Source organism: Glycine soja, chromosome 15 (genome assembly GCF_004193775.1).
Source record: "Glycine soja cultivar W05 chromosome 15, ASM419377v2, whole genome shotgun sequence".
Classification (NCBI taxonomy): domain Eukaryota; kingdom Viridiplantae; phylum Streptophyta; class Magnoliopsida; order Fabales; family Fabaceae; genus Glycine; species Glycine soja.
This window is the reverse complement of record NC_041016.1, coordinates 20,719,600-20,791,688: the sequence shown is the minus strand read 5'-3', so window position 1 is coordinate 20,791,688 and position 72,089 is coordinate 20,719,600. Positions and strand designations below refer to the sequence as shown.

At 33.7% G+C, this 72,089-nt stretch overlaps 1 protein-coding gene and 1 long non-coding RNA gene across 3 annotated transcripts; both read right to left on the bottom strand.

Annotated features, from left to right (window-relative positions):
* Window positions 1–46,935: 46,935 nt before the first annotated feature.
* LOC114387717 lies at window positions 46,936–49,656 on the bottom strand. Its single transcript, XR_003661390.1, has 4 exons — window positions 48,543–49,656; window positions 47,896–48,065; window positions 47,584–47,693; window positions 46,936–47,492 (listed from the first exon to the last, which is right to left on the bottom strand). It is a non-coding gene; the product is annotated as an uncharacterized LOC114387717 (long non-coding RNA).
* Window positions 49,657–51,411: 1,755 nt separating this feature from the next.
* LOC114387923 (probable receptor-like protein kinase At5g18500) lies at window positions 51,412–56,793 on the bottom strand. 2 transcript variants are annotated; one of them, XM_028348191.1, is made up of 8 exons: window positions 56,262–56,793; window positions 54,882–55,556; window positions 54,630–54,734; window positions 54,202–54,324; window positions 53,928–54,098; window positions 52,805–52,934; window positions 52,182–52,394; window positions 51,412–51,887 (listed from the first exon to the last, which is right to left on the bottom strand). In XM_028348191.1, the coding sequence occupies exons 2-8, from the start codon at window positions 55,526–55,528 to the stop codon at window positions 51,762–51,764; spliced, it is 1,515 nt and encodes a 504-aa protein (XP_028203992.1). In that variant the 5' UTR covers window positions 55,529–55,556; window positions 56,262–56,793; the 3' UTR covers window positions 51,412–51,761. The 2 variants fall into 2 exon arrangements, with proteins under 2 accessions (XP_028203992.1, XP_028203993.1); XM_028348192.1 differs by having other exon boundaries at window positions 51,531–51,887; window positions 54,882–55,535; window positions 56,262–56,787.
* Window positions 56,794–72,089: the final 15,296 nt, after the last annotated feature.

Here is a 72,089-nt window from a genome sequence, read left to right as displayed (position 1 = left end):
GTTTCTTTAATATTTGTCTTTATTTCAAAATGACTTTCCTTCTTAGCTATCCTCTTGGAGGAGACACTTACCTTCTTACTCTCCTCCTTAACCATTAAAGGTTATCCTTCTTCTTGGGGGTAAATTTCTTCACTAGATTCTTTCCCTTTTGCTTCTTCACTTTCACTAGAGGAAGGTGAAGTAGTAGCCTCATCTTGGCTACTATAAATGTCTTGGCCCCTCATAATCATGGTTTTCTTGGTGGGGAATTAAGAAGTAATGTGTCCTCTTCCAAGACATTTAAAGAACTTTATAGAGCTAGTCTTATCTTGCATACTAGCCTTAAGAGGTTGCTTTTCTATTTTCTTCCCCTTATCATCTTTGGGCTTAGAAGGTGTCACCCCTAAGATGCCTTGACCTTGGTCTTTCTTTGGATAAAAGTGAGAGCCATAAGATTTTGAAGTAGACTTCCTTTTAAGTTGTTGCTTTGCCCTTATTTCTCAATCTAAGTAAGCCTCTATGTTGTCCTTCCCATGGAAGTATGAGAGGTTAGTGTTAGCCTCTTGAAGCTTTCTTTCCCTTTCTCTCCTATGTGAGTGAGGTCTAAGATGTGACCTATCCCTCTCTTTTCCTTTTTCTTTTGTTTCTAGTTTTTATTTCCATAACTTGAGGGAACTCAACTTATCTAAGATTCTAGATAGAGGGGGTCCTTATGACTAGTACCCTCGCCATTAACACTAGATGAATGATGACTCATGTGGGGTCCTAAGTTGTGGTTCTTTCTTGTTCGGGGTTTGCAAAAAGGTAAAAACTAGGGTTCCAAAAGAACTCAAGATAAGCATGATAAGCAAGAAGAAAGTATTATGCAATAACAAGATAAAGTAGGTGTGACTAGTAAAGAAAATAAGCTATGAAAGTAAGCAAGAAATTAAAGTGGAAGAAATGTAAACTAGGCAAATCCTAATAGTGTTTGGTAACCTCATTTAAGGTTCCCAACAAAATACTCACTATCCTAAGGGGAAATTGCCTAAAATTATTACACACAAATGGAAGTAGGGTGACCTATTGGAGGCTCCCAACTTACTTCCAATGAAAGATCTTTTTGTTACAAAATTTGAAAGCAATGACGGTAAGTTAATTTTCAATTAAAAAAATTACAAAAAGGTCCTCAATTTTGGTAGTTGTTCTCTCTTTGGTGATTCACTAAATTTGGAATGCTTCTTAGTCCAATAACTCTTAAGGTGGTTGGGCCCTTTCTTCTTGACTCAAATTCTTAAAGGGATAGCACCAATCCTCCTTTGCAATTCCCTATATGGCAACTCACAAACAAGGAAACAAAGAGACAAGCAATAACCAAAGACCAAAAAAATGAAATGCAAGATAAACCAATAGAGTTTTAACAAGAAAAATTTTCAAGGATTATTCGACAATTGAAGCAATGACAAGCACATAAAAGCAAGCTAGGACTCAAAGAGAAACCTAGAATGGCTCTATAGTAGAGTAGAAAAACTAAAAAAAAAAAGACTCAAGAAACCTCTAGTTTTGGAACTTGTTTTCACACTACATTTCAATTGAAATATCAGAACTAAGATTGGTATAAAATAGGCACCAACTATAGAACAAATTTTTGAGCCAAAACAACAAGTACACTTCCTTTTCACTTTTTTTTCTGGACATAATTTTTCTGCCAACTTGTGTGATTTTTCTTATTTTTTCCTTTTATCAAAATCACTTGTTTATTTTTTTCTAGATGTCTAGCAAATTCATTAAAAATTTCAGCTCAAAATTCGTAGTGACCAATTCCTAGTAACAATTATTATGACTAAACATGACTCTAAGACAACATGAATTAAGTGATTTATACTTAGATTTTTGTGTTTTTTTTTCCTAATCAATATTTTGGAAGAAAATTTAGATCTAAAGATTCAAAACAAGAAGATTATGACTGAAAAATTATAGAACCTAAAATCAGCACAAAAACATGATTCAAGAGTAGATCTATAAAATTAGAACCATAGAAATGCAAGAACAAGTGTAGATCTAAGATTTAATCGGTTTATTTTTTTGAATCTACTCTAAAAAAAACCAAATCACAAGAAAATGGAGGATACACATGGAGAATAAGATGAAGAACAAGGAATTAAAGTGAATCGACTGAACAAAAAGATAGAGGAAGCAAAAGAACATCACCTAGACAAAGATGCTCTTGATACCACATGATGTAGCTCCATGTGGAGCTTGTAGGCCTTGGATCTTCTTCATCAATGGAGTCCATTGCTTCTTGAAGTTCAATGGAAGCGGAAGGGAGAAGGAAGAAAGATGATTGGAGATACCACTTCAAGGAGAAGACGAGTCAAGAGGAAGCTCACCACCATAGGAAGCCATGGATAAGAGCTTGAAGGTATGAGAAGATGAGTGGAGGGAGAGGGAATGAAAGAGCACGAAATTTTGTGCCTCAAATGAAGTCTGAAATTTGAAGTGATATTTTTAAATGATCAAAGTTGAAAAGATGCACACACAAGGCCTGTATTTATAGCCTAAGTGTCACACAAAATTGGAGGGAAATTTGAAATTCTATTCAAATTTCACTTGAATGTGAAATTGAATTTGTGGAGCCAAATTTTGGAGCCAAAATTTCACTAATTATGATTTGTGAATTTTAGCTATGGTGCAACCCACTGATCCAATATCAAGTCCAAGATTCTCCACTAAGTGTGCTTAGGTGTCATGAGGCATATAAAGCATAAATGACATGCACAAAGTCTGATTATATGATATGGCAATGGGGTGTAACAAGCAAATTCTCACCTCCCCCTCTAAAATTTAATTGGATTTGGCTTCTCCCAATTCAATTAAATTTATTTCCCCACGGACACATCAAATATTCACTTAATGCATGTGAAATTACAAAACTACCCATAATACAAAAACTAGTCCAGGTGACCTAAAATACAAGGGCTAAAAAATCCTACATTTCTAGGGTACCCTACCTACATTATGGAGCTCTAAATACAAGGCCCAAAAAGAATGAAACCTTAATCTAATATGTACAAAGATAAGTGGGCTCATACTTAGCCCATGGGCTTGAAATCTACCCTAAGGCTCATGAGAACCCTAGGGCCTTCTCTTGCATCTCGGGCCCAATCTTCTTGGGGTCTTCTATCTAATGCCCTTGGGGGGTAGGATTGCATCACATGATGTGATCATATGTGAATACTTGGTTATTCAATGAAGACGGTTTTATAAAAACCTTCTTAGAAGACTAACATTCTAAGACGGTCTTACAAAAATTGTCTTAGAAGTGAATGGTTGCTATTTCAGGCTTTAAAACCCTTTTTCCTTTTACTCTCTCTGGACCCGTACTTGCCCATACTCACATACTCACAAACCCTAACCATGACACAACCATATTCTCTCGCCTTCCCTTTCCTTAAGCCATCCCAAATCACGAGACCATTGCATAACCATCATTGACCTCGCCGCCTCCTTAGCCATGCACCACTCAACACTGTGAACCTCGACGCTATGTTGGGTAGACCTAGAAAACCACACATACATGAGACCGAGCATCACAGCCAATCCTCCAAACAGGTACGGAACCAGAGAGTGCCATGTCAAGGAGTGTTGAGAAGGACTTGTTGTTAATGACGACGTGGTGGCTATGGGTGCTATGGTAGTTGAGGTTGTTGTGGGGATGGCTCTCATTTTGTTCTAGGTTAGAAAGTTGAATAATGTGTTTGTGTGACTTTTTTGGTGTTTATGGTAGAGAGAAATAAGGTTTAGCTTGTAAGGGAAGAAGTGCATTGACGGGGTATTTATAAAGTGGGGAAGATGGAAATGAAGAGAAATTAAAGTGGGTTATTTTCCTTCTGCAAGGACTTGGCCCTGTTTTGTTGTTGCGACATATAACTTGCAAGGTAAGGTGGTACTGTGGTAGGGTGCCCCTTAACTCTGTATAGTATTGACCAATTCTATCTAATACATCGTGTTATTAACTCTCTTTTTATTCATTTTTTTAAAAATATCTCGTCTTACAAATTAAAATTTTTAGTTATATGATTATATAAAAATAATTGAAATCATAAATAAACGTGATAATAATTTGGTATTATGTAAACCCATTAGATACATTTGACATAATCTCTTCCTTTTTATCAGGGATGTGGCAGGCGGTGTTGTCATTGTTAGAGAAGCTGGAGGTGTTACATTTGATCCGTAAGTGACTTTAATTATATGTTGTTGTTCTCAACAAGATAATATGTTATGTTGTTCTAGAGTGTTTGAATTGTTAGGTAGTAGGTATGCTATTTTTTTACCTGCATGGATCTTCATCTTGTGGGCATTTATGTAGATATCGTTGGATGGACATGCAATGTGGGAAAAAATTTATGCACTATTGGCAGTCTTTTTTATTCGTTATATATATGCTTCAAAGATTGAAGCTGAGTTATCTACCAATGTTTTGATTGGGGCTACAAACACTTAAATGAATCAATTGGCATTTTGATTGAGGCTGAGTTACCTGTCAATGTTGTTGATATAAGGCTGAGGCAAGCACAGGAAATCATATAAGAACTACTCAAACCCATGGTATCTCCTTAGAGTTATAAAGCTTTGAATATTACTTGTTATTTTTCATTTGCTGACTTGTTTTGCATTGATGAAGTACAATGGTTTGTGTGCCAATTTAACAAGAAGCATCTAGTTTGATAATGCAAACTTCATGTCACTGTGCATTTTGGAGGCATGCCACATAACTTATTCATAATCGTTTAGTTAAAGTTAGAGTTTCACTTTAATAATATACTTAATACTGAAAAGTTCGTATAAGATATTGGAGTGAAACTCTAATTTTTAATTAGAGAATGGTACGAAAAGCTTGTAAAGAATTGCATCTAAATTTTTTAGCAAGTCTCATTAATAGCCTGAATGTCTCTTTTTCTCTTACACGAGATAATGCAGTTGGCTAGAGAGGATCCAAATCAATCATTAATGGGTAGATGCATATTAATTATGTTTGACACTTTTTGCTAATGCAGTGGGGACATGGACTTAGTGGTGTCTGTCACAACAACAAGATATGCCCTTGCATACCTTAAGTTGTCAACTAAAATACCATGGTATCTTTGGTATGTCAAAAATCAGGTGAGTGCATTGAAAATTGTTCTTTTTTCCCAAATATGCACTAATATTAGTAAATTTCTAATTAGTTGCTATTATTGTGTGTCATATTTATTGTAGTTTTATTGCTATTATCTATCTAGCTAGCTAGGATTTATAATAGAGCTACTCCAAGGGACACTTTGGCACATGATAAATAAGATTTTTTTTATATATATAAACATCAAATTAGAAATTTTATTAGAATGGATAATGTATTGGACTATTGCACTCATCACTCAATAATTAATGTCCTTCATTCCTAGAGTGATTAAACATTTCTGGTCTATGAATCAATCTTCACCTGATGCCAAATGTTGAACTTACTTAAAGTGTAAAGGTCCTATTGTCCTAAACTCCTAGTACCTTCACTTTTGTTATACATACAGCTGCTGCCATACTTAACTTCATTCACGCTTGTGGAGCAGACCTACGTTTTGACCCAACATAAAAAATATAAGCATGGTTGTCACTTTGTTGACTAACCCTTTGCCCTTACTTTGCTAATAGTCAATTATCAAGTAAATTTTCATTTAGTTTCATGGATATTATTTATTTACGTGTTTTGGGATTAAAATATACAGTACAAAAGATAAGCATAAAAATAAATAAATAAAAGGCAATTTAGTTATTTGAAAACAACAATTGTGCATATGATTTTGAAGATTGATGATATTGTAACTGTGAGGTAGAGTTATTTTCGGCTTCTTTCCTTTTCAATTTAAGTTGGCTAACTATGAGAATAATGGCCCATTGGGCCATGTGACCATTTTTATTCCTTTTGAAAGTCTTTTTCTCAAATTTTTTATCTAGATTATTTTTGTTAATTGTCACTTGTCATTGTTTTTATGTAAAAATGATTTTTTATTTAGTCAACATTTAATAGAATAATTTGAATAAAAATAATCCTTACTTAATAATAAATTCATTATTTAAAATGCACAAACTAGAGAAAAAAGAAGTACTAGGCTGATTTTTGTTAAAAAAGTGTTCTTTAACAAATAGTGGGGTATAGTTTAGGACCGAGCCATTGCTTCAGTGTAAAAAGGAAATCCTTAGAGGAAAAAGTTGTCCTTCTTCGTCCTAATTGATCAAGGGAGAGTAAAACAAGTTTTTAAGTGAGTGAAAATGAATTACAATAAAAAAATAAGATTAAAAATTATATACGACGCTCCAAAAGTTTGACCCTCCCCGGCACTTGTGTGCAAAATTTTTCATTGTGGGACCATGGTTTAATAATGAACATGTACATCAAACAACCAAACACATATTGGTTCATGATGGGCAAATGAACTTTGTATTGGGTTTATGCTTAACAATTTGTGTTTTCATGTGATAGATGAAGTTACAGGATCACCAGAAAAATATCTTAGTAGGGTGGAGAAAGAGGCAATTGAGGGGAAGAGGATGGATGAAGTTCAAGAGTTGAAGGATAACCTTCTACGTAGATATAGCGGTTATATTACTAATCTGAAGCATGAAATTTCCAAAAAGAAGTAAGAAAAACCACAAAAAGAAGCAAAGCAAATCTTACTTGCATGGTGGAATATTAACTTTAAATGGCCATACCCAATGATAAACATCTTTTCTTCCAAGAATCGTGTTACAAAAACTGGTGTGGAATTATGTTTAGTACATTACTAGTCTTGCTTACTCTTAACACATTCATTATAATTACATAGAGCTTCTCAAATTAGTTTGTTGCATCTATAATATTTTTAGATTATTTCAAAATGCTTTTTGATGAAACTTATAAAAACAATATTTTTTCTTACTCTAAATAAGTCTCATGATCAAATTTATAGTCAAAACACTTCTTAATAAATAATATTTACAAGTCTTTTTTATTATTGTTCATTAAAATACACTTTTAAGATTCGTATGAATTTAGCACTTGTGTAAAACCAAGTCTAGCTTGGGTATATTTTGACCTTTAACTATGTTCTCATTGGCCCATGCAGGACGCAGATAAGGTTGCCTTAGCTAAATGAACGGGTATAGACCAAAAGCAAGTAAATAATTGGTTTATAATGCAAGATTCCTTTAACAATTTTTTTTCAAAAAAAGACATTCTAAGACGATTCTCCCAAAAATTGTCTTAGAATATCTATTTTCTAAGACGCTTATTCAGAAAACAATCTTAGGATCATAAATTTATTTTAAAAAAAAATTAAGACGACTCTTTGAAAAACTGTCTTAGATTGTAGACATTATAAGATGATTTTTTGAAAAAACGTCTTAGAATGTGGTCATTCTAAGACGGTTATTTTCCAAAAAAAGCCATCTTAAAATAATAGATTTTCTAAGACGGTTTTTTAAGAATCGTCATAGAAAGTTTTGACTTTCTACGACATTGACTACAAAGACGGTTCAAAATTGTCTTTGTAAGTGTTGTAGAATCGACGTAGAATCATTTTTTTACAACAATGCTTATTTGAGTGAGTGAACATAGCATCCCTCACATAATCTCTCTCTCTCTTCCAATTATGGTTTATGAGTGGTAGGGGCACAAGGCATATACCAGGAATTCTACCACCGGATCTGCTTGTTTCCAGCATTATTAAATGAAAGTAGGAAGCAAAAGAATTTAGACAATAACTCATACTAAGTTCTTCAGCTGCTTCAAAATTTGCCTACATTAGCACACTAGTTCCTCTGAAAGTTCCTCCACCAGAAAGCAAAAGATTGTAAGCTCAATTTCCACAGCTAGCTTTCTTGTGTGCTCAAGTTCTCTCAACTCAATGAAGCTTGAATTTTGCAGGTGAAATGATCTAACCATATCATTATCTATATGCAACAAAATATGACTGAACACTAGAAGAAAATTTGGTTGATAAACAAAATGATATAGGAGAGAATCATAATGTAGCAATGTTGTTAAGTAATTATTAGAGTTTGAGACACTAAATTTCAAAACCGAAACAAGTTCTTCTAATGCAATCTGCAATTTTTCAATGCTTTGTTAGTCAATACAAAAAATAGAATGCAAAAAAGGCATTCCTTAAATTTACTTTTGCAAGAAAGTCTTGGAGAAATAGAAAGTGAGTCCTGCTAAGTGATTTAGATGTGTGGACCAATCTAAAAAACTAATAAGAACTAGAGGAATCATGTTTGACTAACCACCTCAAGCTAGGGCTATAGAGCAAGCTTTTGAGCTCTATCATCTTTTAACTGGTAAGGAATAACTTCACAGATGCACATATAAATTGGGTGGATTCGGAACCTGTAATAGAGTTTTTATCATTTTGAATGTGCTCTAAATCTAACCTTGCACAAAAATACAATGCAAAGATTAGTAGCCAAAGTGATTTCCCAACACAAAGAGAGACCAATATGCATACTCATACTTGTATTTCATTTTACCTGTTGTACGGTCCAAGGTAAATATCGCTTGTTCCATTTTCTCATCTGTTAACTCAAGAGATTTTTGCATGAGCTAGCTAACATTTAGAGAGGAAACAACATAGCATTTAAAAAAAACATCAATCAAGAGAAAAAGCCAAGAGAACAATGGAACAACAAATCTCTTGAGTTAACAGATCAAATGAGAAATGACAATTGGAATTTGGAAGAACAAAAAAGAGAAAAAGCCAAGAGAATAATGATGCCCCAAAAGAAAACTGAGCCATAAAGGAATTATAAAAAACTTGTCCTGACCCAACATGAAGCACTACAAATTTATCAACCTACTAAGCTCAATCTCTATTGCCTCACCCAGCAATCCACTCCCCTCAAGTTAAAGTTTCATTTCCAACTTTTTCCAGATAAACACTCTTCAATCTCTCATTGCTATAGTCATTGCACCCTCATGTGAACAAACAATAATACAAACTCTCTAATTTGGAGGGCAGATTTGTTGATAGCCCCATTGAAAAAGAGCATTTTCAAAAATTTCTTCTTGGTAAAGAAGTGACAACCGCAATTGGTTAGCTTTCTATGCATTCTCTAACTAGAATATGAATTAATGGATAAACCAATTTAGGTAAGGATTACATGTAACAACCTTTGGTTATTGTCAATTTACATACTCAACAATTACCAACCTTATTGTACAACATCCTAGCTATAAAAATAGAGGCTACTGTAGAAGATGATCATTGTAGATGAGATGAAAGCAAGATTGCAAGCTATAAATAATTATTTTTAATCAGTCAAAAAACTAATCTTAAATAAAGAAATTGGAGCAATGCAGCCAACTATGGGAAGTGAACTGATTCATATAAAACTATCTTTTTCACATAAACTCCTTTTCTTCTAAAGCCAATTTAATCTGCAAAAGGCCTTTATTTATACATTACAAATATGGTCATTTATCGAATCATGATAATACCTTTCCGGCCATCGTAGTGAGGAGCTGTGTTCCAAAACTCATCACTTAATTGTGTAAGCTGAGTCTTTGTTATGGGTTGAGGATGCTTCCAAGGCTTAGGTTTCTAGATCTTTTTTATAGCCCCTGATATATTGGTGTAAATGGAAAAAGCAATGAAACTTTAAAACCTGAGCATTGCCATCAGGAACAAGCCACTAAAAAGATAGTTTAACACTTTGGAGGATGTAAGGAATGAAAAATCTAACCACAAGCATTTGAAATAATGAATAACAAAAATTCAAATTAGCAACATAAAAATATAAAATAAAATAAAAAATAAAAATCTATACTATGAGAAAGGAACAAATATAAGAGTGTGATGCACCACCTTATTTTACATATCCATTTTTGTGGTTAAGATTTAAATCATCAATTTGCAAAAAAATTTCCCTTCATGATATTATATCAATACTACCAATACAACACAAATTTGAGGTAAGACTAACAAAGAGGCTCTTGCATGTTGTAATGCTCGACTATAAATGTATCTCTGTATACATGCAACAATGCACATATCAATGTACCTCAGAAAGGAAACGGCATATTCATATAATGTTGCCACTTTTTATCTTATGTCCAGGGGAAACAAAATTGCAAGACAAACTTTCAGTGTCATGCTTATTGGCACTAGCTCCAATCTCCACGAACACAACAAAAACCAAAAGAAAATAGACACACATAATAGTGATAACTGATAAGTAAGCATTTCCTTTCACCCTTCTTCACTTCCTTTAGATCACACAGCTACACATTTAGGTTTGGTGAAAGTGGGAAATGAAATATCATGCTTTACTAAGAGTCAGGATACTCAGGTGGCATTATCCATACACCAAAACTTTATATTAAAGATAAATTCATTAATATACTACTACAAATTTAACTTTCTTTGGTTTATAAAAATCATAAATCAATAAGTTTATAAGCTTGCTTTAGTCAAGTACTTTTAAATGCTCACACCAAATTACTGCAATCTTGTTAAATCTCAACGATCTAAACTAACCCTAGTAGTAGGATCCATTCAAAAACCAACTATTTTCAACCTCAATTCAATCACCAAAAACCCACTAACAATGTCCCCATTAGAGACTAAATTTTCAAAACTATAAATAATAGGGACATACCAAGTGCATGTTTGGTTTAACATTGACTTATCCAGAATTTCGTTGAAAAAACAACTAACCGAATGTTAGATAAATGTTTACATCTTCAATTCTACGTTGAAAAATTGATTTTGAGTACAAGTTACTTTAGATATATTTTGCATTAGATCAAAAACAATTTCACTAAATTTTACCATTAAACATAAATCATGTCACTTCAAAATTAATTTTAACCAAAATCAATTTTACAAAACCAATTGCATTTAAAATCAATTTTGTCAACACTCAGTCAAACTCACCAAGCAAATAACTTGAACTTAAAAACCAATGCCATGTAGAGTTTACAAGTTTGGCACACCATCCTAACTCTTACTCCCAAGACAGCAACTAGCAACATCCAGCAGATTAAAAAAAACCTATGACAAAAATTGCATTGAAAAATAAACACACAAAAATGCTCCAAATTGTTATAGAGGGTAGGACTTCATTATATAATACGAAATGCGGCAATATATCCAAAACCCAAAAGAAAGGATTTAAATTTGTTTGTCCTCTGCACCTTATTTCCTGATTCTCTCCCCCTTAAAAATTAGTAATTCCGAACTCCAATAGTAATTCGGCATTGAATTTGAATTATTCTTATGATTCATTTCACAAATAAAATCATCAAGATTCTTCCAAAATTCAATAGGCGCAATTTTGAACTCCCAACAATCACAACACGAATCAACACACACAAAACCACCGAAGCAATTTCATCACAAACACACGATTATCCTAATTGAAACAACTAATTCAATGAGATTCAGATTCGAATCGAATCCCTTTTCCATAGATCATGCTGAGATTTTGCAACAACGGATCGCTTGAGTCGGTCCATCTCAATGCAGAGGGATTGGATCTTTGTGATATCTTTTTTCACGGCGAATGACAGCTCGGAGTCAGTCCATTGTAATATTGTTTGTTATAAATTTTAGAAACTAACAAAAAAAATTTATTGTAGTTGTATTTATTACCTTAAATTTGTAGCTCTTGAGAAATTAAGAAGTCGTCAAACTTCAATAAAAAGATAAAGGAAACTAGTATTATTTTTCCCTTTCATTGTTGTTCTTGTGATATTTTTGGAAATAATTATTTCAATATGTTAATACAATTATTTTAATATGAGAAAAAGAGTGAGAATAACTTATGTTGTTGAGACTCTGATGAACTTTTCAAAAATAATTATTTTAATATGTATTTGTTTTATGGGATTTTACCTACACTATGTATTTGTAGGTAGAAACTTTTTAAACTTTACCTACATCAATGGACTATAGGTGCAAGTTTTATAGGATTTTACCAAAACCAAGTAATCGTAGTTATATGCTTTTTGAAATTTTACCAACACTGAACATTTGTAAGTAGAAGTTATTTTGATTTTTACCTACACCAAATAATGGTAGATACAAACTTTTGAATTTTACCTATGACAAACAATTGTTGGTATAAATATTTTTTGACTTTTACCTACAATAATTTATGTTTGTAGGAAAAAATATCTGTGGGCATATGTCATGTTTCTTGTAGTGTCAAGTAGATTACTAGATCAATAGGCTCCAATTATAGAACATGATGCAATGGAAGAATAACATGATTTTCTCGTAGACATAGAGTAGAACAAATGAATAAATAGGTCATATGCCATTAATCACATAAATGAGGAAACACAATAGGTAGGTAAGTACAGACAACCACATTTGACGGAGATAACTAATAGTGTGTTTGGATAATTGGATCACTTTTTCAATGTTGCAGCCGTGTCTTGATGTCGCTTGTTTTTACTAATCTTCTAATGCCATCAAGTTAGAAATGTGTGCTTAGACTACTAAAAGTTTAATAGTTAGAAGAAACAAGGTTTCAGATTGATAAAAAAAAAGTAAGGTGATAGTAATAGTATAATCGAAGCAGAACCCACCGAGATAATCTTGGCATTCCACTGCTTGACAGTCTTGCATGACTCCAAACTATCATCTTCAAAACACATGAAAAATCCAATAACTGCAAAAGTGAATGAATCACAAAAATAATGTGGCCACAATTTTCCCAAACCAACATAAAACATGCTACAATTAATCACTGATAAAAAAAAAAGTCTTCTCTAATGCAAATTTGCCAATTCAAGATGGTATACATACACATATCCTGAAATTCACAAAGAAATAATTCTCTTTGTTTACTTTAGAAGATTGTCTTATATACCAAAAGAACCAAAAAACTCAATTTTAGAATCAATTTTAAAAGAAAAGGAACTTACATTCCTATAAATATTTTTTTAAAAAAAAAATCTTCACTAATTCAAATTTGTCAAAGCAAGATGGTATATATCCTAAAATTCATAAAGAAATAATTCGCTTTGTTTACTTTTGAAAATTGTCTTGTATAGTAAAAGAACCATAAAACTCAATTTTTGAATCCATATCACACAAATACCTTAGCACAACCATACAAATTTCAACCCAAGTATGTTAGTCACTAATAACATCATATCATAATATTAGAAAAGATTTTCAAGAAAACAAAATTAGTGATCAACCCTAGCATGTTACAAACAAGATTTTTCTTTCGCTTTGTCTACCTTGCTCAGTCACTACATCATTAATCGATATTATGTTAATAGCAAAGAGGATGAGCAACTGGTTCTTTTCACTGGAGATACAATGGTGGTAAGCTGTCTGATCGGATTTTAATCTCAACTTTCTCATTAAGCAATTATCAATCGCTAAAAAAAATCATCAACAACAATGAAATACGAACAAAATATGACATTCTTTCCATTCAAGATGGTTCATAAAAGCTGAGATAAACTCATCATAGTTTAATACTCGAGTAAAGCAATTAAGAAACTTGAATTGAGTTGAACACAACCATTTTGGTCAAAGCCCACTATTTCCAAGTAACAAGACATCTAAGCAGTAGCAGTAGCACTGGATAGAAAAGCTTGTCCAGGTTTACGGTTTGTCAGTGGCCCATGGCACCCAGAAGTTGCAAGACCACAAGAAGGAACTTGTAAATTAGATAAGCTAAAAATAACTTTAAAAAAATATCAATTGAATAAAAAATATGCTTCAAACAAATTCAGATCTAAGTATAAATAAACAAATAGATGTCTTCAAGCATCAAGAAAACAACATGCAATGAAATTTCATCCACATGTTGGTGCAGATTTGCATTACCTTAACATTCACACCAACAGGCACAATCTTGCTCTCTGACTTGTACTTGAGATAATCAGCACGGCTAAACTTGGTGAAACCCCTGAACAAGCATTTAAACAACTACAGTCAAACCAAATATGTAAAAGAGTCTCATAGGAAAAGGACCAAAATAAAGAAACTAAAATCAAATACTTGACAAAATAGGTAGTAATCTCAACCTAATAAAAAATACAAGTTTTTTTTTCAGTAAATATAAAATATATTGCTCGTAATTCAAATCAAAGTATAATGGCAAAAACATTACATAATAATAATAATAATTGAATACAAACCAAACCTTCAAGACTCAACATGTAACCCTAACAAACACTGAAACCTCCAATCATAAAAACCCTAACCCCGAATCCAAAACCCCCAAACCATAAAAAAAACCAATAAAATAACAAAAAAATAAAAGAACCATTGAAGGAAAAACACTCACCAGAATGAGATCGAAAAGAGTGGCCTGATCAACCTTGATGAAATCAACGTCCCAAGCCTGAGTTCATCCTCATTGGGCTTTTCATCAGCGCAATTGGCCTCAATGTGCTTCTTACAATACTCGATAACCTTCCCTAGAATCTTGTTGGTAACATTGGGGAGAGGAATTTCGTTGTCGGGAATTTGTCTTTGACCATGTGCTTGATCGTCTGTGACTTCACTGACACCGCCTCCTCCACCTCAAAGGCCTCACCATCCAAACTATTCAATGTGATGCAGATCTATTGTTTTGATGTGTGATTTTCATGTTTGAGTTTCTTTTCAAGTTTCTTCCATTAAAAATAAAAATAAAAAATAAAAAAAGGCTTCAGCAAGGCTCTTAGTTGTGTTGTATAACGTTTTAATAAGGTATCATCTATCAGTTTAATATAATTTTACATTTGAAATAAGGATTTTTTAATAATCACTACTAAAAAGCATTTTTTACGACGGTTATTTCAGACATTCTACATCGGTTATTAATCATCGTTGTAACTAGCATCGTAGAAAGTAAAGACTTTCTACGACGGTTCCCTAACCGTCTTAGAAAAAAGATATCCTTCTAAGATGGTTCATAGTTGAAAACTGTCTTAGAATGATAGATTTTCTAAGACAATTTTTTAAAGAAAACCGTCTTAGAATGTGTTTTTTTTAAAATAATTTTTAAAAAAATTACAAATCATTTTGTTGAAGTGATGATTAAGAAGTTAGATTCAAATTGTGTACAATAATTTAAAAATAAACCTCTAAGAAAGTTTAGAGACTCAAAGGAAAAAAAAACAAGAAGAGATTGCACAAAGAAGCTTTTTTTTTAATTATGATAAAATAAAATAAATTCGTACCTTTAGTGCAAGGGCTATGGCAACCCCAACAATGAAAAGAAAGAAAGGCATAACAAAATTGCCCAAAGTACATCCATTCCAAGGGGAATGGTCAATGCGTGGATAAGCTTCACCAACATCGTCTACCGGAATCATCAACTACACATAAATGATCAAAAGAGAGAAAAAAATTAAGAATGATTTATTCAACATCATAAATAGGAATGAGAAATGTTTATATAATTCGTCACATTTAGGTTTATATATGTTATGCAGCTTCATTTATTGAATAAATTAGATTGAAATACTTTATAGAAACATATTCAATTAAAAAAGTTCTTTACATACTTTCTTTTATTAAAAAATGAAGCCTAATAAATTTTAGGCCCACTTAGTTAAATAGATACAAATAATATATTAACATTCTTATATATTAAAACTTCTATTATTATATTGAAAAGTTTGAGAATACACTACAGTGAAAATTTTAGGCCCACGTAGGTTGGGCCTTAAAATATCAAGTAAATAACTTAAACTTGTGTCTTAAATTTGAGAATACACTACATTTATTTAGAGTAAAACCTAACTTGGTTGGTTTATTTAATTTCTACCTTAGACTACACTAAAAATATTTCATGTCTCTAGATTAAGCCTCTGCTTGATCACTAGGTATTAAAAATAATCAGTTTTTTTTTACATTTTTTTAATTGAAAATCGCATGCTTCATTATGTATTTGTGGCTATAATTTCCAATCAAATACGATTAAATTTTCAAAACTAATTCTATAAAAGTTATTATGTCCAACTTTATTATAATACATTGTTGTTTGCTGATCGGCAAGTGTACTAATTTGCACAAGTAGTATTTAAACGGTAAGACTGAATATCGTATCCACAGAGAATTTGTTTCACTTAGACGATGTATATTCAGTATGTAAACAATTTTTTTACTTTGGAAATGAAATAAAAGGTTTCACTACTACAAAAAGCAGATTTAACATCAGCAGATTAACATCGATGTTAAGATAAACGTGGTGGCATAATTGTAAATAATGTGTATCCATTAACATCAGTTTTCTTAAAATCCGATGTTAACGAAGTGACATTAACATCAGTTCTTGGAAAACCGATGTTAACATTAATTAGTTAACATCGGTTTTGGAAGAACCAATGTTAATGTAAGTTCGTTAACATCGGTTTTGAAGAAAACCGATGTTAACATAAGTTCGTTAACATCGGTTTTCTAAAAACCAATGTTAACATATGATAAGTTAACATCAGTTTCTTGAAGAAAACCGATGTTAACGTTAACATTGGTTTTTTTATTGAAAACTGATGTTGGACTTACATTTTAAATTATATCAGATGCAAACTATTTTTTTGCGCTCTCTTGATCTTCTCCGTGTAACCTTTCTTTTCTGCATCTAAGCTTCTTCTTCTCCATCGTGCTCAAGACTGTGACAGCTCTCTTTTTCTTCTCCATCACCACCTTACCTAGGTACATTTCATCTAAGCTCTATTGTTCTATTGAATACCAATGTCAGTTTAGGGAACTCGTGGTTAACCCAAGGACCTTTGTTTGTTTCTGCTGCAAGGATTAGGGAACTCGTGGTGACCTGAGGTACATTTTGTGTCGTGGTCACTGGTGCTCCATCGTCTCATTTTGTGTCGTGGTCAATCTTGTACTAGACCAGTTGGGGCTAACAGACCGATGCTCCACATCGATCCTACGACCGGGAAGGTTGACGGCCCCCACAAGAAGAAATTAAGAACATATTTGGGGATTGTCACTCATGATAAGGTCGACGTGACATACAAGAATTGGAAGCAAGTCCCTACTGCTCAGAAGGATTTGATATGGGAGGATATTCAGGTATTTCAGTTTTCATCTTGCATATTGTTTATTAGCCAAAAATTTTCATTTATTAACAATAAAACCTAATTTATTGTTTGCCAGGTTGAATCTGATATCCCTGAAGCATCTGACGTTAGGACAAAGAAGAAAATACTTCAGGCTGTGGGGAGAGGTGGAGACAGTTTAAGTCTGACTTGACGTCAAAATGGGGACCTGCAGTCGACAAGGACAGTGTCGATGACACTGTATGCGAAAAATATGACATTAGCAAGGAGAAATGGGCCCAATTTTGTCACAGCCGCAGAGACCCCTCGTGGGAGGTATGTACTTTGTGATTTTCATTGTTTTCAAGTTCAAATTCACTTATTATAATATATTGTAATCATGAGTTTCATTAATGTTCAATTTTTGCAGGATGTGCGGAAAAAGGCACAGGCCATCCAGAAGCAAAACACTACCCCCACGTGTTGTCTCATCAGGGTTATGAATATTTAGAAAAGAAGCTGATTGATGATAAAAGAATGAAAAAACTGGAGGAAGCTGCTCAATCCGGAAGCACTGAGGCCGTGATTGATCATCTATCTCCCATCAGACGACACATGAAGTGGAAGATGGCCCGCACCAAGAAAACTGGTCAGATGACGTCTGAGGCAGTAAAGGAAATTGCTGAGAAGATTATAAGTCACTTTTAATTAATAATCGTAATTAGGTATGTTTATTTTGTGATTGACTAAACAAATAAATGTGTCTTGTACAGGATTCTTTGGAGGAGCAGGCGTCACAGGATTCCCTTGTCCCCCATGGACGACAGGATGTCCGGACTGCTGCCATTGGGCGACCAGAACACCCTGGTCATGTGCATGCTGCTGGAGTCGGTGTGACCATCAAGCAATACTTTGGACTGGCTCAATGGACCTCTCACACTTCTTCCTTCATCGCTCCCGAAAAACAGGAGCAGCTGACTCAACAAATCAGGGACCAGCTGGAGGAGTTGATCACAAAAAAAGTGACTCAACAGTTGATGTTATCCTTCAGCCAGATGCAGTCCCAATTTCAGTCACAGATGCAATCACAGGGACTTGCACTGCCTCCGGAGCCTGAGGTTGGTCCCTCAACTGCTCATGTCAGCACAAAGGGGAGTCGTGTTGATCCCTCAGCGAATGATCCAGACACGGGTGACTCAGACAAATGCGGGTTGTACATCGAAGAAAATCCTCCCCGCCTGGTTGCCCTAGGAATAGTTTATGAGGGATACACAACCGTTCACAACATCCCTTTATTTTATGATCAAGTGAAGGTTGGTGTTGAGGAGGTTAAAGATGCAGATGCTCTCATTCCTGTACCCACTAACGAGGTTATTTTAGTGGGGCAGGCACTTAACACCTTCCTTGCTTGGCCGACACATCTCGTGAAGCGTTTATCAGAACAAGTATTTTACCGTCATTATATGCTGCTTTTTTTTCAATTGAATTACGCACTGTAATTAAATTATGTTAATTAACTATGTTGGATAAACAGGGAGCTGTGGGACCAACAAAACTTGCAGATAGGTCGGATCCTAAGGTCGATGATCCCCTATATCTGATGGCATTGACCATCCCATAGCTTTTTTTGAAGCTGTTGTAGGTTATGTAGGATGCTACCCTGTTCGGGCTATTTAATTCAGACTTCCCCTTGTACATAAAGCATGAAGATCTATTTGAAATAGCACACGGTGGTCAATGTCTTAGCATCTCTATTATACAGTTGTGGATTCTGTAAGTCAATTTAGATTATTGTTAATTACCTAAGTTATTATTTTAAATTCATACATAATTTACTTTGTGTTAACAAAAATAGGCATCTGACTTAGATAAGTATGCGATTGGGGAATTCCAATGTGTATGGTTTCCTCGCGCCATAGTCCATCCAGAGATCTGGGCAATTGAAGTTTGAATTAGAAAGTTACATCAAGAACTGGATGCAGAATTCAAAACGGGATGGGATGTCTACCTGGGAGCCTACCTAAATGGGTAAGCAAAACTGAACAAATGAATTTAAATAATGTATAATACTACAATAACCTATATTGGTCTCCACTGCAATGCACACTGGCAAATGGTCTTCATTTTGCCTAAGGAAAATCTTGTTGTCTGGTTTTGTTCCTTGCATAATAGGTCAGACAACTATCTGAAAGGAATAATTAACATGTCAGTGTTGTTTTTCAATACATTTGCATTAACATTAGTCAACAACATCAATATTTTAATGTTCCTTGTATTCAACAGTGCTTTGAAAGGACTTGACGATACTCCACAACCTAAATCCAAGGTTGGTGCTAGGTGGATTGTTGTTAATGTAAGTAATTTAAACAATGTTTTTACTTATATATATTTTATGTCTGTGTACACTAATTTGTAGTTAACGTTGAATATCTAAATATCATTATGTATTTAGTGCAATAAACAAAAAGGAAGCACTGAGTGTGGCTATTACGTGATGCACTAGATGTCAACTATAATCTTAGGAAGTTTCAGGAATAATTGGGAAGCGGTAATTGTTTATTTCAAACAAATTTGATTTTGTTATCATTGGTATTATATTATTAACTTATGTTTTATTTTATCATGTAGTATTAGAAAATATATATTGATCTAATATATACAAAAATAATCAACACGAAAAGAATCTTCAGCAGAATGAGCTATCTCATCACTAACAATGTCATCAAAATGTTTTTTTCCTATGAATCTTACATTTTTCATTGAACTTAGGATATATCCATTTCAACAGTCATTTCTTTGGTGGATTCTAATGCAGATGCAAAACCATTTCCCTTTGATTTTCAAATAAGTTATAGGGCCTCTTAAGTGACCTATAGCAACATCTATATGCATATATGCAGATTGCATGATCTTACTTACATGATTCACAACAAAAAATATATCATACCAAATATTCATTGCCAATAAAAATTCAAAATTCTCCATCTCATAAGTTGCTAAACATATGGCTTCACTCTTTATCGTAGGATCTTCAATAGTTTTTGATAATTGAACAAGTGTGTCCCTTATTTTTGGTGCTTGAAACTTTATGGCTTTGACACTTTCAATTCTACATTCCCATCTAGTTTGAGATAGTGATTTAACTAAAAAGTTAGATACATTTTCTTGTAAGATCTTCAACCGTTTGGTCGAAGAAGCAAATAAAGAATAAATGCATTGCAAAACTCTAAAAAAAGAAACAACTCTTGTACATGAATTGGTCATATCACCTAGAACTAAATTCAAATTATGACAACCGCAAGGAGTATAATATGCTCTAGGGTTTATGTCCAGCAATCTCTTTTATACTCCTTAATTTTTACCTTTCATATTAGATCTATCATCATACCCTTGCTCCCTTATATCATTAATATCAAGGTCATATTTTTTTAATACCCGAGTAAGTTCCTCAAAAAGACATTTTCCTATAGTGTCATTGACTTGTAAAAACTCTAAAAAGTATTCTTCTATTTTGACGGGACAACTGAAATTATCAACACACCTCAAAATAAGAGTCATTTGCTCTTGATGGCTTACATCCGAAGTACAATCAAGAATGATAGAAAAATATTTTGCATCTTTAACTTTTTTTAGTATAATATTTTTTATTTGAGAAGCGAACAATTATATAAGTTCATTCTGTATAGTCTTACTCAAGTAATGATTATGAAGGTCACCATTTTTTATACGCTTAACATGCTTTTGCATGACTGGATCAAATTCTGCTAACAACTCAATCAAACTCAAAAAGTTTCCATTGCCTTTTTGGTATATTTTTTCATTTGTCCCACGAAAAGCTAAATTTTTTTTAGAAAGATATTTAATTATAGTTGTAATCCTTACCAAAACCTTCTTCTTGTTAATTTGTTCTTTGATCACCTAATCAATTGTATTTTTGTTTCTCAATATTATTTCTAATTCGATCCATTTATCCATATTAGTTACATGTTCATAACTTGTTTCGTGACTATTAAGCTTGGAACCAATACTTTTCCAATCTCTAGTACCTTCATTAACTAATTGATTAGCAATACAAACACTGTTTTTTGAGCAAAACAACTTACAACAAAAACAATACACTTTATCTAGATCCTTTGAATAGACTAGCCATCTTTGATCATATTTTTATCCATTTGGCATTACTTTTTGGTACTAAAAGGAAGGAAAATGTATATCATTTTCATCTTTTGGATACTGCATATCATTGTATCTAATTGGACCATTGTCAACAATTAAATCTCTAAAGTTTTCATCAATATTTTTCCATTGTCTTGGATCATAAATATTTTTAGAAACTTCATTTGATGTACTACTAAGCTCCTTATTTGTTTCTAAACTATCTTCTTCTAAATTTTCATTATCCTCTTGTTCTTGACTAGGATTAGGACTATTCATATTGTTAAGATTTTCTACCTCTTGAATGTTTTCATTATCAGTATTTTGCTCTACCGTATTAATATTATTTGGAATTTTTAGAGGAGAATTTTTTGTCATATTTGTATGTGTTGAACTAGTTGTAACATCCTTTTTATGAATAATAACAAATTTATGAAGAGCACCTTGTTGCGATTGAATTACTTTTTCAATTCTTCTCTTCTTTTTTTTTTCAATTTTCAAAACCAGATGCATACTTTCTATTTGACATATTTTACTGATAGACTAAAATAAAAATAACAAGAAAAATTATTTTAAAATTAAAATAAGATAATAATGAAACAATAAAACTTGGAAAGTGAAAAATTAAATCCATGAACGAAAATTTCTTTAAGCTATGACTATGCACCGTCATCTACGAGTATCCAAAATCCAAATCGTAGTGACAATGACTTTGCTTGCACCTACAAAGATAAACAATAAAAATGAGATGTAACAATTGTAATTTGTAAATGTTCATTCAATTTAATTTCAGTTCAATCAATTGCTTTATTAATTAAAATGCAAAGCAAATGAGTGAAATGATCAAACTTTGTTGAGAATTTGAGATGCTAGCAACGTTTGTAAGTATCATCTTCCTGTCACTTGGAGATGGAGTATTGGAGTTGATCACTCGGTGTGGGTATATCAATTCAATAATTAGAATATGATTATATGAAAGTTGAAAAGTCAAATAATTTTTTGAATTTAGTAGTAGAAAACTGAGAATAAAGAGAATGAGACTGAGAGACTAGAGAGGAAACAGAGACGTTGATCCAAAAATGAGGTTTTTTTCAAAAGAAAATTAAATTGCATTAATGTTGGAACCGTACAAGTAGCCAATATGGATTATATGCTCAACTGCTGAGAAATTTATTGAGTCACTCCTGAGTGACTTTTCATTTGCAAAAACTAAATAATTGACTATGGGCTTTTAAAAAATAATTTATTTTAATAATACTACTATTAAAAAAATTGGGGGCTATGGGCCATGACCTTAGTCGCCTTGTTGAATGTTTGGCCCTAGATATGGAAGTAGGAGTGCCCCTTTTTAACTCTTGGCTTTGCTTTTCTTCCCTTTTCATGATAGTGTATTAAAAGGGGAAGAAAAGGATAGGAAATGGAATCCATTATTTAGGGTTTCAACATCATAGTTTGAATATATTTATTTATTGAAAAAGGATAAATTTATAATTTTATCAATAAACTTGAAACTTGTGGATAAAATTACATGTTTGTGAACAAATGGATGGTGAAGACCATGCTAGTCTCATGTTTGGATGATAAAAAGCATGCTACTTATATATCTAGCACTCTTTCTAGAGAAAATAAAATGTGTTTTTATTGAATTGTTAAGAAGAAAACAAGATACTTGCAATTATTAGTATAATTGTGAGCTGGCATACTATAATCGATGCTCAAGAGCTTCAGCTTTTGGTGGCTTATCAATATAATTTTTCTTAGCTGTAACTATTCTCCTCCATTGTCTTCAAGAAAAACAATACACTTTATCTAGATCCTTTGAAAACAGGGCTTATCTGTGATGGTTTTTAGTATGGATGAATCTACAAACAATGTTGTACTTTACGCTGGGGTGCCAGAGAAAAGAGGTAAAGGTAAGTTGGATGCGGTAGATTGGCTGAGTAATGCTTTGAGGCCTCTAGAAGGGAGATGTGGTAAAGGAAAATGTGGGTCAAGAATGCGACCAAATGTTCATTTGAATCGGTGGTTCCATCGCACTGCTCTTAGTTTAGAGGTTTCCAACCTAAGGGTAGGTCAGTTTCCATGATGCGGTCGACGAAGGAGTGTCGACGGGTTGTTCGCCCTTTAAGGCGGTGTATGTCGGACAAACTAGGATCATCTTGGGTGTTTGTGGTTTGTCAGGGGTGTTATTCCCCCTAAGTGCACTCATGCATTTTATGGGCAGAGTGCTCATCGCCCTAGGGGCGTCTCACGCGAGCCTCCAACTAGTTGTGGTTAGCCTTCAACTTTCTAAGCTTCTTCTCGTGATGTCGCTCCATCTCTGCAATATGGGTTTGGAGTTGTTGGAGAGTATTGGTATATGTCATGATCGTTGGGGAAGGATGATAACTTTCAAAAGGGGTCTCGAGTCTAAGACCAGACTGTGTGCTAATCATTAGCGACAGAGAGGCCGCGAGGTAAGTTTTACCGTGGCCCCACGGTGGGCATCAAATATACTTACCAAAATATGGAGTTGGTCGATGTCAAGGTGGACGTGGCCGAAATGTGTTCCAGGATCTCACACATTGGGCTGAAAGTTCCCTAAGGATAAGAAGGGGAACCTGCAAAACAAAGGACTCTGATGCTCAAGTAAGTACGTGAGTTAGGTAAGAATGAGAGATGAAAAAGGTGAGATAGAACCTAGTACTTATAGAGTGGAGTGGGAATTGCAGGTCCTTATTTGTAGGGGTTGTTACTGTGGTGTAACAACCCTTGCAGATAATTACTAGCTAGTAGATAACTATAGCTTATAGATAATGTGTATCTTATAACCTGTCAGTTTGGGAGCCGGCTGCTAAGGCTAATGCGTATGTGCTCCTGTACCAAGGCTGAGTTGACATATATAATGGGGTACGACGTCCACTTTGTAGACCTTGGACAATACAGGATCCTTAAACATATTTTTACCTAAAAAATAAATAGAAATTATGCAGGTTAAACGTATAATTTAGTTATTACACATGTCTCAAATTCTTAATTTAATTTCTATAATTTAGATTTTAAACATGTCTTGAATCCTTAAATTAGTTCCTATACGTGCTTAATGGTAGATCTAGAAAAGTTGTTTAGTGGGAACAAGAAAATAGTCAATATATTTTCATAGAAAAAATATTATAAATTTTTACAAAATATATAATCTCATGATAAAAAAATCCAAAATGTCTAAAGGTGTGTTTGGTTTGCATTTTTATTTTCTGTTTTCATTTTCTGAAAATTGATTTTATTTTCAAAAGATTAGAATTCTGAAAACATGTTTGGTTTTACTTTTTGTTTTCTGTTTTCAAAAGAAAAAGTATTTTTAGATTTGCTTAAAATTAGATTTTTTGTTACCGCGTTTTCATTTTACCCAAAATGAGGTTCTTGGTTTCAACTGAAAACGAGATTTTATTGTTTTCAATTTTGGGTTCGTTTGAGAAAATATTTTCAAAAATCCAACCAAACGCATTTTCATTACCATTTTCTATTTCCAGTGAAAATGAAAACAGAAAACAGGCAAACCAAATACCCCCTACGTTTCTATAAATTACAACTACTTTTGTAGAAAAAAGTTTAGATAAATTGAGTCTTAGTCGTTCACCAACGTTAGAACATGTCTCAAAGTTCAAAGAATGCTTACAAATGTACCTATAGATTATCAACCAAGGAGACCTTCACATCAACAGTGAGAATTAACTTGTATTCTTTTAGTATATGAGTATGTTTCTTATCTTTTGTTGGTATTACAACTACTTTTTACACATATCAGTTCATCCCCTCTTTATCTCTTATAACTTGTTATCTTCATTTAAAAAAAACAATTATCTTATAAGGATAATACTTATTTTTTATCGGAGAATTTTTTATTATTAAAGATCTTTAAGTAAAAACAATACTTGTAGAGACAATTGCTCCTATGCTGTTGTTAGTGCAATCGCCATTCGACGCACTTAAACACTAATTAAACCAGCATGTTACCATCATACCTTAACTATTAATTCCTTTATGCATTATTAATTTGCTATCCTATAGATGTAACATATTCTTAATTTAGTTTTATACGTATAATAAACTTTTAACTTGATCCTTACATATAAATTAATAATGTGTTGCATTTATAAGGACTAAATTAAAAATATTAATGTGTAATGGGACTAACAGTGGCATAAAGACCAAACCAATAGCATTTACAATATAAAGATTATTTTAATAAATTTTTAGGCTTAAAGATTAAAATAAAAATTCGTGACGTGTACCGGCTAAATTATGTTTCTTTTTCTTTAGGTCACTATGAGTTATGACAATGATACAAAGTATCCACTTCTCCACCTCTGCCACCCTGATTCTAGGAGTTCTTATTATACTATGCATAAAATTATCTTATGGCCACCCTGTTCTTACTACTCACACCTTTCCCCACGCATTAGAAAGAAAATAAAAAAGTTTCGGACCTTTGGATGGGAGTTTTGCATTGGTTGTCTTGTACATTTCGCTTATGCCACTATCATTTATTTCAAAGCTGCCATTACCATTCTTAATCGTTGGAACATTGTAAATCAATTAGAAGATTCTCTCTCATATTTGTATTAATAGAAAAATTAGTTAGTGATAAATTTATCAGACTTATGGTTTTTAAACAACTTAAATATGATATTAGTGCTAGTAAAACTAATGAGTTTTGATTTTAGTTTTTACAAAAAAACTCTTTGATTTTTATTCCTTAAAAAGTAAAAAAAAAATATTTGCTACTATCATGATATTCATCAACGACTTAAATATTTAGTTGAAGGTCAAGTAACCATTTCAAGTAACACTTCTAACTATAGTATAATGTCGACATGTGATACCTTAAATTTTTTTTTTGAAGATCATTAAATAAATTTTATATATTTATTTTAAAATGAACATTAGGGACCAAAAATACTAATTTTAGAATTTGGAAGGATTAAAACTAAAGGAAAATATTTTATTGGAACCGAAATCAAATAAAAATTGGCTCATTTTATTGCTAGGGACTAAAATCAATAATTTTACATTTTAAAGGGATGAAAAATTAATGTTAGGAATCAAAATCAAAACATGCTAATTTTATAAAGAATAAAAACATTTTAAAAGCTTTTTATTTCTATTAATAATATGTTTCTGCTTAGTTAATATATTCAAGCATTTTTTGTGTGTGTAACTCATTTACCTATTTTTAAAATTTTGAGGTAATATACTTTGACTATACATTATGAAATTTTTGTTCGTTAAACTTACCATTTTCTATAATTTTTATATTTTTATTGGTCATTTGCTGGTTGTGTACTAGTATCATTTGTTGGTCTGTATCTCACTTATATATATATATATATATATATATATATATATATAGGATTAACCAAGAGAATGAAGACAAAATTTTATGTGACAGGTTTTTAATTTGAATTTTCACTCATTTCTTTAGGGTAAAATAAATATAAATACGTGTGTAAACGCTATTTGTATTCAAAGACTTTTCCTGCTTTAGACTACACCATTCCCTCCTCCTATATTTTTCTCTAGCAAAAAATAAATTCTTACATATATTTGTCATGCATATAAAAATTTAAATGTTTTTTTTTTAGTTTTCAACCCCCTTATATAAAGATTTTGGGTTTGCCCTCATCTACCGAAAAAAAATCATCTTTAGTGAATATATTTTTTTCATCCATAAGACTCAAATTGAATATCTTACTTAATAGGATCATTTAAGGGGACCATATAAATATGTTGAAGGATAAATAGCTACTTTTATCCTTAAATGTGTAATTCACTAACACATGCATCCTTCAAACATAAAAATACAAAATTTAATTCCCCAAAGTGTAAAAAGTGTGACAAATATATTTGGTCGTTAATTTTTATCTGTCACCATTAATAAAATAGTCTGTGTGATATAAAGAGACGAATTTATCACTAAAATGATTGTCAACATGAACATCTCTAATTGTCAGCATAGGGATATATTTGTCATGTAATATTTTTTTGACTTTTCATCTTTTCACTCCGTTGATAAATGCGTCCTTGATAGATGAAAATATAAAATTTAGTCCCCAAAAATGTAAAAAATCCGAGAAATATATTCGAACGTTAATAGTTAATTGTGACTAATTATTATAATTTAGAAAATTTTATAATGATTGCAACAATATTTTGGAAGAGCTATATCACACTCGTAAATGTCTATTTCCGTTATATAATTTTTAAGCTATTAACACAAAAAACATTTAATTTTTGTTTTGTTTAATCAGACACTATTTATTTAATTTTTTCTATAAATTTTTCATAATAAAATATGAATATCTATTAGTATATGCAATGACATCAAATTATAAATTATAATAATTTTTTATTTTTAAATTAATTTTTTTAATCATACACAATTATTTTTTATTGACTGGTTATTTAAAAAATCATAAGCTTAACAAAATCATTCCAAAGGAGGTGAGTATTTTTTACAAATTAAAAGTGTCATTGCAATTATAATTTTTTCTAAAAATTATTCATGGATTTAATTTAACTATAATGTTTTACCATAACTATTTTTTTTACTTGAACCTTTCATCAAGCATGGGAGTATAAAAAAATTATTTACGAGTTTATAAAACGAGTATTCTTTTTCTTTTAGATTCAATTTAATTTATGAGTTTTTATCATTAATTTAAAGTTAATAAAGCAAATACAAAATTAATTATTTATTATATTTTTTTCTTATTTAATTTTTTTTACTTTCACCTTTTTAACATGATCTGAATTTCAGTTAACAATCCAATCAAAATTTAAATGTACATAGACTTTTTTTTGTTATTTGAGATGAGTTAAGTTTAAAAAAATATTAAATTACTAATTCAATCCATTTGTCACAATCATTATAAATTTTTCCAAATTATAATAATTAGTCACAATTTACTATTAACGTCGGAGTATATTTGTCGCACTTTTTATGCTCTGGGAGACTAAATTTTGTATTTTCATCTTGTAGAGATGTATTTGTCAACGGAGTGGGAAGACGAAAAGTCAAAAAAATATTATATGACAAATATGCGCTTGTGCGGACAATTAGAGATGACCATGTTGACAATCATTTCAGTGACAAATTTGACCCTTTGTGCCACGTAGGCTATTTTATTAATGGTAACAAACATAAGTTAATGGACAAATATATTGTCGCACTTTTTACACTTTATGAAACTAAATTTTGTATTTTCATCTTCTGGAACCCATTTGTCAACGAATTACAATCATGTTCTGGATTTAAAAGCTTTAAACTTCAACTAATAAAATCATAGATAGAAATCGAGTATCATAGAAAACGAGTATCATTTCTTTTGGTAATCATTTTTTTGAATCTTTTTCTTTCATATTGCAATATTCTGATTCAATTTTTTCACATTTTTTTATTTTATTTATCAAGAACATGAATGTGATATTTATCAAGTTAAAATTCCAAGAAACTTACCTTAGTTCCTTAATTTTAATAGAAATTACATGCATTACATGCACACAAAGGAAAGCTACGTATTTCAAAAAATATATCCTACTATGTGTAATGTGAACTTGACTGGTGGATGGATTTGTGTGTGGTGTAAATCCAAAAAATGGAGAAACAAATACATGAAAGAAAGGGTTGAGATATATTCAAGGTCAAACAATTAGGAGGAATCTAATATATAGCCTTGTATTGCCTTTTTCCTTCTATGGACAATAGAGCCTTGCATTGTATTGCACACATCAAGAAATTTTTTTATTGATTTCTTTTGATTAGGTCAATCACTACTATAATTATATTTTTTTACGACGTACTATCTAAGTCGGTTATCCAGAACTGCCTTAGAAAGTGGCGCGATGGCAAACTTGTAATTATCAAAGCTGAGAATAATTTTTTACAACGTAAATTCTAAGGCGGTTATAAATAACCGTCTTAGAATGTGGCTGGGTGGCATTTTTGTAAATATAGGAAAAAATTCAACGACGGGTTTGGACCAAAGCCGCCTTTGTTTTATTTCCCTCAAATTAGGGATTATTCCTTTACAACTGTCCCTTTCCACTGTTGAGCCAGCGTCTCATTTCGTGTTCAAAGACAACTCCAACATCCCCTTTGGTCTTCACCAAGTGTTGAAAGAGAACTTTGTGACCCATCACTAAGCCCTGTCGAAGAGAACTCTGTGACCCATCACTAAGCCCTGTTCAAGGTGTGTCATGCCGCGGTCGTATCGTACGAACTGGTAAGTACCCATGCCTTAGCACTATTAGAAAATACACTTTCAACATCGGTTATTTAGAACATTCTACATCGGTTTTAAAACCGATGTTGAAAGTGCCGATGTTGAATGTATCAATGTTAACATCGGTTTTGGAGAACCGATGTTAACATGTATATGACAACATCGGTTCTCTAAATACCCGATGTTAAACACAATGAACAACAACAAAAAAAGTGTACGCATAATGAACGTTGACATCGGTTTTCCAGTAAAACCGATGTTAATATGTTATATTAACATCGGTTTTTTAGAAAAATTGATGTTAATGTATTACATTAACATCGGTTTCCTACAATAACCGATGTTAATATATTCCATTAACATCGGTTTTGCTAGAAAACAGATGTCAACGTTGATGATGCATACACTTATTTGGTGTAGTTCTTTTGTATAACATCGGTTATTTATAACTAACCGAAGTTAATGTACAAGAGTTGACATCGATTATCTACAGATAACCGATGTTAAAATACAAACGCTGACATCGGTTATACACAAATAACCGATGTTAATATACAAACGTTAACATCGGTTTTCTATTACAACTGATGTTAAGGTTCATATCGACATTGGTTTTTATAAATAACCGATGTTGTTTTCAAGTATTTTTTTTATATATACTTTTTTTTTACAGTAAACCCAAAATTGTACCTGTCAAATGCAATTTCAGGCCCAATTCATAGCAAATAAATATTTTATTCTACTTTCAAGCAGTTTTAATGATAATAAACATAAAATAATTGATTTATCATAAAGAACAATCATCAAATGAATTCAATGTTCATGTTACATAGAAAATGTAAAAAATGTTAAACCAAAGTAAACTAAAGCTAAAGATAATGTCCCTAAATCCTAGGCCTGAACTCTAACTCGGAGATGAAATTGTGTCCACTGGATCCGCAATGCTTTTAATCTCTCTGGCTCCAATGGTCTAGGATCGTTAAAATACTGCATGATGAAATAAATCATAATAAGTTAATAATGTAATACAAATTATAAATAAATCGATTTTGTTTGAAATAAACTTACCGCTTCCCAATTATTCCTAAAAGTTCCTAAAATGATGGTGGACATCCAATGCATCACATAGTAGCCGCACTCAGTACTTCCTTTTTGTCTATTACACTAAATACATAATGAAATTTGGATATTAATTAAACAACTAGTGTACAGACACATAAAGAAATATATATAAGTGGAAGTTTTATGTAAATGACGTACCTTGACGACAATCCACCTAGCAGAAGCCTTTGATTTAGGCTGTGGAGCATCATCAAGACCCTTGATAGCACTGTTCCATATGAGTAACAATTAAAAACTGGTATTGTACGTTGAGGTATTACAATGCAAATTTATTGAAAAGAACACTAACCTATTAATAATCCCCTTAAGGTAGTTGTCTGGCCTGTTATGCAATGAACAAAACCAGACAACTAGGTGTTCCTTGGGCAGGATGACCACCATCTGCCAGTGTCCACTGCAGTGGAACCTAAAATGGGTTAGTACATTAGTAAACATTAATTAAATTTAGTTATTTTGTGACTTACCCATTTAGGTAGGCTCCAAGATAGACATCACATTGTGAACTCTGCTTCCAACTCTTTATGTAACTTTCAGACTCAAATTGCGATTGCCCAGACCTCTGAATGGACTGTGGCTCGAGGAATCCATAGATATCAGAATTCCCCGCTCGCATACATGTTTCAGTGAGATGCCTGTTTATGTTAAGTCAAAGTTAAATATTTATGAATTGAAAGCCATAACTTAGGTAATTAAAAGCCTTTTATATAAAGACTTACAGAATCCACAACTGTAACACTGATATGCTGAGACATTGACCACCGTGTGCGATTTCAGAGAGGTCTTCGTGCTTTATGTAGAGGGGGAAATCTGGATTAAAGACCCTGAACATGGTGGCATCCCATCTAACCTGATAAGGCCTCAAGAAAAGCTCTAGGATGGTCAATGTCATCAGATAAAGCGGATCATCGACCTCCGGATCGGGCTTCGGAGGTGGTTTTGTCGGAGACACAGCTACCTGTTCATGAAACAAAGTTAAATAGCCTTATTTGAGGCACGCTTAATGAATTAATTTAAAAAGAAGAAACATATAGTAAGGACAATAAGTACCTGTTGTGATAAAGACTTGATCAAATGTGTCGGCCAAGCAAGGAAGGTGTGAAGTGCCTGCCCCACTAAGGAAACCTCATCGGTGGGTACAGGAACTAGAGCATCTGCATCTGTAACCTCCTCCCCACTCACCTTTACTTGGCCAGGCAACAAAGGAGTGTTATGAACAACAGTGGATCCCTCATAAGCTCTCCCCATGGCAACCAGGCGGGCAGGATCTGCTTCTATGTACAAGCCGCACCTGTCAGAGTCACCCGTCTCAGGATCGTTTCCTGAGGGATCAACACAACTCCCCTTTGTGCTCACTCGAGGACCGGAGGGACCAACTTGAGGCTCAGGAGGCATTGCAAGTCCCTGAGATTGCATCTGCGACTGAAGCTGGCTGAAGGATGCCATGACCTACCTCGTCACTTTCTCTGTGATGGACTCCTCTAGCTGGTCCTTGATCTGCTGGGTCAGCTGCTGTAATTCGTCAGGAAGTAGGGAGGAAGCACTACGGGACATCCGTGGAGCTGATCCAAAGTATTGCTTGATGGTGACACCGGCTCCAGCAGCACGGACACGTCCAGGGTGCTCTGGACGTCCAATAGCAGCGGCGAGAACATCCTGACGTCCATGGGGGACGAACGATCCCTGTGTGGCCTGCTCCTCAAACGAATCCTGCACAGAAAACACACAGTGGTACATGGCATTCTCAGTGTGTGTGTCTATGTGTGTGAGTGTGTTTGTGTATGTGTGTGTTTGTGACTCAGTGTGTGTGTCTTTGTGTGTGTGTCTGTGGCTCAGTGTGTTTGTGTGTTTGTCTGTCTCTTTATGTGTATGTGACTCTGTGTGTGTGTGTGTGTGTTTGTGTTTGTCTCTTTATCTGTGTGTGTGTGTTCGTTTGTCTCTTTATGTGTGTGTGTGTGTGTGTGTCTGTCTGTCTATGTGTGTGAGTGTGTTTGTGTATGTGTGTGTTTGGGACTCAGTGTGTGTGTCTTTGTGTGTGTGTCTGTGGCTCAGTGTGTTTGTGTGTTTGTCTGTCTCTTTATGTGTGTGTGACTCTGTGTGTGTGTGTGTGTGTGTTTGTGTTTGTCTCTTTATTTGTGTGTGTGTGTCTGTTTGTCTCTTTATGTGTGTGTGTGTGTCTGTCTATGTGTGTGAGTGTGTTTCTGTATGTGTGTGTCTGTGACTCAGTGTGTGTGTCTTTGTGTGTGGGTCTCTGTGTGTGTCTGTGGCTCAGTGTGTTTGTGTGTTTGTCTGTCTCTTTATGTGTGTGTGACTCTGTGTGTGTGTGTGTGTATCTTTATGTGTGTGTGTGTGTGTGTGTATCTTTATGTGTGTGTGTGTGTGTGTGTGTGTGTTTGTGTTTATGTTTGTGTCTGCGTGTGTTTGTCTCTATGTGTGTGTGTTTGTGTATCTGTGTGTTTCTCATTGCAGGGTAGCAAAGGATCATTAAATTGTAAACATCATCAGCCACATAATGAGGGAAGCAGTATCAAATCAATGCTTTACAAGCTTTTGATCAATCTGAGGAGTGGTGTCTTCATGCTGCAAACTACCTCAATTGTGCTTTGCTCCAATTTCCTTTCTGCTATTTAGGTATTCCGATTGGTGTCAATCCCAAAAGAAAGGTGGTGTGGGATCCTATAATTAGGAAAATTGAGGATAGGCTGAACAGGTGGAAGATGGGTAGGGGTGACCAAATCCTGTTCTCGGAAGATGGTTGGGCTGAGGATGGGATTCCCCTAAAAGACCAATTTCCAGAAAGGCAGAAATTGATGATTTCTGGGTGGAAAATCCTAATTTGGTTAAGCCAGAAATTCTGCAGCATTTGCAGAGCAGGTTCAAATTAATTGAAGTTATGTACAAGCACTGTAGCTTTTACAAAAATAAGCACTGCAGCTTATTTAAGGCAGAAATTCTGCAGCATCTGCAGTATGTGGGTAGAAAAAGAGTGGGAGTGGAACTTTAAATGGAGAAGACACTTGTTTGACAGAGAGCTTGAGATGGCTGATTGTTTCCTTAATGATGTTGCTGGCAGCTGTATTCAGATTCACAAAAAAGATGAGTGGATCTGGAAAACAGACCCTATTGGACAATATTCGGTAAGAAGCGCTTATAATATGCTCAAAGGAGTGGATGTTGAGGAGGATAATGTGTGGGTGTTTGAGGAGTTATGGAAGATTCGAGTCCCAACTAAAATCACTACTTTTGCATGGAGGCTATTAAAGGAGAGACTACAAACAAAGACAAATTTGAGGAGGAGAAGGGTGGCAATTAATGACACATTATGCCCATTCTGTGGGAATTCTGAGGAGAATGAAGCACATGTATTTTTGACATGTGATAAAATACTTCCATTATGGTGGGAATCTATGACATGGGTCAACATTCATGGAGCTTTTCCGCAGAAACCGTGGCAGCACTTTTCCCAGCATGCGTTCTGTTTGCCTAGTAGAATTCGTCTTAACCGATGGAGAAGTTGGTGGCTGGCCCTCACATGGACAGTGTGGCAGCACCGGAATAAAATCATCTTCTCAAATGAAACTTTTGATGGTAACAAGTTAATGGAGGATGCTATTTTTACATTATGGACATGGCTGAAGAACTTTGAGAAGGACTTTGCCTTCACCTACAGCTATTGGTCGTCTAACATAGCATCAGGATTTGTCTTTTCAGGGGGGTAGAAACCATAGACAGTGGGTGTTGTAGGTCTTTGTAATACCTAGCTTTGGTTCCTTGCGAGACTGATCTCAGTCTGAGCTTGGAACCATGTTGCTAGCAAGTCAATCTAATTCATGTACTGTTTTGTACCTCTGATACTCACAATATATATAAATATAATTTATCTTTGTTGATAAAAAAAATGTGGGTGGAAAAATAAGCACTGTAGCTTTTAAAATTAAATTAATTGAAGTTATGTACAAGCACAAGTTCAAATTAATAAGGTTTGACAGAAGGTTTTCTATTTTTTAAAAAAATTTCACTGCAGCTTTTTGAGAAGTTAAAATGGAAGCATCTTTATTAATTACAATTGAAGTATATAAGTTGGTTTTAACATATAGGAGATAAGGTTTAATTACCACAGGGAGTGGTTATTCAAAATAACATTGATGAAGGTGGGGGATGGAGAGAAAATTAGATTCTAAGGTTTATTGCAGAATTTCATGTGAATGCTTCATTTCCTAAGGGACTCAATTCCTCATTCATTGAAACCAGTATGCAACATTTTACATCAAACACCAGTATATAACATTTTAAAGCAAACACCACTATATAATATTTTAAATGAAACAGCAGTATATACATACTAGTTCCTACGTACATACCTGGAGTTGCTATAACCCGAACGACCTTCAACAACAATGTCAATTAAAAGTAGTCTATGATAACCTGAAAAAAAAAAAACCAATGGTCATGGACATGGCTGACACATTTGGAGAAGGATTTTGGTATTCATTTCAACCAATGGTCATCCAATATCAGAGCAGGATTTAATCCTTTAAAAGAAATGGAAGCCATTAAACCAAAGTCAATACTCATGAATGCTAGAACATCCATCAAGAATGATAACAAAAAAGTAATTTAAATTAAATTCATGTTAGTTTTTATATTTTATGATCACTCCTGATTCAAGACAAAATCAATTACTAATTATCATGTATTCTTTTCCAAAATGGCCTCGGGATCTGCGGTTGGTGTCTGCCAATACTGTCACAAGAAAATTGTCTCCTTTGTGAGGCAAGGTTATTAATCCTATTATTGAATCTTTTTAAAAATGTTATCCACTAGTATATAGACATAGCAGAAAAGCTTCAAGTTGAGGAAGACACACATGTGGAGGACAGCCAAAGAGGTAGGTAAGGGGCTTTTAGAAGTTAGGACAGCCTCCCACGAGTACCTAAGCACATGACAAACTCGTGTTGCTGTGCTGGCTGTCACCACACACTACAGAAACAAAACAATCATGTAAATGCAAATCGTACGCCACAGACTCACTCTCTGCATAATGTAATGTATATATTTTCCTTTCAATTTTTCATCTTTGTTTGATTGTCTTCCCATCCCATGTGGTGTGCAGCAAGAGAGAACCCCTTAGGTTGCTCCTCAAATGCTTATGAATCTCTTTTAAGGCAGAAATCTAGAGCTAAGTGGTTAAAAGAAGGGGACAACAACTCAGCTTATTTCCATAAACTTATAAATTTCAGAAGACATTATAATGGTCTTCAAGGAATTCTCATTCATGGTGTATGGATTTAGAACCCCAATGAAGTTAAGAATGAAGCTGTGAATTTTTTTTCTCAACAGATTCACTGAACAACAGCTTTTCAGACCCACCCTTGATGGAGTACAATTCTCTTCAATTAACCAAAGGCAGAGGGAGGAATTGATTGCTCCTTTCTCGGATCATAAGATCAAAGAAGCAGTGTGGAGTTGTGGTGGGGACAAATGTCCTGGACCTGATGGATTCAACTTCAATTTCATTAAAGAATTTTGGGGAGTGCTGAAAATTGACTTCAGAAGATTTGTAGATGAATTCCATGTGCATGGAAGCTTCCCTAGAGGCAGTAATGCTTCCTTTTTGGCTTTAATTCCCAAAGTTAAACACCCTCAGTCCTTTGATGATCACAAACCAATCTCCTTGATTGGGTGTATGTACAAGGTGATAGCTAAGTTATTAGCAAATAGACTGAGGCATGTTATATCTGTCCTTATTGATGAGAGACAAACAACCTTCATCAAAGACAGACACATCCTTCATGGCATATTAATTCTCAATGAGGTGATTGAGGAAGCTTGTAGAAGCAAAAGGCCAGTTATGGTCTTCAAGGTGGATTTTCAAAAGGCCTATGACTCAATCTCATGGGCTTTTTTGGATTATATGCTGCAAAGAATGGGCTTTTGTCCCAAATGGAGACAATGGATTTCTGCCTGCCTCAATTCAGCAACCATGACAATGTAATTCAAGTTATTTCCACAAGCTCATCAACTATAACCGCAGGACCAATGCAGTAAATGGAGTGATGATTGGAGGGTCATGGGTTGAGGAACCAAATACAGTAAAAGAAGCAATCCGCAATTTCTTTAAGAGCAGATTCAGTGAGCCCGATTATGACAGACCAGAAATTAATGGGGCAAATTTTTGAACTATTGGACAGCAGCAAAACGCAATGCTGGTTAAGCATCCCCAGGCCCTCAATGACTTCAGGCCTATTTCATTAATAGGTTGTGTCTACAAGATCGTGGCAAAGATTTTGGCAAATAGATTGAAAAAAGTGTTGCCGGATGTAATTGATGAGCACTCCTAAAGGGTAGGCATATGCTGCATGGTGTGCTGATTGCCAATGAAATTATGGAGGAGGCAAAAAGGTGTAAAAAACCTTGTTTGGTGTTTAAGGTAGACTATGAAAAAGCCTATGATTCTCTCTCATGGAAGTTCTTAATTTACATGATGTCAAGACTAGGTTTCTGCCCCCAAATGGCTACAATGGATCACAGGATGCCTCCATTCAGCCTCCATATCTGTTTTTGTTAATGGAAGCCCTACTAGAGAATTTTCTCCGCATAGAGGTCTCCGACAAGGAGATACTCTTGCACCCCTGTTGCTCAACATTGCTGCTGAAGGTCTTACTGGCCTAATGAGAGAGGTTGTGGCTACAAATCACTATAAAAGCTTCGCTGTGGGGAAATATAAGGAACCCGTCAGCATTCTACAATACGCCGATGACATTATTTTCTTCGGGGAGGCAACAATGGAGAATGTGAGGGTTATCAAATCAATTCTCAGAGGTTTTGAGCTAGCTTCTGGTCTTAAAATTAATTTCCCAAAAAGCCGCTTTGGAGCAATCCTAACAGCGCTTCCTATATACTTTTTCTCATTTTTCAGGGTTCCCAACATTGTAGCAGACAAGCTAGTCAAGATCCAACGCAATTTTCTTTGGGGTGGAGGCCTGGAGCAAAGAAGGATCGCCTGGGTAAGGTGGGATACAGTCTGTCTTCCTAAGGAGAGAGGAGGTTTAGGTGTAAAAGACTTGCGAAAATTCAATATAGCATTGCTTGGCAAGTGGAGATGGGAGCTGTTCCACCAGAATGGACAGTTGTGGACTAGAATATTGAACTAAAAATATGGGGGGTGGAGAAATTTAGATGAGGAAAGAAATAGCAGCTTACACTCCTATTGCTGGAAGGACCTAAGGTAGCTCAATCAAATAGAGGAGTGAATAAAAATAAAGGATCAAATAGAGTGGAAGGTGCATTGTGGAGACATGACCAGATTTTGGGATGACAAATGGTTAGGGGGGGACAGAACTTTAATGGACAAATTTCCTACGCTGTATCAAGTTTCTAACCAACAACAACAAACTATCAGACTCATGGGAAGCCACAAGGAGGAAGGGTGGGAATGGAATTTCAATTGGAGGAGAAACCTATTCGATAGTGAAGCTTCAATGGCTGCAGAATTCCTATAGGAAATAGGACTGATATCAATTCAACAACATGGAGCAGATTCTTGGATTTGGAAGCAACATTCGAGTGGTATTTATTCGACCAACACTGCTTACAAGTTTCTGATGGAGGAAATAAGGGGGGATCCAGTGGATGGGAGTTTTGTGTTTCTGTGGAAGCTTAAGATACCACCTAAGCCAAAGATATTTACCTGGCAACTCATCAAAGACCGCTTACCAATGAAGCTGAACCTAAGAGGGAGACAAGTGGAGATAACTGACCCAATGTGCCCACTATGCAACAATTCTGAGGAGGATGCAACACACCTTTTCTTCAACTGCAACAAGGTCCTCCCCTTGTGGTGGGAGTCACTTTCATGGGTTAAGTCAGTGGGTGCTTTCCCCAAAGAACCCAAAGATCATTTTATGCAGCATACTATAAGGAATGCTACACGATCAAAAGATATGAGATGGAGCTGCTGGTGGATAGCCCTCACAAGGACCATATGGCAACACAGAAACAAGCTGGTATTTGATAATCAAACTTTTAACGCAACCAAGCTTATGGATGAAGAACTTCTTCTTCTATGGTCCTAGCTTAAAGCAATGGAAAAAGATTTTGATACACATTTTAATTAGTGGTCCTCTAATCTGGCAGATGCCTTTATGTAATCAGAAAGGGAATGTACTGGACTTAGATCATAAATATTGAGGATATAGGAGTTAAGAAAGGCTTGTTAGACTTAGACAAGAGGAGCTAAATTCATAAAGAATAAAGAAATTCAATTTAACAGTCCAATTTCATTGTTATGAAATAAACTTGTGTACTTTTTTTTGTTTCACAAAAAACTACAACAGCTGGTCTGAAAAAAAAAACACAAGTTGCTACACACTCCTATAACTCAAGCCATTTAAGCCACTACAATTGATTAATTGTATAAGAGCTTGGGATGTGAATGGAATCAGAAATTCAAATTTCTATTACTTTCATTATACCAAAAAGAGAAAACTCTCTATCTCTCTCTCTCTTTCACACACACACACACAAGCCTATTTAAATCAACATTTATAGCAACTGAAATGCTATTCTTTTATTTATATTTGTTGATATGATAGTACATTTATGTCAATATTAAAGCCAGAGCTGCGGGCTACATGTTCCTCCTTGCAACCTCCTCAGCCCCCTCACACTTTGAATAAACAAAGAAAAGAAAAAACGGGTTGCTAATGCTGGGTAATTAATATTCCAGCAGCACCCATACATAAAACACTTTAACATTTAATGCAAACACCCCCCCCCCCCCGACATACATTTATATTAATTATTAACCTTACTTTCACTTTTACTTTTTCTTACCTTGGAATTCCAGTGGGGTCGACCTCTAAAAGCTGGAATGTTTGGCAGCCTCTCATTAGCAAGTTTGAAACTAAAGTAGCAAAATGGAAGCAGAGATGCCTATCTATGGGAGGCAGGATATCCCTCATCAATTCTGTCTTAATAGCCCTTCCTATTTACCTATTGTCTTTCTTTAAAATTCCTAAAAAAGTGGTGCATAAGGTAGTATCTATCCAGAGGAAGTTTTTATGGGGAGGAGGCTCTGAGGCAGCCAAGATTGCCTGGGTTTATTGGGACTCTGTGTGTCTTTCCAAGAACAAAGGAGGGCTCGGGATTAAAGGCCTGTCCAACTTTAATGAAGCCTTGCTTGCTAAACGGGGGTGGGAATTGGCAAACAATCAGAATCAGCTTTGGGCTAGAGTCTTGATATCCAAATATGGAGGGTGGAATGCACTATGTTATGGCAGGGACAGTGCATATTTCTCTCATTGGGCTATATTTTTGTAGTTGGGTTTGGCAGAATCTGCCTTTGTAATTATCTATTATTTTCAGTACACCTAGTACTGAAGCTTTATTAATACTATCTCATTTTTGCAATGAAAAAAAAACACTAACTAAAAAATGGATAAAAGAGGGGGACAGCAACAGCTTCTATTTCCATAAACTAATCAATTACAGCAGGAGGACAAGGGGTTATGGACTGGTGGTTGAAGGACAAGGGGTTCCAACAACTAGTGGAGCAGGAATGGGGCAACTAGTGGACCATAATTTTGCCTTGTATTTTTTTAATCCTCTCTTCAGTACACCTAGTACTGTATTATATATAATACTACTGATTTTTGTTGTGCAAAAAATAAAAACCATACAAGAACAAAAAATGTTATTCAAGAAATTGAGGCAGCTACCAGATTTTTAGAACATACAACAAAGATTCATATTCATCCACATTTAGTACATTGCTGGAAACGGAGAGCAGAACCTAATGGATACACAACAAGGAGCGCATACCTTTTGATGCAAGGAGAAGCAACTGACGAAAATAGTGAGCAGGACCTAATGGATACACAACTTTCCAAGCAACACTACCTGCAATCCAAACCCTAGCTAGTAGTAGTAACTAATTAAGAAACTAACTAACAATCTATACGAATAAAGAGCACAAACACCACGTACGTGGAAGCACAAACTTACAATGAAGACATGAAGCTTACCTCGAACACAACAGCGACAATGCCGACGAGATTGTACCTCAGGTGAAATGTACCTCAGCTGACCACAAACACCACGTACTACCAGTCAAATGTACCTCAGGTGACCACCAATTCGCCAATCCTTGCACCAGAAACCAAAAAAGGTCCTTAGCTTAACCACGAGTTCTAGAAACAGACCTAGCACGGTCACGCTCTTCAGTTCAATAGAACAACACAGGTAGACGAAGCGTACCTGTGACGGTCTTCAGTGCAATGGAGAACAACAACCTCCGATGTTAACAGTGCAATGGAGAAGAGAGCGCGAAAGGGTTCACAGAGAAGAAGAAAGCGCGAGAGGGTAAACGGAGAAGAAGGGAGCGCGAGCGAAATAGGTCGCGTCAAATACAATTTAAAATGTTAGTTTAACATCAGTTTTCAATAAAACACCGATGTTAAAAAATTGATGTCAACGTTAACATCGGTTTTTTGAATAAAACCGATGTTAACTAATTATATGTTAACATCGGTTTTCTGAAAACCGATGTTAACAAATCGACTATAACATCGGTTTTCTTGAAAACCGATGTTGGAGTCACTTCGTTAACATCGGTTTTCATAAAACTGATGTTAAGAAACATATTATTTACAATTATGCCACCGCGTTTATGTTAACATCGGTTTTTGACAAAACCGATGTTAATCCGCCGATGTTAAATCAGCTTTTTCTAGTAGTGTAGTGTTGCTTGCTTGAAAATGTGTAATGAATGGCATTGTCAACACACGGTTTTTGTTTCGCTGGTAGGTAGTGGCTATTGTTTTGACTGTGTAATGAATGGCATTGTCATTTTGAGTGTATTTGATTTATCTTCTGATAGAATACCGCAGCAACTGCGACAAGCACGACCCAAAAGGAACGTGTAAAGACCCACGTACCTGCTGGATTACATAGAAGAAACTACCAAAAACCGTTAATCATGCATGTTGTATGTGCTTAGCAGTTTGTAATAGCATTGTTAGCATATATTAGGCTGCCACATGTCCTTTTATATGTCCTTATATAGGAGTTTCATGTTAGACATGCATGTTGTGCATGCTTAGCAGTTTGTAATAGTATTACTAGGAAATATTAGGCTGCCACATGTCCTTGTATAGGAGTTTCTAAAACTGCCCATAACTGGCAGTATTTGTATTTAAAAAGCACATAAAGCCATGAATAAAGGCAGCAAAAAAAACTTATTTTCGTACTCTTGTAAAACTCTTGATTTTTATTCTTGGAGATAGTCTTGGTCTCGAATTCAAGACAACACCCTCTATCATCTTCTCACCATCATTTTATTTTGCCTTTATCGATTATCAACACACGGACGAAGGGCAGCTTGCTTGCAACTTCAACATTTGCCAACCAAACCCTTAGTCATCTAGGATTTAAAGGTACCGCGCGTTGTTATTTTGAACCACATGTTTATGATTTTATATTAACATATTAATACTATTAATTAATAATAATACAATGTTTTGTTGTATGTCCCTTTTCTTTTGTCCTTCGTCTTCAACTTCTTCACCACCATTTGAGGGTTCATTTTTCTTTTGTTTTATGTTGTTTATGAGAGAAAGGGCTTCTCTGAGAGGAGAAGAACGAGGAGAGGCTGCACAAGAGGAACAAGAGGTATCTGATTGATTGGAAAAGGTGTTGGTGTTGGTGTTTGAATATGAAAGAGGGTAAGAAGAGAGTAGGCTTGATTGAGAAGTAAAAGAAGAGTGATGAGAATAGAGGGGCATGAAGTTGAATGTTTCAGTGTATACATTGGACTTAGGATTTGTCATATTGAAGACTTAATTGGAAGGTTTTGGATCGATCTTTGGCCAATAGTTATAGAGTGGTGTATAAATATAATGTGAGCATGTGAAGAGAGAAAGAGAAAGGGGGAGGGATATTGAAATCACCTGGTTCTAGTATTTTGTCCTGGTCGTCTCTTTTTCTCTTAATTAAAAAGTAGTAACATTTTCTTTATTGATTATCACTTTGCTAGATTTTTTTAGCTAACATAATATTTTAATTGAGAGACAGGAAAAAATAGAAAAGAAAAGCAGATTGCTGCATTAAATAATTTCAGTCCTCTAACTATCATAAACTAATTTTCTTAAGAGAAATTTTATAGTATTTTTTAGAAATTTAAGAATTATACCACTCAGCATGAATTAATGGCTCCAGACTATTTCAATTCAATCAATGATCTTAAATTCTTTATCTTTTTTCACCTTTTATAGTATGCACTTAAATTAGTACACATAAACAACCAAATCAAGTTTGTATTTGTCAGATCAAGTAAATTAAAGTGTTTTGAACCATAAGGGTAAATTTAAGGTAAAAGAACTAAAAACGGAAGCAAATGTGTGTGTGGAAGCACATACTCAAGAAATTACCCCCCTGCAAACCAATAAGAGAAGTTAAAAGCTTCAGGGAAAGCCAAAGATAGAATCATTGATTAGAAAATTGCTGGTTGTTTCCCCAAGAGATAGATAGAGATGCTGCACCACTACCACTTACACATACATACACATCTACACAAAAGAAAGGAGAGATAGAGAGAACATTCTGTTATTTTTTAACTTTTTGCTTTTTCTCTTGCCTCAATAAACAGATAGATCTTGTTTTATATACTTACCTAGCTACGTCCAGCATTTGCTTGGTTTATTGTGTTTAGTGTTTCTTACATTTGCACGCATACTCATATCCACTGTTCATTCTACCATTCTCAGTTTCTGGCGTTTTGTCTGATCAGTCAACAAAATATAAATCACTAATTCCATTTTGTTTATTCCAAGTCTTACCATGGTTCATTTTCATTTGCTGCTCCTGCTCCTGGTCAAGTACTATTTTTTTCCCTGCAATGTATTTCATTAATATTTTGGAATTTCTGTTATTTTAATATTTATCTATATATGTGGGTACATCTCCTACATGGGCAGTTGCTTCATGCATTTTTAATTTTGCTTCCTGCACTCTTTTAAGCATGCATTCGAAACAGCTATTATTCCAAAATGTAAATTACAATCTAGAAAGACTTTTTTAGAATGTAAATCCTATCATTCCGAAAAGGCATTATTTTTAGAATGTAATTTTAAATTATTAAAATTGGGTGTAAGAAACAATTTGAGAGGTGTTGAAAGTAATTGTCTTGTACATGTTAAGAGTTAAACTAAGTACTTTTTATGTAAAGAAAAAAATACTTAGTACATTGAAAATAAAAAAAAATAACACTTAGTTATAATCTTTATACTTTTGTTATTAATATGCTTTATAAGGAGGTAATTTTCTAAAACTTAAATATGATTTTTGTTCCTGAAAAATAAACTTTGTTTTGTATTTTAGTTTTGGTAAAATTTTAATATATATATATATATATATATATATATATATATATATATATATATATATATATATATATATATATATATATATATATATATATTTGTTTTAGTGTATGTTGTTAAGTGACAATATTAACTATTTAAGGAGGCTGACAAACTAGTCACATGTAGTTTTTTTAGGAAACTCTATTTTTAAATCCTTCATCAACTAATCTGACATCATCAAATGTTTTGAATTGATTACAATATAAAAACATCTTTACTAAAAGTTAATTGTAACTGTTCTATCAAACTCTATTATCTTTTAGACATAATAAGCAAGAGAACTTAGTCTAATTGTTAAAAAAAAAAAATAGTAAGTACATATTTGTTAGTCTGGATGGTGAAGATGAAGAAGATTGTGTAGAGGGAAAAGTAGTGTTTGGAGAGGATAAAGTTGGATGGGTAGCGGAAGAGGAAGAATTATATAGCAGTTCAAGAGTGTTTTCTTTAACCCTATATACTAAAGATGAATGTTTCTTAAAATGGTGTTTGAAACACAAGGTGGATGAATAAGGAAAGCTGGTGTGTGTGTCTTCTTTGCTTTATTTTCTGTCTTGGCTAAAGATAGGTAAAGATAGTACTATGTAGTCTCCCTTTTCTTCTCTTGTTTGTTGTCTCTTGTCTAATAAATATGAGGTAGCTACAACTTACAAGTGTGAAGTTCGTGAGTATTCTTTGTCGATGATACCCACATAAAAAAGAAGTTCTTTGTTGATGATGATAAAGTGTAACAGTAATCAGTTAGCCAAATCTTCCTAGGTAGCTGACTATAATTAAATGGAAGGGGAGCGACTATAACAATACAGACTGATTTTCAAAGTCTGAAAGGAAAAGAAAGATAAGTGATTAGATGGACTCAGGAGTCAAACTCAAATCCCACTACATATGTGATTAGATAAGTGAGTAGATGGAATCAGGGAAAGAAAGAAAGATAAGTTCTTTGATGCTTCGAAATTCACTTCAACAATGTTATCTTCAACATATGTCACTTTATAAGTGTGTTTTCTAAGCCAAATTCCTTTGCGAACATTTGAAAATTGAATATCTCAGAGGTAATAGCTACTTAGTGATATAACTAAAATGGAGTATTGCTTAGTCTGAAAATTGAATATCTCGGAGGTAAAATTTGTGAGTATTGTATCATTTGAAGCACCTAATAACTATGTTCTGTTATTTTAAAAGTAGAAGTCGCACGTTGAAATTTTTAAAATCTTTATAAATGAGATTGGGTTAAGCTCACACTGTTGTAGAATGAAAATTCTCTTGTTAGATGTGTTAACTTGGTTGTTAATTAAGTTGGTTTTTTTGAAAATCTTTTCATTTGTAGGTTTTTTCTAAGTTTTCTTAGGTAGGTCCCCCTTCAACTGCTGTCATTTAAGTTTCACATGTTTTTGGCCATTTTTTAAACAGATTTTTCTTTTAAACAAGATCGTAATGAGAAATATATATTCACCAACTTGCCTTGAAATTAACCCAAGACATGGAATTTTGTTGCATCACATTATTTAAAGCAGTATATAGTATATACCATACCCTATGAGTAATTGGCATATTTCAGGTCTGACCCCATGTCAATGGCATGCTCCCTCCTTCATTAGCTTCATATACTCCCATTTTCTCTGCCTGCAAAACAGTTTTGTTGACTCATTAATTAGCATAAACTTTTCAACACTTGTGAGCTACATGGATTTACAAAATCTTTTTCGGAGACAAAAAACAAGTCTTACTTTTATTGCTTCAAGAAGTTTATGGTCATCCTCAAGATACTTGAGAATCCAGGTTAGAACACTTGTTGTAGTATCCTCGGCTTCAAATAGGACCCCAATTACATTCAGTAATTTGGTCATCGCTTAGCATTTGTCCTTTTTCATCGTTGTAGTTCAGCAAGTGGCCTAATAGATACCTCTCCATCGTAAAATGCTCCTTTCTCTTACACATGATGTCACTTATAATGTCTGTGATTCTCCTCCTTTGCCTTCAAATCATTTCACAAAACATTCATAAGACAAAGACATGACACAGAATCTGATCCCATGTATCAAATGATTTTCTTAGACCATGACTAACAAACCATATGATATAAAATATAAAATAAAGTACAAAAAACATGACACTATTTTATTTTTATCTATAATAAAAAATATATAAAAATTTTATGACTTACGCATTATCTTCAATCAAATAAACAAGATCCATGGAAACCATTACACTATTTAACACACATTTTCTACTATTGATTAAAATTCATTAAGAATTACAAAATGATGAGTGAGACTCCTTAAGCAATGAGTTAAACCTACAAAATTTTATGATGTACATTATATTTTAGTATTAACAAGAAGTGTGTTAAAAAGAATGTATGAGAGAGTGTTTTGAGATATGCAACTTACCAACAATGCTTTGGATACAATTTTTTTGGATCCCGTTGTTGGTGTTGCTAACTTTGCTGTGATTTATATCTTCGTTGTTGATACAATTAATTTTGTGGCATGTCTCTTTGTATGTATGATCTGAAGTTTTTCTATTGTTATTTGTCAATTTGATATGCATTTCAGGTTGGACAATTGAGAGGGTATCAAACAAGGTTCAAAGTACAAAATTGAAATTGTTTTTGGACTGGTAATATTTTTATTTATGGAAGTTGTATACCATTTTCATAGCATGAAATTGTTATGCTATATGGCAATGTACTAATGGTATGATTCTAAGAATCAGTCATTGGCTTTTACTTAATCCGCTTCTTATTTTCCCTGTTAAAGCTTCGAGTTATAGTCATACTAACACTAGTTCATCAGTTGAATGTTTAGATATTTCAGCATGTTACATTATTTCAGGTTCTGGTATCCTTGGTCTGCCGCTTCCTAGTTGCTTAACCGCACTGCTGTGTAGAAGATTGTACCAACCTTTTTACTTGGTAAGATTATAACATACTTTTCTGGTACAATTGAGACTTCATTGTCAAATTAAAGCCTTTTTTGTAGTGATATTGATAATGAGGGCATATTAAAGTAGGAGGGTGGTTGTAGCATGTTTGCCCGAGTACTTGTAATATAAATATTGAGTTATTTTGTCTTTAATCAACATGTATTAAGCATTCGTCTTGAACAGCTCGAGGGAAATCAGAGTGAAATATAGTTATAAAGGGCTGCTGTCCTATAAACCAAAAAGGTGTATATAATTTAGTTTAATTTGGAGACCCACGAAAGACAGGAAGAGAGACAAAATTAACTTCTGCTGCCTCACGGACCTTGTCTTCAAATAATGTTTAATTGACTTTCAATTCCTGTTGTCTGCTGTACAGTGTGGCTGCCTGAGGCAGATAAAACTCTTTCTTTTGTGCTTAACCTCATTGAATCTGTGTCTTTTTTCCCTCTCCTGTTTGCTGACAGCTTCAAAGTCTTCAGTTACAACTCTTTCTTTTTCTAGCAGAGGTTCATATTGGTCCAATGCCATCAAATTTGGTGTTGTTCTTTCAATCTCATATATGAAGCCATCAATTTGTTGCTTTAAGCTATTCCTTAATTTGATCCATTTCTGACTCTTGCCTATCTTTTACTGCCATATTTAGTTTATGAAAGTCAAAAGATGTTGCCTATCTATATTATGCAGTGTAAGTTACACGAGAGAAGAACTATGCCCATCTAACCTTAGAGTGTATCACATGATTAAGTTTCGATATGTATGATGTGGCTGTAGAAGCTTTCTTCTTCCAATCTTGGATTTCCTTTTCACAATCTTCTGACTTTGATTTCCACTCTACAAGAGTAAAAACAAAACAGAGAAAGAATAACATTCCCATGGAAGACAATTGAAGTAATTGTGTTCCCATCAATTTCAAATTGCAAAACAGCAAAGGACTACCCAGATAACGAAGCTTTCACCCCAATAACACCCCAAATCCACAAGGGGAATAAACAGATAGGAAATACAAAAAAAACACAGGTTACACCAAGTATACCTTTAGCTTCTTCCTTAAATTGATTAATCTATTCCGTAGCATTCTCAGCTGCTAACTTCGCTGCAGCCTCTCTGTGATGTCCATGTTTTAAATCTTTATCTAAAGAACCAAGAGAAGCTTCCAATTCTTGAATTCGTGAATTCATATCCCGATTTTGCTCATACTCCAACCTGTACAATATTTTCCAAAAATACAAACAAATCAATTCAGCTGGGACTAGCTAGATAGCAAATAAAACTAAAAGTTGAGCTCCACCTATCTTCTCTTTTTTTCCTCTTCATTAACTCTCTTAGGTAGTTGAAAACCTTCTGAACATAAAAGGAGATGCAGGACAAGAAAGTTTTCCTAAGTGAGAACACTATATGCAACAATGACCATATTCCATATCATTAACAAAAACTTTGTGAGTTGAAGAACTAATTTTCATGCAGTTCGATGAGAATTTACTCTTGCCTGGTCCACCACATAATCAATGATTTCATCCACATGGACAAACCACCAACAATTATGAAGCAAAAATTACTAATGTGAAATAGATGTTAACAACAAAATAGGTAATAGCTATTAGATAGACATTTGCTGACCAACCCACTTAAACAGTGAAACCAACATCTTAACAACAAAATAGGTAATAGCTACTACAAAACCTTGTTTCTACCATCTAGAGGTCTCGCTGGCTTCATCTCCCCCTCTCTCACAAACCTCTGTTCTGTCTGTCAGCTTAATCTCTCCCATAATAGATTGTTTGGTACTCTGCAACACCACTTTTTGTCATTGGTGAATCACTTGCTGGTTCTTGAATTGAGCTATAACTGTCTTTCTGGTCAATTGCCACCTTTTGTTGTTGATATCAGTGGCAAAAATAGTAGTGGTGGTGTTATTCAGGAGCTGGATTTGTCTAGATGGAATAACTTCTTGTCAAGTTCTCCATCTCCATGTTCAATTCCAAGACAGCCCAAGATAAGATTGCTTTCTTTGTGGCACTACCTGAAAACTCAAATTCAGAACCTCATTTATTGGACTTTTGCACACTACCAGTAGTGTTTAGTGCCACTCCTTCTTGGATCAATTGAAGAACAAATGGAGCAACCTTTGTGTAGGCACTTGGTAGCACAGGTTCTAGGAGATACCAGGTCAAATAACAAAGTAATTTAGAAATGAAAATAACAAATTAGTTAACATAATTTAGAAATGAACCAAAGAACACGTTGATTTAACAACAAAAATTAACTAAAAAGGAATCGTGGAAACTCTTGAATATTTTTTTTTATAGCATGTTTTACTTTTATCATTTCACAATTTTATTGATCACAAGTCTCAATATCTAGAGAACTAATATTTGTTATTGAACCATATTTCATTGACTTGAGAAGCATGAGTTAAATTGAGAAATTAAGACTAAAAGGACTAAAATCGCCAATAGACAAACTAACAATAACTCATTAAGAATTTTTGTGCCTCCCTATAATCATGGTCCAAAACGTTTAGGTTGGAAAACCTGCTTGTTTTGCCGTAGTGGGAATAAAGGAGAATACAACCATTAGATCCATTATTTTTTAAATGAAAGATTTAGATTTCTTTTTCTTTATTTTTTTTCCCAATCTAAACTTGCCTACTTCCCTCACATTGTCGTGCAACTTTCATCATCAGCACGACAACACACGCCAACAACACTCCAACGACACCACCCTTTGACAACGACACCACCGCCGACCCCAATCCATTGTCGTTGCCATACAACATATCCATTCACGCCAAACCACAGTAGAGGATTGGCGACAGGGTACGCGTGGCTTTTAACCCCCTCGCTCTTTCATACCATTTTCTATTTATTTAATATTAGCATCTGGACAAGAATTAGGAAAATTTTGAATATACAATGGCGTTGAAAATAAAAAAATATGCTTCGGTGTAGGTTTTTAAATAATTTTACGGGTCATAACCCGAGAAACGATAAAATACTCTTTATTTTCCTAGACTTTAATAAAAATGTTAACAATAAAATGAATTAATACAAAATAGACAAATAAAATAAATTATTAGCTTAGAAAAATTAATAAAATGTAATTTTGAAAAATTATATAAAATAACATATTGGAAAGAAAAGAAATGTATTTATAATGCAAAATAAATGTAAATAATTACATTATAATAAATTTTTAAAAATCTGATTTCTAATGGGCGGCAGGGATGTGCCTGGTGTGGTTTAGTTACTTTTTAGATAAAAAAATCATTTGAACCAAACATAAAATAAAGATGTAGTTGGATTTGGTTTAATTTAAATACAACATTAAATTTGAACCATATCAAATTAATCTTTTATGGTTTGATTAGGTTCAATTTTATAATTTCTTTATTTTTTAAATCTATTATCATAATTTAAATGTATCAACTAAACTTACATGACTATTGTATATGTTATATTATTTTTAAAATGAATTTATTTTTATTAATATTTGTTTAACATATTTTAGTTAAAATGTTATTACCAATTTTTGTAACATAATAATAAGTTGTGCATCACTTAATATTTAATATTATTTTTTAATAAATATTGCTACATTTTATTTTAACATATGAAAGTAAAATATATATTATAAAGCAAAAAAAATAATAAATTATTTAATATTTATTATTAATTAAAACAATAAAAATCAATATAATTATAATATGTTGTTTGATTTGATTTTTGATAACATCTGAAAACCAATAGGACCGCAAAAAATATGTAATTTTTTAGATTTATTGTTTTTACAGTTTCAATTTTTTTTAATCAATTTGACAATTTATAAATAGTTTTTTTTTTGTTTTAAACACCCGTAATGGGCTGTATGTGCCAGTTAGATCTAAGCCCAATTACATTATTTAAAAGCCCATGACTGCACATTACTCCATATAAGTTTTATTTAATTTTATTTTTTAAAAAAGATTGAGATAAGACTAATCTAATTTTCTGAGAACAGGCTGGAACTTAGTCAGCAACTTGACAGTCACATCTTTTCTTCTTGTCCTAGGTAAGAGACTACAATAATTTCCTAACTCACTAGATTAAAGATGAATCTTACTTTCGATTTGTAATTGTTATTAATCCAAAAAAAAAAATCTATTATATTAGTTAGGGTATGATAAGAGAGAGAATGAATTTACCTTATTAATCTATAGCATTTATTGTAAAATAATTAGACATTTTCTTTGAAAAAAAAATTAATGCAAAAGACAAAGTGAAAAGAATCATATAAAAAAGAACAAATTTGAAAAACAATCTTATATCTAGGGACATAGGTAGTAGCTTATAAGTTTTAATTAACTTATAAACTTTTAACTAATAAACTAATTTAACACGTCCACCCTATGATGTTAAGAAAAAATAAGTTCCAAAAAGACCATTATTTAAATTAGCTTCTAAAATAAGTAGAAGGATAAATTATTTTTAATGTAAATGATTTTCAAAAAAGAAATTCCATAACCCCCTGCCTCCGTTTACCAAATAGAAAAAACGAAAAGAAATTCTTGCACTGGAAATATGAACAAGCAGCTTATCTTTTTTCTGATCTTCCAGAAAGCAAGGGTAGTTCTTCCTCCATCACAATGAAAGGATAAAAGGCAAGAATAGTAAAGGACTGTACACAGCACAATTAGTGCAAGGGAGCTGTTCAATCCCATATTCATACACAATAATCTACATTCTAACATCTACAATATAACAGACAGTTATATATAAACCACCCTAAAGTAACTGGTTCCTGCTCCATGTTTTTCATGTAAAAAGTGGCAGGCGCATCAGAACTTACAGAAGCTCAAAAGAATGCAAAATTTCCCAGTTCACTTGTGTTCTTCATTCTGGAAATTCTTTGAGATAACTGGTGCTACATGCGTTGGTTCCTTCTGCCACTGGGCTTATAATCTGGATTGTCGCTCTTATCAGTATCAGAATTCTCCCTCTGAGTCTCCACTTCCATGTTTCCTGCCTGACTCCTTCGGCGTCTTCGATCCTGAAATATCACTCACAATGTTCGAGAAACAGCACATTCCAAACACACCACCAAATGTAAATTTAAAAATGGGATCAAATGCTTCAAAGGGATCCCAAAATAAATGTCAGTTTTTTTCAGAAAAAGGAATATTGATTGTTACAAATGTAGTTTCTCTCATGAAATCTACACATTTTCACATTTGTTTTGTTTGACCTTTTTATATAATCTTGCAGGGAAGCAAATATAATTTCATAAAACACAACCAATTGGGAAACACATTGTGAGGTTGAAGGTAAGAATCAGAACTCAAACCTCTCGCAGTATAGGATATTCCTCTGATTCAAGCATACGAACAACTTGGCTCATCCTTGGTCTTTTTTCAGCATCTGGATCAACACACCTCAAAGCAGTCAAGAGGGCACGCTTAAGGGCACTTGTCGATGGCCTAGTCTCAATGTTAGGATCCAACACCTCTTCTGAGCGTCGACACCCCACCATCATCTTGAGCCAGTCAACCAAATTTACCTACAAGAACCACCTGATAGTATTAAGGAAAGTCTAATGACTATAAAATGAATCAAAACTGTCAGAATAGAAAAAAAAATATTATGAAATAAACCAAGTTGTAGTGTATTCCATGTGAGATTTTATGTATTTCATTCTTCCAAATTCATATTTCATGTGGAGACATAGTGCCCATTTGGCAATTACTCAATCAGTTCCTCCCACTGTGGCAAACGTTTCACCGTAAAATCTGAGATTACGTGGTGTACCCATCTTAATTACGTTTAATGATTCAAAATTAATTTTATCAAAATCAATTCTACTCAACTTTAAAACAAACCAGCCCATAAAATAGTAAAGTGAATGAATATACATAAATACAAAAAAGTATGTCAGTCTAAAAGATAGCTTCACAAAAACTAATGGCACACCTCAGCTGCTGGTCGGCTATAATCCACAGGGTCTCTTCCTGTAATTGCTTCAAGGAGCAATACCCCAAAGCTATAAACATCACTCTTCTCGTTTAGCAAGCCAGAATTGGCATATTCTGGAGCAACATATCTGGGGAAAAGCAATGCAAACATGTAAAGAGGAATGAGAAAGTTAGAGGCAGTTTCAATTTCCATAATATCATGTCTAAAGAAAAAAAAGGGTCAACTTTATCAATTTTAGAATGCAACTGAATGTTTGCTACGATATGGTTGAATTGAAAATTAGAGGTGACAATTTTTTGTAATCATTTATGCAAAATGAAACACTTGATCACTCTTTTTTGTTTAGTTAGCCAGAATTGGCATATTCCGGAGCCGCATATCCAGAAAATGCAATGCAAGCTAGAAAAGAAGCCAACTAGAGACAGCTGCATTCCTCCACATACTTATTTTTAGTCTAAGGAATAAAAAGGCCAACTCAGTTTTTGTGTGATTATCTTCTATGTTTTGGTATAATCATCATAAATTTTTTAAGCAAATAAACTACTATATAGTTTATATTATGTATGGTAGGTATATAATCTAATCATGAGTAGACTGCAGGCCTGAGATCACTGAAGAGAATTCTAATCAAGATTGCATATATTTCGGGGAATGATGTTACATTATTGGGGATAAAATACCCAGGAATGATACTTCTGAAGATATATTATCATATCTTACATCATTTAAAAGGTTTCCCAGAAATATGTAATTATAAGATAAAAATACCCTAAAAGAATAAAATTTTCTTTTTTTCTCCCACTGCCCACTATAACCACCCAATATTGGTGAGAATAACACTCAAAATGCCTAGGTACAAGTTTTAGATGGAAATGTTTTTACAAAGCTTAAAACAAACCTAAGAATGTGACATACCCATTTCAACATTCCTAAGAATGTAAATCTAAACCCCCCAAACAATGCCCTATAAAAGTTAACAATATCTCCATATGCAGTATAAAATATAATTAAAAGAACAAATGATGCTTAGTTGTTTACATAACCACGCATAACTAAACATTTATAAAGAAACTAATTTTTACACAGAACAAACAAGTCCCAAATTTGTATACAAGCTTACCCAAAAGTACCCATAACTCTGGTTGTAATGTGGCTTTTTCCAGCACCAAGTAACTTAGCCAACCCAAAGTCTGATATTTTGGCATTAAAGTCCTCATCAATCAGAATATTGCTCGACTTAATATCTCGATGCACAACTTTTGGTTCAATTGCCTCATGCAAGTAAGCCAGCCTACAGGATACAATAATCAGAGATCAAAACAAAATTCATCCCCTTAAAAGATGAAGGTCAAGACAAATAGTAGACTTTTTTTTTCCGGAACAAATGAGCATACGCTTTAGCTGTTCCAAGGAGAATTTTTATCCGTGCATCCCAAGTAAGAAAGCCATGTTGTCGCATGGCTCCATGAAGCCACTGCTCCAAATTGCCATTGTTAACATACTCATAAACCAACAGCCTGAAATTAATAACAGGTTCAATAAAATCTAAAATAATACAAACCAGTAAATAGTAATTAAAATTTAATAAGCAAACCCAAACTGTGATATAAAGGCATATATGTCAATCATCAAGAAATTCCATCCTAGAAAAGACTTTTGGACTTAATTGTTCAAACAGTTAATAGATTTGTAATATGATAATAATGGAGACATGCATTAACCATAAGGTAAGCCTTTAAGCTGCCAGTCAAATGATCAAATCAAGTAGTGAATCAAACAGTCAAACAGGCACATAAAGCACAAACACTAAACAATTTGTTACCTGTGAGTGCCTTCAATGCAATATCCCAAAAGTCGAACCAAGTTCTTATGCCGCACATGACCAATAGCCTCAACTTCTACCCTGAATTCCTTTTCAGCTTGTCCTCTGCATGATGGGTGTCAACAGTTATTAGATAAATTAGCTGCATCTGTAAACATTCTAATAAAACTTGAAACAGATGTTATAAAAACTAGGCTAAAATTAAAAATGAAAACAAAGGCTGCAATGCAACAAAATAATGACAAAACTTACAAATTATTGAGGAGCTTCTTAATGGCCACAGGATTCCCATTGATTAATTGACCGTGATAAACAATTCCATACCCACCTTCACCAATAACGTTATCTTTTGCAAACCTGTTTGTAGCAAGTTCCAGGTCCCTTAATGTAAACCAGTGGCCCCAACCAAGGTGAGAGAATTCAGGCAGACCAGACAAAGGGGATGGTGCGGTTATAGGATGCGAAGAAGATCTGTAAGCAGAAACACTCTTAACACCGCTGTCTTCACCTGATTGAGAGCCATTGGCATCTTTCTCTAAATGATTAGATGAACCTGATTGACTACTATTATCCCCATTCTTTGTTTGGTTCAAAACCTTTTCAGACTCCCTGTCACCAAATTTGTCATTCAGACTCGTAAAGACACCATTTTGTGGATGATTATTTGCTGGAACTTGATCGACTTTGATTTCTTTGATCTCATCTGAAACAGATATCACATGGCTAAGTGGAAGCTTGCCATTGACTCTTCTGAACTTCTTTCTTAAAGTGAGACATATTGATAGCACCACAAGAATGATTATGATGAATAACCCAACTATTATTCCCATTAGTACCCACACTTTCAATCCAAAAACAAATGTTTTCTTGGACAACCCCGAATTCAGATCAGATGCCATTTTGCTGCTGCCAAAGCCAAAGAAATCTCTGCAGAAGTGTTAAAATATAAGAAGGCACTTGGATGAATTCAGCAAATCAAGTAGCAAAAATTAAAAAATTTGATTAGCTAACTATGGATATGAATTATGACACCAAATTCTTGGATTCCTCAAATCTTCACCAGATTTGAGAAAGTTAATCACACAATTAGCCGTAAAAAGTGTCAGCAACAAACTGAATTATATTTGCTACCATATACAGAAGTAACTGAAAAAAGAGAAACAACAGGAGTACATTTCCCAGAAGAAGAAAAAAATGGGGAAAAAAAGTTTAGAGAAATAAGCACTGCATTTTGGTCTAGTATTCACATCCCAATAAATGAAGCACATACGATGTGGAGAAAGGTATAACAAATTTGATTTCAAACTTATTGCAAAATACAAAATGGTAAGAAGCCAAAAGAGCATAAAAACAAAGTTTTTTTTTTTTTATACAACACTTGAAAACAAAGTAAGCGAGAAAGACCGGGACTTTGTTCTTAGTACACAGGAAAAACAAGCCCTATAAAATTTCAAATTTCAGCCAACCCAAAATAATTGAGCCAAGTTGCAAGAGAGCCAATGAGAAAACAACAAAAAAGGAACCATCTTTTGTAAACACCTCTTTGGTTGTAACCACCAACATTGCAACAAATTTCTTACATATGTGAAAAAGAGGCAACAACTTTTGGAACTGAAAAGGTACAATGAATACCTGTTCACAACCCAAATCCTTCACAGATTTGTTCCAACTATCAAGCTCCTTTTCAGACCCTGAAGCAACTTAAACACTAGATCTCTTATGCTCCAAAAACCCCCATGGGTGTGAAGCCATTGTAGCACCAGAAGTTCAACCCCACTTACAAAACCTTACCAAGGTGAGATTTTGCTCTCTGGGTTTTCTTAATTGCTCAAAAGGGTGTCTGATCCCAACCTGAAATGGAAAATTCTGAGACCCCCTCTCATCACTTGAAAGAGGAGGTCACAGTAAAGGCACTAACCAGCCCCTGTGGTGTAGTTGGAGGGAATTGGAGAACACAAGACGCACATGAAATTCTGAGGAGAGGCAAAATGGTGGGGTTAATAAGAAGGCATGGAATTATCAGTGGTTGGTGTTGGGAAGTGACAAGATTCACATTACATACAGTAAAAGAGAAGGCGTCAAAATAGAAATTTTCCTTTGCTGTTTCTTCAAATTTCTTTCCTCTCCTCTCTCGAATCTCTTTCTTCTTGTTTCTGTCTTTTACTTTTTTTTCATTTCTCTTTTTCATATTATATATTTGTATTTGTATTTGTTATTGTTCTTGCTTCTCATAAACGATTTTGGCATGCGGAAATTTTCATATAATTATTACTGTATATACTATAAATTGATAAATTTGAATATGTTAATAATAATTTATCTGTAAGTTCCCGTAAAAAAATAGTTAATCTGTAAGTTATCCTTAATTAAAATGAAAATAATGGTGTCCGATTAACAAAATTTTTTTATTCTTGAAGCTCTTCTCACCATAACAATAAGAGAATACAAAATACAATTATGAAAAAATTGTATCTTCAATAGTATTATAGAACTGTCAAATCATTGTAATAATGTGTCACTTGAACAAAATTTTAGGGTTTTTTCATTTCACTATTTTTTTTCTTTTTTCCTATTTTATTTTCATAAAAATTGTGTAATTCACAACTTCTCTCTAGTTTTATAAAAATGTGTACTCTTTCATGAAATGATATCTCTTTATAAAAAATTTTAAGTGCATGTTTGAAAACCCTCCAAAAATACTTTCAACTTAAAATATACACTTAAATTCCTTCCATCAACACACGTAAATCATCCAATTAACAAATTTCCATGCATTGCTTAAGATGTTTCATATGAGATATATTTCTTTGACCATCAAAAGATGTAAAATAATTTATCAATAGAATCAATTTAAACGCATAAAAGGACACAACAGACATATAGAAAGAACATAAATAAATCAATCAATTGAGATTTTACCTTCAAACCACTTCCTTTCTTTTCTCATGCAAAGAGAAAATTAAAAACATATTATTATATAAATTATCATTAACAATAAGCTAAATTGTTAGCGAGTGTGCAAACCATACCTTAAGAGATTCCATTATATGCTGAAGGAGATTTATCGTTGCATCCAATTTCTATAAATTAAATTTGATGAGAGGAATTAAACCTAAAACTTAATACTTCACCCATGTTTTAAAATCTTACAATTTTTCTTTATGGTTTGTTATTTATTGTCATCATCAATATTTTTCTTTTTTAATTATTTCTTCTTTACTACAAAGCCGTCATCACTAATGTGTTCAACATTATATTCATCTTAATAATTGTCTCATAGTTATGCATATGAAAATATATTATAACAAATCACATCACACCACATTTTAGTGAAACAATAAAATGAGATGTGAAATAATAAACCGAATTGCAAAACAATTTCATTTTAGGCATTTTCAATAAGCATCTTTTTTTACCATTGAATTGCGTAAATTACTAAAATCAATTCTTACTTTTATTCATATGATTTATTCAATTCAGTAGGCTGGATAGTCAAAGAAACAGACTGAACACCACAACAATTTTCTCATGGTCCATAATAACCCTATTCAATTATGATTATTCAACTATGTCCTTGGTAGGCACGGTTAATCCTATCCATGATATTTTTATCTAAGAATGTTGATGAAGACCTATAAGCAATCAATTCCAACTTCAGTTTTTAACCTCCCTTATCCAAAAAGAAAAAGAAAAAACTTTACTTGCCATAATCCTCCAAGCAGCAAAACCGTTGCTGAAGGCAGCACTTAATTACATACCCAATAAGGGTTGATGAAGGGTGAAGGCCCTCCACAATGTCACACAGGAATTAATCACACTCTTGAGGAGGAGGGAGAGCAACACGTGAACGAGTGAAAGGGAAAGAAAAGTCCCACATTGGCAATCAAATAAATGTGTGTGTGATCCTTAGACATGCATTTTTTTTTTAACTATCATAATTAAAATCTTTGACTTTTGAGTGAGATTTTAAGATATTTTACAAGTTTAAGAAAGACTTACTATTTTACTAATTCTCGGTTTAGAATTTAGTGGGTTTGGTTGAATGTCCCAAAATCACATATTTTAAAAAAAATTCACATTTAATCTTTAAAATTGACATAAAATAACATGTATTGGGAAAAATTTAAATTTGCATATAATATTAAAATATACATTATTAGAAAATATGTTTTTTACATTGGTTATTTATGACTTTCTACATCGGTTTTTAAACAATGTTGAAAGTACCGATGCTGAAAGTATTATCGTTAACATCGGTTTCTTAAAACTGATGTTAAAGTAAAATTGACAACGTCGGTTATTTAAATAACCGATGTTATATAATAAGAATTACACCAAAAAAAAAGTATGAATGTTGATAGTTCACATCGATTTTTGTACAAAACTGATGTTAACTTCCAATGTTAATATCAATTTTATGTAAAACCGATGTTAACTTATACATTAACATCGATTTTCTATAAAAACTGATGTTAACTTATACATTAACATCAGTTTTCGTAAACTGATGTTAACATTTTTTATGTTAACATCGATTTTTAACAAAAACTAATGTTAACGTATAAGTTTACAAAAACCGATGTTAACGTTTTTGGATATCAACATCGGTTTTTTTTTAAAAAAAAAACCGATATTGTTATTAGAAATTTTTTTTAATACACTTTTTGTTTTTACAAAAAATCCAAAATTTAACCTATAAATTTCAAATCAGATCACACAACATAGCATATATCATTTGCATTCTGCTTTGAAACAGTTTTTAGCAACAAGCTAGCTAGTAAACTATCAATTGTAAAAAATCAATTGATAACAATGAATAAATAATTTATTAATAACTATCAATAAAGAATATTCAATGTTAAAATGAAACAACAATTGCAAAAAATGTAAAGCAAGCTAGTAAACTAATTAAGTAACCTAAAATTACATAGTTCCCTAACATCCTAATTTTCATTTCTAACTTTGAGATAATACTGTGCCCATTAGATGTGAAGCGCCTTCAATCTCTCTGCTTCCAATGGTCTAACATCATTAAAATACTGCATGTAAGGGCGAAACATATATAAGTTAATAATGTAATACCAATGATAAGAAAATCAAATTTGTTTGAAATAAACAATTACCGTTTCCCAATTATTTCTGAAACTTCCTAAGATTATAGTGGACATTTAGTGCATCACGTAATAGCCACACTCAGTGCTTCCTTTTTTTCTATTACACTAAAAACATAATGAAATTTAGATATTAAACGTTAACTACAATTAGTGTACATACACATAAAATATATATAAGTAGAAGTTTTCTTTAAATCACTTACTTTAACAACAATCCACCTAGCACCAGTCTTTGATTTAGGTTGTGGAGTATCATCAAGTCCTTTCAAAGCACTATTGAATATAAGGAACATTAAAATATTGATGTTGTTGAGTAATGATAATGCAAATGTATTGACAAAACAACACAGATCTATTAATTATTCCTTTAAGGTAGTTGTCTGACCTGTTATGCAAGGAACAAAACCAGACAACAAGATTTTCCTTAGGCAAAATGACAACCATTTGCCAGTGTGCGCTGCAGTGGAGACCAATATGGGTTATTGTAGTATTAAACATTATTTAAATTTAGTTGTTCAGTTTTACTTACCCATTCAGGTAGGCTCCTAGGTAGACATCGCGTTTTGAATTTTGCATCTAGTTCTTCATGTAACTTTCTGATTCAAATTATGATTGTTCAGATCTCTAGATGGACTGTGGCTCGAGGAATCCATACACATCGGAATTCCCCGCTCGCATACTTGTCTCAGTCAGATGCCTATTGTTGTTAACACAAAGTTAATTATGTATGAATTTAAAACAATAACTTAAGTAATTAACAATAATCTAAATTGACTTACAGAATCCACAACTGTATAACAGAGATGCTGAGACATTGACCACCATGTGCTATTTTAGACAGATCTTCGTGCTTTATGTACAAGGGGAAGTCTTGATTAAACACCCCGAACACGGTAGCATCCCACATAACCTGCAACGGCTTCAAAAAAAAGTTGTGGGATGGTCCATGTCATCAAATATAGGGAATCATCGACCTCATGATCCGGCCTATTTGTAGGTTTTGTGGGTCCCATCGCTCTCTGTTTATCCAACAGAGTTAATTAACATTAGGCAATTACAGTGAACAGTTGAATTGAAAAAAGAAGCATTTAATGAAAGCAAAATACCTGTTCTGATAAACGCTTCACGAGATGTGTCGGCCAAGCAAGGAAGGTGTTAAGTGTCTGTCCCACTAAGTTAACCTCATCAGTGGGTACAGGAACGGGAGCATCAGCATCTTTAACTTCCTCAACACCGACCTTCACTTGATCATGCAACAAAGGGATGTTGTGAACGATTGTGGATCCCTTATAAACTCTTCCTAAGGCAACCAGGCGGGGAGGATTTTCTTCGATGTACAACCCGCATTTGTCTGAGTCACCCGTGTCTGGATCGGTCGTTGAGGGATCAACACAACTCCCCTTTGTGCTGACACGATCAACTAAGGGACCAACCTCAAGCTTCGGAGGTAGTGCAAGTCCCTATGACTGCATCTATGACTGAAACTGGGATTGCATCTGGCTGAAGGATAACATCAGCTGCCGAGTCACTTTTTTTGTGATCGACTCCTCCAACTGGTCCCTGATTTGTTGAGTCAGCTGCTCTAGTTCTTCGGGAGCCATGGAGGAAGAAGTACAAGAGGTGCATGGAGCCGATCCAAAGTATTGCTTGATGGTCACATCGGCTCCAGCAGCATGCACACGACCAGGGTGTTCTGATCGCCCAATGGCAGCAGTCAGGAGATCCTGACGTCCATGGGGGACAAAGGAACCCTATGACGCCTACTCCTACAAAGAATCATGTGCAAAACACATATATTTGTTTAGTCATTCACAGAATAAACAAAGATAATTACAATTCTTAATTGAAAATGACTTACAATCTTCTCAGCAATTTCCTTTGTTGCCTCAAACGTCATCTGCCCAATTTTCTTGGTGCGGGTCATCTTCCACTTCATGTGTCGTCTGATGGAAGATGGAGGGTCAATCACGGCCTCAGTGCTTCTGGATTGAGCCATTTCCTCTAGTTTTTTCTTAGTCTTCTTATCCATCAGCTTATGTTCTGAATATTCATAACCCCCATGAGACAACACGTGGAGGGCGGTGTTTTGCTTCTGGATGGCCTGTATCTTTTTCTGCACATCCTGCAAAAATCGAACATTAATGAAAGTCATTATTACAATGTATTATAATAACTGAATTTTTAGTTGAAAACAATTAAAATGACAAAGTACATACCTCCCAAAAGGGGTCTCTGTGGGTCTGACAAAACTGAGCCCATTTCTCCTTACTAATGCCATATTTTTCATAAACAGTATCATCCACACTATCCTTGTCGACTGCAAGTGCCCATTTTGACGTCAAATTAGATTTAAACTATCTCCACCGCTCTCCCACATTCTGAAGTATTTTTTTTTTGTCCTAACGTCAGATGCTTCAGGGATATCAAATTTAGCCTGACAAACAATAAATTAGGTTTTATTGTTAGTAAATTATAAATTTTGGCTAATAAAGAAAATGCAAGATAAAAACTAAAATACCTGAATATCCTTCCATATCAAATCCTTCTGAGTAGCAGGGACTTTCTTCCAATTCTCGTATGTCACATCGACCTTATCATGAGTGACAATCCCCAAATATGTTCTTAATTTCTTCTTGTGGGGGCCGTCGGCCTTCCTGGTCGCAGGATCAACGTGGACCACCGATCTGTCTGCCCCAGGTGGTCTAGTCGCCAAGGATCGTAGCCGTGTGACTTTTCTTGTCCACTTCAAGGTAGACGGCGACTGTGATACTACTTCAGGAGGAGGAGGAGAAGGAGGAGGAGGAGGAGGCGAGCCAGGTGGAGTAGCCATGGGCTTGTAAAGAAAAAAACTTGACTTACTTAACATTATCAAAAAACTGAATCAGTTATGTAAATGTATGTACTAAAATGAAATACATAATAAGAAAATTATGTTAGACGAGGTTAATTAATTCTCCTTCATCATGATCATTACAATTAGCATGAACGTCGTCAGCTTCTTCTTCTCCGACGACGTTAGGAGTCATTTGTGTGGACAAAGGACTAACATAAGTATCAATGTATGAATCATCATCTTCAACATTAACACCAATTGTTTTCCCGTGTAGAACCACCGACCACCTTTCATCACAAAGGTCTTGAACATAAAATACTTGTTTAGCTTGTTCTGTCATGATGAAAGGGTCATTATGGTAAGCTAGTTTCTTTAGGTCTACCAACGTAAATCCTACATCATCGGTCCACACACTGGTGTTGTTGTCAACCCATTTACATTTGAAAACACAAACAGTAAATTTGACATAGTTAAGCTCCCAAATTTCATCAATGAACCCAAAGTAAGGGATGAAAGCTACATAGGGATTGTCATCATGTACACTTGTGAAGTGTTGAGATGCAGCCCTTAGGGTGACCCCGCTGTTTTGCATTGTACTTTTTTCGTCTTGTCCTTTTGTATAAAAGAAATACTTGTTTATGTCGTATCCTTGTCAAGTTATAACATTTCTTTTAGGCCCATCTGCTAGCTTTCTTAATGTTTTAGAAGCATTTTCATCAGCAAAGATTGGATCTTCTCAAAGACACTAGCATGATGGGTTGTAGGCCACCTGAAACTCCTATAGATCTTAGTAAAAACTTGGAAGCGAAGACAAAGAAGATCTAGTTGATATGGCATGGTACCAAAGATTAGTGGCCATGGGAAGACTAATTTATTTCTATCATACCGGGTAGCAAGCCACCATCTTCAATTTTTCTATTATAATATAGTAGTAACATGCAATGTTCAAAATAGCCATTAAATTGTCAATTATAAAGTCAGGGATTTAGAATTGAAAAGCAAGCTAGCTCCACAAATTGAAATATTGATTGTTTGTGTTTGTCATTCAGACTTTGTACAACTATGGAGCAAGGAAAACAATCTTGTTTGGAATAGGCCAAATAGGTTGCAGCCCAAATGAATTGGCCCAAAACAGCCCAGATGGTAAAACGTGTGGAAAAGATCAATTCTGCAAATGAGAAAAACATGTGGCATATATATACAGGAGTAAGGGAAAAGGTTTTCAAGGATGATTTTGAATCCCAATTAACTAGCTGAAGCCAAACCTACTTCAACCCTTTAATTGACTTGCTGACTGATTTTCAATCTCTCCTCTTGAACAACAATTTGAACCAATTGAATCAACTTCCATGCCTAGTTTTCTGAATATAGAAAAACCAGAAATTATATATAAAATAAGTGAATTAAGTACTTTTTCTAGCCTTATGTAGTATGTACTCAAAGTGTAAATATAAACATTTCCCTTCATACCAACCATTCAACTGCTGCCAGATCTTCTTAGAGTGAATCTAGAGAGGTTGTGTGTTGTTTCAAACTGTTGGGTAAGGAATTCATGTATATTAACTGGCTGAGAGGAGTAAATTTCAGAGTATGTCATTCTTGGTTATTAAGTTTATCACAAAATACCAGAGAATGAAGACTTGATGTTGTAACTTGCTACTAATGTTTACCAATTCTAATTATGAAGTAGTTTTCCATTTCAATTCTTCTGTGTTATAATGTATGAAGTAAAAGATGATCAACCAAGTAACAACTTTGTCTTTTTTCAAAGTGGTCACATTAGAGCATTCATTATTACTATTGATGTATCCAGTAAACCAAAAGAAAACTATTGATGTATCCAATATTTTTTTGTGGTATTATACCTTGCTAGGGGCATAGGAGAAGCTCACTACTAGAGTGGTGCTTAAGGGGTCTCACTTGCAGTCCAAGAAGGGAGAAAGGAAATAATAAATGTGTATTTGGTTTAGAGGAAGAAAATAGAGAAAATAGAAATAGAATAGAATTTTTTTTTAATTAAAATAGAGTGTAAAAAGTGTAAGGCCAAAATAAAAAATACACCCTAAAGCCATATTCCATTACGGGGGCTAAATCCCTAAAGCCATACATAGGGATTGTCATGTTTCCTTGTCGTAGAGTACCCCTTTCAAGTAGTCAAGCACCAATTAACTGTGCACCATTACCATGCAGGATCTATTTCTACAACTTGCATAGTACTAAATGAAATTTATGACAACATAAAAGCTTATGAATTTGTCAAACAGTTACAATTTTAAACAAAAAATCTACGTTTAGCATATAACAAGATTAAGTTCAGCATAATTCAAGCAACTTAAGATTATAAACTAAGCATATTAAAAATGGTCAGTCCCATGCAAAAGTGCTAATAATAGTAGTAGGAGACTAGGAGTTAGCAAAGCATACTTTCAAGATCTGTGGCAAAATTGAAGAATATACCAACATTAAGCTTTGAGTATAGTAGTTGTTTATATAGTTAGTTCTGAAATTGACATAGCATTTGCCAAGGATTCAATCGTTTTAACTCTAGAACCTCTAGCTGATTATCCTGCCCCATATGAAATTCCTCCAACTGATTCAGCTGAACCACCTTCACTAGATAATAGCCCTTCTGATGGCTCAGTTGAATACATTGAGTTATATTCAACGCTATTAGAATATTTTGATCTAACTCATTATGGAGCAGTGGCTGATGGGAGGATAGATTCTAGCTCTGTAAGCTCTTGACTTGCATCTAAGAACTCAGTGATGGAGGATAACTTTGTAGGATTTGTTGCTTCTTTTGACTATTTATGCATTTTACCAATGTAAAATAAAACTAGTGTAGCTAGAAGCAAGTAAACATCATGTTCTATGTTATGGTATCAATATCACTAGGTATTTAAGGACAAAGCTTATCTAAATAGTTCCTAGTTGGGACTAATCAATATAAAGTGTGTTTTCAGTCGTGTATAAAGTGTGCTTAAATTGATAATTTCATTTAGTCAAAACTATATTGTTGCTAGTTTCTTGTCTTGAATTATAGTTGACAAAACTAACATGCAGTTTTAGTATTGTTTTTAAATTTAGAACTGGAGTTTTATTAATCTATAATAATAATAAAGGGTTGCATTAAATGTCCACCTACATTATTTGAGGTAAAATTTCAATTTTGATTAGACAACAACACAAAAGCATCAATGGAACTGTATCTAAGTTTTGTCAAATTGCAATTAATTAGCAACTAGGGGATGTAGGATTTGTTGCTTCACTAGACTTACAAGTTTCTTTGTTGGCAACATAGATAAAATTCCAATTCTGGTTTGTTTGACAACAACATAAAAGCATCAAAGGAACTATATATATCTAAGTTTTGTCGAATTGTAATTACTAATTAGCAACTTGGGATGTAGGATTTGTTGGTTCACTAGACTTACATGTTCCTTATTGGCAGAAAAGGAAAAACCTTATGAGACCCCATGTGACTACTTTGATGCCAAATGATCTGAGATAGAAGAGGCCCTTTGTACAATAGTACAACCTGTGGTACAATCAAAGAAGGCCAGAATTGCATGACACATGGAAGGCTTGACTTTGGCTATCTATACTAGAGATGGAAACCAAGTCAATGCAGTCTTCCAAGGTTTGAGCCTTAAACTTTTCTCCAACTCATTAGCAACAAGCATGTAGTTTTTGTTGGGGACTCAATGCCTAGGAACCAATTAGAGTCCCTTCTTTGCATGTTATCCACTGGTTCAACCCCGAATCTTGTCTACCGGAACGACGACGACAACATTACTGTGCTATCAATTGGGCATTGGTTTTTGCATCCTGCAGTGTACTATGAAGGTGGTTAAGTTTTAGGGTGTCACTATTGTCCTAGCCTTAATCACACTGAAATTGGGTTTTATGATGTTTTAAGAAAGGCTCTAAGGACTACCCTTAATAGCATAATTGATAGGAAAGGGGGTAAAGGCTATGGAGTTGATGTAATTGTAACAACTATCCAAATACCAAAACAAGAACCCAATACTATAGAGAGGCCCAAAAGAAAGACCATGCACCCAAGTTACCTGCAAGATTAGGAGACTTGAGTAGCACCAAGGTAGCGCGCCAATATTCAGCACCAAGGAAGCACCAACAAAAATCGGTTGCAACCATTAAATAATTAGCAAATTATAAGTTGTTAAAGTTTGTTAGAAAGTTTGTTACAAGCTATATTGAAACTATTATATAACAAGGTTGCATGGAATGAGAAATATAGAGAAGTTTAATCCAAGTTCTTATCTTAGGAGGAACCTTGTCCTCGAAATAAGGTGTTTAAGTGCCCTCTGCCCTTATCATTACAACTATCAAAAGTTGAAGAGAAAAATTACAAAATCAAAAGTGCCAAAGAGAGCAACCTACGAAACAACGAACTCACCAGCCCGCTAACCCACCAACTCACGAACTCACGAACCCACCAACTCAGGAACTCGCGAACCCACCAACTCATGAACTCAGGAACCCACCAACTAGGAGCCAAGACTACGTCTAAAACCTACAAAACAACGAACTGACCAACCCGAAGTTAACATTCTATAGGGATAAAGGTTAAAGCAACATGAAGGTTTGCTCGCATACTTAAATCACGATAGTCACGAATGGGAACTCGTGGAGCCTGTGCAAACTCGAACACGAACCTCAATGGCAGCTTGAGTGAGGAGGACATAAAGGTCTTTCGAGCCTGAGCGATGAGGAAGAAAAGGAGAAAGGGTTTTGGTAACTGACCACGTAGGGGGAAAATGGATTTTCGGGGTTTTAACTTATGAATGAGACAACATTAGTTTCTTATACATAATCGATGTTAACTAGTTGATGTTAACATTGGTTTTTAAAAAAATCGATGTTAACTTTCTAAAGTTAATATTGGTTTTGAAAAATCGATGTTAACTACTTGATATTAACAGATTTTTCAATAACTGATGTTAACTCGACTTAATTAACATCGGTTTTTCAATAACCGATGTTAAGATATTAATGGTAGCATTGGGTTTTGGAAAAACCGATGTTAACATCAACTAGTTAACATCGATTATGTTTAAGAAACTGATGTTGTGTCATTCATAAGTTAAAACCCTGAAAATCCATTTTCCCCCCACACGCTTTTCTTAACATCGGTTTTTAAAAAAATCGATGTTAAGCTTGCGATGTTAAATCAATAAATTGTAGTAGTGATAATATATAATTCAGGAGCAATTCTCACCTTATGAATTTACTTTTGAGGTCGAATTAGGCACAAACCCACATTCTAAGATGCTATCAAAGTTGAATAATCTTGTGGCCTAGTGATTAAAGAGGAAAAGGATATTGAGGAAGTTGATGATTGATCCTTGTGTCTAAAGTCTTCTTGACGATGTGAAAGTCAAGTGGCGTATTCCAATGACAGTTGTGAACGATGGTGCAAGTTGAGACCATCCAATAGTCATGGAGCAAATTGCATGGATTATACCGAAGAGTGAAAAATAATTGTGACAAGCATCGAGAAGCCAAGCATAGAGAGATGTAAGACTTGAATTTTTTTCCAATAATATACTTTTGTCAAATCCATGTCCATAATTTATTACGCACAACTAAACATGTTGTTAGTCATGTATAAAAATCTTTATTCCTCTCAAGTATTTCACAAGTTTTAGAAAGATAGACTAACTAATTCTCGATTTGAAATTTAGTGTTTAGTTGAGTGTCTAAGACTCACTTATTTCTTAAATTTTCACATCTAATCTTTTAAATTGACGTAAAATAATATGCTTCTATCGGATCCATGTCCACATTTTTTTATGCACAGTTAAACATTTTAGTCACACATAAAACTTCCTCTCAAAACATATATTGTGTGAAAATTAAACTCTTATCCTCCAATATAAACTCAGCATTTGTTGCTAGGTGAACCACACCTCTTAAACATTTCTAACAGAAGTTGCCTATACTGCGTTGTGTGGAGTAATGATTGGCTTGAAAGACCTAAGTTTGTAGACGTTCATATGACACACAAGCCAGGCTTGTGTATCGGTTATGTGGTCCCATATTACTTCTTTAACAAAGTTGTTATGGTCCAAGATAAGTGTGTCATCAAGCAGCGATTAAATGAGATGGATTTATGTTTTCACTGCCACATATCTCTATCCAAATAGGACACACTGACTCAGCTAGACGTGTAACTTGGTAGTCTCAATTGTAATTGTTTCAAGGGCGAGAAAGGGTGCATATTGCTTCACTTTTCAGCATATATAGAGCCAGTCTTGTTTGAATAATTAGTTATTTCAATTCTATGATTATACTTAAGGAAGAAGGACTTGTCCATTTTGTAAATGTATAATGATCTTAAAAAGTGTTATTAGAACATGGAGTAATGGTTGAGGAGTATCAAATAACTTTAGGATTAAATATAGTTTTTAGCATCCGTAAATAGGATGATCGATGTTTATTTCAGTCTCTCAAAAATTAATTGTTTATTTTCAATCTCAATGTGTATATGTGATCTTTATTTTTAGTATTATAAAATTTGTTCAAGTCTTGTCACATGTCATAGTATGATACATTGTGGTGTTTTTTTGTTTTTGTTTTTTTTTTTGGTTTCTTTCTTTTCGTATGATATTTTTTTACCATATCTGCTACAGTGTTTAGCGTGGCCCACGAAGGTAAGTGATCTTTGATGGACTACAATTAACAACTATCATATTAGTTTCATTCTTATATTGCTACGGTGCACCCTCCACACAGAAGTCTTTCTCCCTCAGCTCCATTGTCGTCCATGGTCAATTCATGAAACTCCTCATTAATACATCCAACATTCCCATATTCTCACTATCCACTCAACACCACCAACGACACTTACTTCATCCTCGGCATCGTAGGGTTGTTCTCTATGGTCACGGTAGTGGCAACTATTCCGATGGTTCTCTTAGCAGTCTTCATCGTCTTCTACAATTTCATTCTCTTAGCAATTTCATTGTCTTTGGAAAGAACGAATCAAAGAGTGCATCGTTGCATTCACAAAAACTCGAGATTTTTAGCATCTACCAGTGAAGACCAGTACAAAGACAATGAAATTGCTCAAGTAGTACCCATATGGTTGTGATGATAACAATCTTTATGTGTTTCAATATCTGAAGAATGTTTGAATTATTGAAGCTTCAGTTCGAAGAAGTTTGGGGAAACACAAAACCTATCGAGGCTTTACTGTTTTTGAATTTACGGCTTGATTCTAAAGTGGAACGATGTTATAGGAAATACAAAACCTATCAAGGCTTTAAGGAAGCTGGGTAGGATTTAAATTGCACTACAGGGTGTAAACTCGAAGGCGACAATGAAGTGTTTTACAAACGGATGATAATGGAGATCAAATATAGAATTCGGTACGGAAGGTACATCATAATAATGTAAGAATTAGATTAATTCAACATTAATTGTGATCCACCAAAGATCACTTATCATCATGGTCGAAGCTATTCATCAACTTTTTTTATACTTTAATTTATCTCTCTTCTGCTTTTTACTTTTTTTCTAGTTTCACAAACAAGAGACTTATATGCGATAATTTCTTTCTTTTTTCTTTAAAAAGGCAAGAATTACATTTGACATATTTTCATAAATAAAGCATCAAAATGAGGTAATTCTATTTAGGAATTTCGAAGAAACATTATTTTACTTAAAAAAATATTAAAAACATATTTAACCTATATTTTTAATAAGAAAAAAATTTATACAATGATAATGTCACTCAATCACATACCCCCATATATAGTTAATTTATTGATTTTTATAATAATAACATTAAAAGTACTAACAATAATTTATAATTGAATGATGATATAAAATTTTTTATGAAATCGCTTTATAATAATTAAACTCTTAATTATTTGAAAAATAAGTAATTTACATTTTTATAGTTTTAATATGGCCATATATGGGACTGGGGTTATGGAGGAACGAAGATCACACTACATGCACGAATACATACGAGGGTGAATACCATTTTTAAAAAACTATATATATATATATATATATATATATATATATATATATATATATATAGTTTTGATAGAAAAACATTATCATGCATATTTGACGAAAACCATTTCGTCTTAAATTCGCATTTCATTTTTCAATATAATAGATGATTTTTCAATATATTTTTGTCGTTATGGTGTTTTTTACTTTCAATAACATTTATGATTGTATAACAGATTTTTCATACGATTTTTTTCTTAGCATTCATCAATAACTCTGACTTGTTTATATTTGGCATATTGTACTGAAGAGGATATAGTAATACCTATGCACTCATTTTAGTTGACTAATCTACAAGAGCTCATGATAATAATCAATGTCGGAGTGTCACAAGCTCGCATGATGATTTAATTCAATATTTTTGTGTTTTCTTTATAAATCGGATGAGTGTATTAAAATTTACTTTAAAGAGGAAAAAAAAAGTCTATACGATTTGGTCATTTAGTGATAGATATGGGCATACGGCTATCGCAGGATTATTATGAGCTGATTGCAATTTGCAAACCAAAACTCAACCCTGGAGACTTTGAAATTTGTTGAACACTAATATTTTGTTTATCATTCCTTTTATTTATTTTTTAGTTATATATGATTAATATTTTGTTACTCATGCAGTGTTTTTTCAATTAGTTTAAATGGGTTCCATCTAAAGAAGAATTAAAGGCTACGAGACAAAAAATAGTGGGTGTAAAATATTCTCCCATAACATAAACTTTTGTTTTAAGTGGAAGTTTTTTCTTTTTTTAGAGAAAGTTTATCTCATTTCTTCAATTGTACAATAACAGAATAAATACATGTGGGAATGAAATCATGAACATGGTAACTAGCATAAAATTGAGATGTCCTAAAAAGATCATAAATGACACAATTAGCTCATCTATGAATAAAACGAACCTTAACATTTTGCAATTGGATTAGGAGCTGTCTACAATGATTAACAATAGTCCCAAGCTCTATATGATTAGCATTTGATGAGTCCAACCAATCAACAATATGTTTGCAATCAGTCTCAATAATATGTTCAAAATCGATATTTTATAGCTACTTTTTACCTTGAATATAACCAAAACCAATATTGTATAGCTATTTTCTACATGTTATAGTCAAAATCAATATAAAATGCTCAATAGATGTACAAATTTAAGGCACTTTCAACATCGGTTAGTCCAAAACCTACGTAAAAAGCCGTATTCAACATTGATTTGAAAATTGATGTTGAAGTTGTTCCAATTTTTTTTTATTTTGTATTGACAAAATTAATGATGCTCATAAGATGCAAGTGACAAAGAGAGAAAGGTACTTATAAGATTTGCGCGCATTCCCAAAGTAACTTGGCAAAACCCACAAGGAAAACATTAACCAAAATACATCTTAAACTCCTTGATACAATAAGTCCAATTTAATATCCCACCCCCGTAGTCTATCCATAAAAAACAAACACTACTAGAAAAGAAACCTTCAAAG

Excerpts from the sequence above, each read along its gene's own strand:
- LOC114387923 (XM_028348191.1), bottom strand. The coding sequence starts at position 55,528 with ATGGCATCTGATCTGAATTCGGGGTTGTCCAAGAAAACATTTGTTTTT. Across the intron at positions 54,325-54,629 it reads TGCATTGAAGGCACTCACAG|GCTGTTGGTTTATGAGTATG; the intron begins GTAACAAATTGT and ends TATTAATTTCAG. Across the intron at positions 52,395-52,804 it reads ATAGCCGACCAGCAGCTGAG|GTAAATTTGGTTGACTGGCT; the intron begins GTGTGCCATTAG and ends TGGTTCTTGTAG.